The following is a 72089-nucleotide window of genomic DNA, read 5'->3' as shown; positions in this document are numbered from 1 at the left end:
ACATCCTAAAACGTTGTGGACATTGACGATGATGACTTTGGATATCCAGTAAAGCTCTCTCTTCCCAATGGAAAGGGATCGGCCATAGTCAAGTCGGTTGACCAAATGGTAAATAGAGAGGCTAACTCTGAGATAGTCCCGTTATCAAGGGTCCATAGGTAACTATTGCCAAAGGAAGGGGCATTGGTTGTGAAGCTGCCAAATTTACCTAAGGATGTTAAAGTCAATAAGTTTGGCTCTACTTCAGGTAAAGTCCATTGTCTAACTCTATTAAGTACATGCTGATTCTGATCGCGAAGATGGATTTCACTCGCATGGTTTAGTGATCAGAATTTTGGGCTATTACTTAAGAGTTGTGATATTTATATTGCTTAGGAATAGATAACAACAAGGTTTTCATATGGATTGTAAGGATAAGTTTTTCCGCAAATTTTAAAATAAAAGAAAAAGGTTTTTATTTTATTTATTTTAAGTATCCTTACAATGGCATTTGTGAAAAGTTGTTGCTTATAAGATTCCATTGATAGCAATATTGGAAAAATGGATTTGATTCTTTCAGTTGTGGTAGTGTCTAAATTTACCAAATAAGGAAAGATTATCATCACCCAAGTTTCAAGTGGACAGGAACTTGGAATCATACAAGTTGTACAGTATGATGAATGAGAACTTTCAACTTTGGAAAAATTAAGACTAACTACTTGTTCACATGGATGTGTGAGTCAAGTAAAGGACTAAGGGATCGAGTACACATTCTTATGCACTAGTTAAGTCCACCACAAATAATCGATGAGATTATTCGTCATAGTTTACTAAAGCTCAGTAAATATGATTATACTTACAAGCTTAAGTGTAATTCTGAGACATCGGAAAAGGTTCCAATGTATGGCAAAGCGAATAAGAAGAATCAAATTAGGCAGAAGGATAAAAGTTTCTCAAATCTGAAAAGATGGGAGAGTACTTTAGTATCATGTTATATGATCATCTTAATGATTTAGAGACCTTATCACAATTCATCCTCTAAGTGCATTCTGATAGCTAAGAAGAGGAGCTATGAATTGTTGAAGTGGTTAAATCAAGAAGATGATTCATACATCGTTCCAAAACAATTCTTAGAGTTATACTCTAAGAATGTAACTTGAGTGAAATGTCTTAAAGAAGGTTTAAAACACTTGTCAAATGTAAGAGTAAAAGTTTCATACTCTTGTACATTTGAAATTGGTAAGTTGCGATGTTTTGGATAAAACAAAGACCAACTAAGGCCAATTGTGTGAAGTGTTTGTCTTGATTAGAATCCACACTATTTCTTGAATATCTGACAAGAGAGTCTAATTATGGAGAGTGGGAGTCTTAAAGGTCTTGAAAGTCTCAAGAACTAATCAAGAATGAAACCTGAAGTTCCTCACTAGCACACGACTTGAGGTTCATAACCTATCATGTTGACATATTCTGTGCACATTCCAATTAAAGTTGTCTTTGCATATAAGTTCTTAGAGCTCTCAATTGGTTACACAACAACTTGGAAGCAATGGCAGGCCATTGAGCTGTTAGGTGGCAAGAAATTAAGATTGAGTTCAGTCCATATGAGTTTGGATTTGTCATTATCCTTGTCTTGTGACTATGGTTTTGACAATTCACATGGATAAGAACACATACACCATTAAATCTAAGGGTCATAAGGTTTCTCTCCGATTCATGAAAATGATGGTGAGGAAACACTTCCACCAAGTAGATTTGAAGTAGATAGAAATTGTGATATTTGCATTCTCAAAGTCGTTAGTGGAACGTGTGTGGTTAACCGACACACTAACCTGGACTTGTGAGAAGTGGCAAAAAGGTCTAAACCATTATGATTATGGCATCCCTCTTCATAATTCTTTAGACACACCTATGAGCTATCTAAGGGAAGGTGTATGATTTTGATAAAGTTTTATCAAAACAATCTAGTATCAGAAATTTGAACTTTGGTAAGAAAGTCAGTTGTTTTCTAAGTACATGTTAAAGCTAGTGGGAGCATAAGTGTCATGCTAATAATCATCATGTTAGTGGGAGCATGATAATTATGATAAAGATTGCAAGTTAGCAATGTTAATTATAGAAAACAAAAGTTTCAATTGGGAAAGAGTTGTTTTGCTATATTTAAAGGATAGGAAATTATACTTCATCTCAAATCTAAAAGCTTAGACTGAGGTTTTAATCGTATTTAGTCAAGGATACATATATGAATCTCATGTTGGAATGGCTTATCACAAGGAAATTTTGTATATGGGTTCACTATTTGCGTTCTAAAATTCGATTATGATTACGGCATCCCTTTTCATAATCTGAATTATGAGAACTTGGCAAATTGAAATGGAAATAGTATAGCAAAAGACTGGTTTACTCTTTATGTGAGACATCAATAATCGTGTCCCATATGCTTCGGATATAGGATCGATTACATGTGCTATATATTCATCCTTTCTAAAATTTTCCAAATGCCTGGGGCATTAAGAAGGGAAAAGGTCTAGAATTGGATATGACTAAAAGGATTAAACAATTGTCGAGGACAATCTAAAGCTTTCTAAAGATTGGTTGCTCAAGGACAGTTGGAGGTATAGTGATAATTTTGGACGGACCATATTGACATAATCTATAAGGAGGCAACTCTTGTTCAGAAGTGATAGTCAAAATGAATCTGGAAATGTTTCAAAGTTAGAAATTATTCAATCTGTGTGAGATTAGGAAACCTAAAGTAAGAAGGATGTTTCCAAGGAGCTGATCTCCTTTGGAATACACTGTAATGATTGTTGCCAAGTCTTTGTGAATTTGTGCATAGTCATTACAAGAGGATCGATGCATATAAGTTTAGAATCTAACAGATTTCGGTAAATGGCATGAATTTAGAATGCTTGCATTTGCGGTAGGCATTTTGGACTGTGAAATGAGAATCATTGGAATTATGTTCAATTGATCTATTTCACAAAGTAAAGATCATAGACAAACATAGTATGCATACTTGGTGTGTAGCATGACTAGTGTTTAGAAATACATAGTGTACATGCTTGGAGAAAGGGACAACTATTGTTTGAATTCATGAATAAAGTTGATAGCTGAAACAGTATACAATGAATAATGTGTAATCATATGGTGATAAATAAAAGGTGTTTTATTTATATTCATAAGTTCTGAGACCATATTGGATTCGATTATTATTGTGTTTCACTTTGCATGTTTTTACTTCCAGAATAACTAGATCATTGTTCTGATTGACTAAGTTATTCAAACCATCCACATTCAGTCATATGTTGGAAGTAGATATGAATTAAGACTATCATGGGTTGGCTTGTAGAGGTCTAAGATGTGGGACAAAGGGCTACAACACTCATGAGTGCTCATAAGTTCTGAGTATTGGATTCAACCCGCGCTCATTGGAATCACTTCATGGATTTTATCACTAGTGATCATGAGACGATACTATCTTATATTCTTCAAACCTAGAATTATGAGTTGTTACTATGAATTGATAGTACATTGATTGTACGAAAACGCATTGGTAACTCGATGTTATAAAATGTGCCTTTGTGTATGATTCAACAAGTTGTAGAACAAGCCATATGAGTCAAAGTTTATCCATTCCTTTTACCTTCGGGATAAAAGCGATATATGTGGGCCCCTCGATGATTTGATGATGACAAATGGAAGTGCTCGGCCGGGCCAGGACTGATTTGATTTGTTCAATTAGTCAGTCGTCATAAATCGGAAATCGGAAAACAACAAATGGACAGAGAGAATGATTATAATCCTTGTCTCAGTCCATATGATATCTAGAATGGAGGAATATATGATCTCTTATCTAATGGACAAGTCATTGACAAATGTCAGAGTTCATCTACAAGGTCAGAGTTTGACGAAAGCTTTTGAGAGCTACGATTGCCAGTCGGTTCTTGAAGTCATACGCAATAATAGATTTAGACTTATCCAAGTGGGACACTGTTGGATTAATGTCTAAGTCCATAACTATAATTGGTAAGACTTGACCGGACCCGGCATGGTCCATTTGGGTTGCATGGCATCATGCATTTGGATAGACTATAATGAGAGAAATAAGACACTTATGGTTATTAATATATTATAAGTTCTAGTATATTAATAATAAATAAGATTATTTAATTATTATTGATCAATAATTAATCTAGGATTAATTAAGTGATCAAAAGAAGACTAATTAAATATATGGGTTGATTGTGCAAATCATCCATACTTATATAGTGGGCTAATGCTCCATGGATTATCTAGTTGGGCTAAAACCCATATGATGCTCCATGGATGCTCCATGGTGTATCTGTACCCATGGATCATGGAAATGAAAGGCCATGTCAATTAGGGTTTACAAGGTGTAACCCTAACTATATATGCATCTTATTCTTGACCAAAATTGACACTAGTATTATTCTAGAGAAGGGCTAGCCGATTTCATGTAGTGTAGAATTCTCTCAAGTTATTCCAAGTGTATTTGGTGTTGTGTGAACCATTTGACGTGTCACACTTGAGGCACTAGGCACTCGAGCTTCATGAAGACATTCTACATCAAAGAGGTATGTATTCTATTATATTCATTGTTTTGTATACTAGATTAGGATAATACCTTGGAAAGTTCATATTTGCATGTATAATAGAGAAAACATAGATCCAAGGTATTTAGGGTTGCATGTACACTTAGGAGTGTTAGAATGCTCAAAACCCAACAAAGATATCATTATATTATGAGGGATGATATCAGGGAGTTTGTGAGCTTCTCGGGGTGCAAGAATCATAATGATATGGTTAAGAAGGCTCACGATCAGGAGATTGAGTTGGAGCTCCAGACGAAGTGAAAGCAGGAGTTTGTTCAGTCAGCTATGGGTCAAACTAAGAGATCCAATACCTCCAACACCCACTCTAAATGCTAGTAGGACTGGCGCCGCTGCGCCAATTGCGGCAAGCCGCACAGTGGAGCTTGCCGATCAGCAGGCTCAGGATGTTTCAGTTGAGGCTAGTTGGGCCACGTAAGCAGGGATTTCCCCAAGAGGGCTTTGATTTGATTCCATTGCAATCAGAACAGCCTTAAAAAGGCCGATTGTTCAAGATTGTCTGGGGGAGCAATGGTGGCGCCTGCGCCAACCACCTTGAGAATTACTGATGGCCGCCAAGGCAAGGCGGAGGCTCCTGTGGTGTAGAGTAGGGCATTTCAACTGACCACCGATGAGGCCTGTGCAACATCGGATGTAGTTACTGGTATGTGTTCTAACCCTATCTTTTATTACTTTCCTTATTTATGCTTATGTTTATTATTATCTTTTATTGGGACCTTTTTGGTCAACATTTTGTCGGCTCATGTTCTGTTTGATTCGGGGGCTACCCGAGTTTTCATATCTCTTTCACTCAACAAGAAGTTTCGAGACACTCTGGGGACTTTGGATTCCCCTCTAGAGGTGGATATTGCGGATGACCGTACCATGACTGCTACGAAGATTTTTCATGGGTGTGTCCTTAACATATTTAGTGAGAGGTTCTCTATTGATTTGGTGCCGATTCCCTTGAGAGGGTTGAAATTTATCATTAGGATGGATTGGTTGGGCCTTAATTGGGCCATGATTGATTGCGAGTGTTAGCTGGTGAGAATTCGAACCCTAAGTGGGGGAGAACTGGTTATTACTGGTAAGAGAGCTCTGCATGGGCAAGCTCTCTGTTCAGCTGAAAGGGTGAGGAGATATTTGCAGCAGGTTTGTTCTGGGTTTCTAGCATGTGTTTCTGATACGAGGGTTGAGGCCACAACGGAGTTGAGCAGGGTACCCATTGTGAAGGATTTTCTAGATGTCTTTTCTGAGGAGTTCCTGGAGTGCCTCCCGAGATGCAGGACAAGTTTTGGATTGATTTGGTATCCAGTGCGGCTCCAATAGTCAAGGCGCCATATCGCCTGGCACCACCTAAGATGCAAGAGTTTTCTATGCAACTACAGGAGCTGTTAGACAAGGGTTTTATTCATCTGAGAAGTTCTCCATGGGGAGCATCGATCCGAATTTTGAAGAAGAAGGATAGTTCACACAAGATGTGTATTGACTATCGGGAGTTGAATACGCTAACAGTGAAGTACCATTATCCACTCCCGAGGATTGACGGTTTGTTTGATCACCTTCAAGGTCCATCCTGGTTTTCCAAGATTGATTTGCAGATAGGATACCACTAGATGAGGTTCAAGGATGAGGATGTGAAGAAGACAACCTTCAGAACTCATTATGGTCATTATGAATTTGTGGTGATGCCTTTCGGGCTCACTAATGCACCAACAGGGTTCATGGATCTAATGAACTGGGTCTGTAAGTCGATGCTAAATTAGTTTGTGATTGTTATATTGATGATATTTTGGTCTACATCAAGACCAAGGAGCAACATGAGCAGCATTTGCGAGAGGTGTTAGAGACCTTGAGGAATGAGTGGCTTTATACCAAATTCTCCAAATGTGAGTTTTGGCTACATGAGGTGCAATGTCTGGGCCACATCGTCAACCTGAATGGAATCTTGGTTGATCTAGACAATATCGAGGTCATGATTTGTCACACCCCAGCCGTCGGCGGAAACACCGGGTGGTGTAATGTCATTCTTCGTATCACAGTTATATAACATACATTGAATAGTACTAAAGAAAATACATACCTTTATTGATAAATGAAAGTTACATAACTGTTTTTTTTATAGAACCTATTACATAATATCCGACTATGGCATACTTCTTAATGAACAAAAATATAATAGTAAAACTTCTCCTGTTCGAATACATACCAACTTTTCAAGTTCCTGAAAACACATACATTTTAAAATACGTCAACATAAAGTTGGTGAGTCCACAGGTTTTGACTCCATATAAAAATAATACATTTTCCAAGTTCAAAAGTATAGTTTTGAAAGTATCATTTGGACTCTTCAACATTTAGTATATATATCAAGTATAATATTCTACTTATCAAATAAGTGTTATACCTAAACGTTCTTTGAACCTAGAGTATAACTAGGGGGAAACTTATACATAACATTAATACTTGTATACGATAAAGTATAATGTTTCTAACAAATTGCTACCATGAGCCTGTAACCGCTGCTACGACACAATACCTTTGATAAAACACACTCATGATCTCCATGAGAAACAATACACTCATGATTTTCATGAGAAATAACATCGTACGCTTCATCGATGTCGGAACAATAACAAGTAAAAGGATAGTTTGTCACTTGTTTATGGTTGACTGTAGCTAACAATTATAAGTGGGGTTGTCAACCCGTATACTAATTATACATGACTTCCTCACTCACATGGGATTAACAGGTACAGTTCAGAGGATTTCCGCTAAGATCCCCAATCTTAGTTGATGAATACAATTACTCATGTAGACTTCGAAGGCTTTCTATAACTCTAACAACAAAAGCATTTTTGTGTTTAAAACCCTAAGTTACTATACTATGCTTTTAAACATTACTCCTAACTTCATAAAAGTTAGGCAGTATAACAGCTATAACATGAAGTAAAACTAGGTTTTATCTTGACATAAAACCAATAACAACAACAACATATAACATACCAAGTTTTATCTTGTCATAAAACTAACAATAACAATATACTTTATAAATTAACATATAGAACTTCCGAATATAACTTCGGAATTATATCTCAACAACATATATATAGAATCTTAAGTATAACTCAAGATTTACATTTGTATAATAACATGCTAATAAGTTGATAATAGTTGTATATTTTCCAAATATAATATTTAAAATAACTATATCCCGGTTAATATAACTATCTATATCGACACGAATATAGTATCATATAGACATAACATTAACATATGTATAATATTTAGCATGCGTTTCCCCCAAAAAGATATTGAAAAGTGGGGCCGTGAAATTCACCCTAGTAGCGAGATTTTATGTAATCTAAGTAGAAACGGTTAGTGATACGAGGTCGTTGGGGCTCGGGATGCAAGATGGCTTCAGCAAGGGAGAGAGGAGAAAGGGAAATGGTGTAAGGAATAGCTGAAGTCGGACCTGCTATTTATAGTAAGGATTTTGGACTCTCACGTCGTGAGTTTTATAAGATTCACGTCGTGAGTCATGCATGCTCAACTCGTAGACTTTCCATTTGCATCCCTAGCTTCGGAGGGTGGCTATGTGACTCCTCACGTCGTGAGATATCCTTGCTCACATCGTGAGTTTGGATATTATCCATTCATAGACTCATCACACACGTTCTAGATTCCGAGATGTGGCAAAATGACACCTCACATCGTGAATAAACCCTTGTTCACGTCGTGAGTTCAGTCAGATTAGGGTTTCTGATAGTTGAATCTTCGAAATGTCGTAACTTTCGCATACAAACTCCGTTTTTGACATTCTTTATATCCACGCATAGGTATTTACGAGTACTATAACTCTCTTTTAGACTCTAATAGCTAATTCTAAGTCTATTTTAAATTACTCTTATTATAAAGATATTAGTGTTTTGTTTATCACAACTTCCTTATGCGAAGTCAGATTCAGACGTTCTCTATATCTTTGGAATCGTATGGACATATACTTTGAGTTGTATTATAAAGAAAGTTCGTATTTTTATTAGAAATTATCATGAACTACATAGTATGTTTATCACATTACTAGTTTACAAAATCACATTACATGATTGGTATAATCATATATGATTGTCTATTGACCTATTTTGACTGGTGTTACATGATTGGTTGGGAGGTCCCGAGGACCGCATCGGATATTCAGAGTTTCTTAGGTCTCGCAAGGTACTATCAGACATTTATCTAGGATTTCACCAAGATTTCTATGCCATTGAACCATTTGAAAAAGAAGAATGTGACCTTTCGGTGAGGGGCTGGTCAACAGTGTGCTTTTGAGACTCTAAGGAAGAGATTGCATGAGGACCCGATTCTTCCACTCCCTGATGGTTTAGATGAGTTTGTGATTTTCTGTGACGCCTCTATCTCGGGTTTCAAAGTTGTTCTCCTGTAGAAGGGTCACGTTACTACTTACGCTTCGAGGCAACTGAAGCCTCATGAGGTGAACTACCCCACACATGATTTGGAATTGGGGGTCGTGGTCTTTGCCCTCAAGATCTGGAGGCACTATTTGTATGGGGTCCGGTGTCCTATCTACATCGACCATAAGAGTTTATGATATTTGATGGACCAACCGAATTTGAATATGTGGTAGTGAAGGTGGCTGGATGTGGTAAATGATTTTGATTGTGAGAAATCATACTAACCTGGGAAGACGGCAGGTACTCCTATCGGAGATGTTTGCTTGAGAATGGTTGTCACCTTGCCACTAATAGATTTTATCAAGGAAGCTCAAGTGGATGGTTTGAAAAAGGATAATTGGAAGGTTGAGCGAATCAGGGGAAAATTCCATTGTTTTTAGGGACAACCATGAATTATTGACTCAGTGTGGTAGAGTTTGGGTACTAGCATCAGGTGGGATGATACAAATGGTAATGGAGGAAACGCATAAGTTAAAATTTTATATCCATCTAGGGGCCATGAAGTTGTAAAGGGAGATAGCTTGGTATGTTGAGTGATGTCTGACTTGCAGGAAAGTCAAGGTCAAGCATCAGAGACCCCACAGAAAGGTGTAGTTGTTACCCATTCCCATGTGGATGTGGGAGGAGATCACTATGGATTTCATCACAAAATTGCCTAGGATGGCACACAATGTTGATTCTATGTGGATCACTATGGATTGGTTGAGCAAGAGTGCACATTTATCCTGATCGTCGAGAGCATATCCGCAAAGAAGCTAGTTGACATTTATGTCCTGGAGGTAGTAGTTCGACGTGAGGAGCCAGTTTTGGTAGTCTCAGACTGGGACGTTCACTTCACTTCCAGGTTTTGGAGGAAGTTTCATGATGAGTTGGGTACTTAGTTGCATTTCAATACAACATACCACCCTCATACCGATGGCCAGAGTGAGTGAACGTTATAGACGCTCGAGGATATGCTTCGGGCTTGTGTGTTTGATTTTGGAGGGATTTGGGATACTTACCTTCCACTGGACGAGTTCTCCTACAACAACAGTTATCATGCTAGTATTAACCGACCACCATTTGCGATGTTGTATGGGAGGAGGTACAGGACCCCTATTTGTTGGGGAGAGATTAGTCATCGGGTGATGGGAAGCATCGAAGTGGTGATCAAGACCACATAGTTGATTTAGCAGGTGCACGACAGGTTGTGGGTCATGTAGAGTCAAAAAAAGAGTTATGTTGATCGTCGATGTTCAAACCTCGAACTTCAGGTGGGGGACTTGGTGCTGCTAAAGGTGTCAACTTGGAAATGGTTCATCTAGTTTCGGAAACGAGGCAAGTTGGGCACCTGGTTTATTGGTCCTTTTCAGATTACGACCCAGGTGGGTAGGGTTGCATACCAACTGGATTTTCCTCATGAACTTAGTCAGATCCATAACACTTTCCCCATGTCCCAGTTGCGGTTAGCCGATGATTCAACATGTAATTTCATTGGATGATATTCAGGTGGATGAGCACCTAAATTACGTGGAGTGGCCGATTTCATTTCTTTACAGAAAAAATAAGACTTTGCGTAATAAGTTGGTGAATCTGGTAAAGGTGCAATGGCGGCACCGAAAAGGCTCTAAGTGGACGTGAGCCGGAGGGCGAGATGAGGGAGCACTACGTAGAATTATTTGAGGCAGCGGACTTTGAGGATGAAGTCTGATTCTAGTGGGTGAGGGTTGTAACACTCTAACCATGGAGGTATTTAATTTCATGATTTTTTAGCTTGGGTTGAAGGTCACGACATGAGACATGATGTTCACGTCATGAATGCCCTTTAACTGGTTGACCCATGATTTTAGTTCTCAAGACGTGAGACTTTAAGTGCTCACAACATGAGATTGAATGGACATCCAAAACCTAATATTCCAGGTTCAATGGAAAAAAGAGGGATAGGGTTGCCCATCCTTAGCCTCCTTCACTCTTTTGCCTCCTAATAACCCTAATCTCGACCCTCTTGAAGTCCTTAGTCATTTTTGAGATCTTTGAAACATTAGTTGGTAGTTTTTGACTATGAAGTGGAAGAATATCTTGGTAGAGAAACATCTTAGCGTTTTAGCTTCTACCTTGCAATATCCTGGAGCTTTTAGACCATTGTAAGTCTTAAAGCTTGGACTTTTCTACCTATTACATGCTAGATATAAGTTTTAAGCTCCTTGTTTCATTTTTGTGTTAGATTTAATGCTTGGGATCCATAAATTTGGAAACTTTATGGATCACTGAGTCATTATCTACAAGATAGTCTTTTGATCTGAGTTTTGGTATAGTTTGAGACTCCAAGCATGAGTTTAGATGACTAGATCCCATTTTTTCCACTTTATGTTGGTTTGACATGGATCTTTCATCAAACCTTACAAACTTCTTAGGTATGTTTTTCATTAATACCATGATTGATATCTATGGCAATTGGTGAGATTTATATTGTTTACAATTTTTTTCATATATCTTGAGATTTATTCCATTTTTAACATTTATTTTTTCAGTTTCTGGACAACTTTTAGATGAAAATCAAGGCAGAAGCATTGTTGATGAGATAAAACAGGTAATTACAGTAAGGTCAAGCTGAAAAAAGAGTTTAGAAGTAATTCTATTTAAATGTTTTTTTATTGTGTGATTAATAGACGTTTTTCACTTATTAATTCTGTTATATTAGTTAACAGTAATTGATTAATAATATGAATTGGTTGTTTTTTTTTTTCAGCGACACTAAATAGCTGGCATAACAGAGCGGAACTTCCCATAGGAATTTACAGAAAGGAATTCGGAGCATAAGAGTTTGACAAATATGGGCCTTTCACACCAAAAAGTAGTGTGTTTTTTTAATTTATGTCATATTTCTTATAGTTAGAGTGATTATTTGCATTTGATAAATATGGGCATTTGACACCTAAAAGTAATGTGTTAGGTAACTTGTTTTCCATTTAAATGAAATTGAATGTTTTGGTATATATTTGTTTTTCATATTATGTGTATTCACGTTGTAAATGCGTACGTAGTAAATGTGTATCATCACTGGCAGCTAAAGTTTATGACATGCAAATGTGTGTCATCTTCATTTATGACTGTGGATTTAATGATACGCAATGCGCGTTGTAAGATTATGACACGCAAGGGCGCGTCGTCTTCATTTATGACAATGGCTTCTTTGACACGTGTTGTGTGTCATAAAGGAACATCGTAAATATGTGTTGTAATGCGTGTCGTAAGTTTACGACATGCAAAAGCGTGTCGTCTTTCGTTATGACTGGGTCTTCCTTGACACACATTTGCGTGTCGTCTGTGCGTTTTACGACTCACATTGCATGTCATTAAATGGTATTTTTGTAGTAGTGTCCCGATTTGAGTTTCTACTCTAAAACTTGGTGTTCGTGTGATTTTTTATTTACATTTTGATCATGAAATATATATGTAACGATTTTTTTTCATTTATTTAAAAAGATGCTCTCCGACAGTTAAAAGAATGGAGAGGGTGGGTGTAAAGGGTGTAAACATGATGATGCTCAAATTTGCAGGGTTCTTGGCCACTTGTTGGATCGATATACGAATTCAATGCCTAAGAAATCATGATTATAACATTCACGTAAATGAAATGAAAGATCGATAGTGTAAATAACACTCCAGTATTTGATTTAAGAGTAAGCACCTTGATGTAATAACTAACAAAAACTTACCATTACCACCAACTAACATCCATATTTATAGGACACAAAAGGGAATCGGTTAGGAATATAACCAATAAGGTTATTGCACCTAGGCAATGACAAAATATAACCTGTCAAGCTAAGTCATTTCGAAAAATAAGGTGTACTAAATTCCAAGACCAAAAAACTATCATAATATTACACTGAAGATAGGATTTTATATTTAAAACATTAACAACAAACAAAGACATAACACAATACATGACTCCGAGACCTAACACCACTTTGGACACCGCTGCCTTGTAGGGTTGGTATAACACTCAACGTTATAGGTTGATTATCTTAACTAAGATGTTCTCTCGTAGTTGAGAGAGAGAGAGAGAGAGAGAGAGAGAGAGAGATTGTCAAAAAAGAAATAAATATTTTATGTTTCCGAGTTGAAAAAAAAAAAAAATTAAATCAAGTCTTATTTTCAAGATAAAATTATTTTTCTCTAAATCCTTTTAAATTGAAAGAAAAACTAAGAGGAAAGACTATAGGGAAAATACCGGCAATAGCCAAAAAATAGGAGGTATTTTCAAAATTTAGACATGAAAATGGATATTTTTGGGTATAGACATGCATTCCGCGGAGGTAGCTTCGTGGAATCAATTGTAGCTACGCGGAATGGCAAAATCGTAATTAAATAAACATTTAAAAAAAAAAAAAAAAACTCAAGATCCATTCCGCGGAGCTCCGCGGAAGTAGTTCCGAGGAATGGATCTTGAGTTTTTTTTTTTTTTTTTTTTTTTTTTTTCGGATCGATTATTCGGGGTTTATATTTATTCACCAACTAATTATTTTCAAGAAAAGATTATGATAGTATGATAATCTTTTTTTGAAAATAATTAGTTGGATAATGAATATAAACTCCGAAGAATCGATGCGGAAAAAGAAAAAAAAAAACCTCAAGATCCATTCCTCGGAGCTACCTCCGCGGAATCTACTTTAGTTCCGCAGAATGAATCTTGAGTTTTTTTATTTTTTTTACGTTGATTTAGTTACAATTTTGCCATTCCGCGGAATGTATATCTATACCCGGAAATATCGATTTTCATATCTAAATTTTGAAATTACCCTCTGTTTTCTTAATATTACCGGTATTTTTCCTTCCCAGGATTATACCTCATTTTCGTTTCTCTTTTGTCAAATTCATTACATTAAAAAACAAAGAAAATCTATTTTTCCCTTTTTTTCTCACTTTTATCTATTTCCTTTCATTTCTTTCTTTAATTGAGGCTCGGGAACTAAGCGATTATATTTTATTAGAATTTTTTATTACAACAAATCTGAACCAACAAGCTTGAGAAAGAATTAATAAGATTATTAAAGTCATGGGATTGAAAAAGAGATTCAACATTTCAACGCATACTTCTTTTAAAAATCATCCAAGGCGTGAGTAGGCTTCAACGAATATTTTTTCAGTGCGATTCAATCAAAGAATTAAGAACCTACGAACGACTTTCTTTTGGTGGGGCCAGAACAATTTTAGCCTGGCAGTATGCCAGTACAGTGTACACAGATGTGAGATGACAATTTAGTGATTTACATTGCCATATTTATTTCATTTTTATTTTTTTTTCAATACATTAATCCAAAATTATATGTGGAAAAATCTAGATTTATAAGAATTTCAGAACTCCAACAAAATAATTATATTGAAGAAGATAAGGATACAAAATAAAACATGATATATATATATATATATATATATATATATATATATATATATATATATATATATATATATATATATATATATATATATATATATATATATATATATATATATATATATATAAAAGAAATCTTAAGAAGAATTTTGTTTTCAAAAGTTTTTAACTCTTAGTTTTATAAAATATTGGATTTTTAAAATAAGATGTTAACCGTTAACAATACATTTTTGAGAAGTTCTTTTTGTGTTAAATTTATTGAGATGGATCCTAGTCATGTGTACATGTTAGATAAAACTAATTATGGGGCTACAAGGATATGGTATGATACTCTTTTATATTTTCTTATTCAAAGGGGATAGACTAGAGTTTGCATTAAAAATTAACGTACAATACCCTGTTACATACAAAGGTTAAAAATGATTTAAGTATGGTGTTAAATTTATGTGGATAATATTATTTTTTATTTATTTAATGATACTGTTGTACATCTTTTAGAAATTCGATGGACAAAAATATCTTATGTAATTAATAAATGATCAGTTTGAGACAATTAAAAGTAAAATATGTTGTAACATTAAAAAGTATTTGAATAAAAATATTATGAGTATATTTAAAATTTGTTCTGTATAGTATATTTCTTTCTTTGCTAGTTTGGTTCAAAAGCAAAATGGAAATTAACATCTAGGGACTATATCTGCATCAAGATGAAAAAAAATGGAAACTTAAAACATATCTATGATTTTTAGTGAAACAAAAGGACTAAATTTCTAATTTACTAATAAATCTCTTTAGTTATTCGTCTTCAGCTCTTTCTTGGAACAAAGGGGAGGTTATATATAGATCCATTTCTATGTCTTAATTATGCTCTCTCATTCCTACTTACTACAACACATACTGATTCAGCAAGTACATTTTACTCTTCTTTGGAGTTTAGGTAGTTTCAATCTCACAAAATACTATATATCTCATGCATGGGGTCATCCTTTATCGATTTCAATTACTAATAGTGTGAGTATATATGTAGGTCGGAAATGAGCACCGGAAGCACTTCATATAGTCATCGACAGCCGAACCAACCTTGTGGAGATCTACTTGGTAAACTCTTGTATCATTTAAGGATTATCATGAACTTGATACCATTGTTTGTTTACTATTTCATAGCAAAATTTTTATATTGCTGTTAGCTGTCTCGTAGGCTACTTGTTGGCAGTTTAGTTTATGACCTGATCTGATTAAGGAGGCTCACAAGTTCTTTTTGGTGACAAAATATCTTTTATTACATCGTGGAAAACTATTTGAAATTAGTATTTTGGGTTTGGGTCAGTTTTTATCACTTAATTTTTAGTTTTGTGCTCATTTAGTCACTTAATTATTTTTAAGTTTTAAAAAATCATTAAACTTTTGACTTTATACTCATTTAGTCACTTAACTTTTAGTTTAGTCACTTAACTTTTAGATTTGTGTTCATTTAGTCACTTAACTTTTAAAGTTGTGTTCATTTAGTTACAAAACTTTTAAAAAAGTTTGAAAATTAAGTGAATAAATTAGAACAATTTAAAAGTTAGGTGACTAAATGTGACCAAAACAAAAGTTAAGTGACTAATTAAGCACAAAACTAAAAGTTCGATAATCTTTTAAAACTTAAAAATAGTTAAGTGATCAAATGGGCATAAAACCAAAAGTTAAATGATCAAAAATGATCTGACCCCTAGTATTATTTATGGAAATTCCACAAGAGGTACAACACAATAAAAAATATATATATATATATATATATATATATATATATATATATATATATATATATATATATATATATATATATATATATATATATATATATATATGGAAACTACTAAAAAAATCATTATATTTTGACCTCATTAACAATTTAGTTTTTATCTTATTTTTTTGATTTAATTAAATCCCAAAAACCGATAATTATTTGTATTTTAACAATTTTACCCAGTAACCGCTCAAAAACAAAATATGATGATTTTTACGCAAATAGATCAAAATAAAAGGATTTTGTTTTAAAAATGTATTATTTTTAATTTTTTAATATCATCTTATTCTCTTAGTATAGTATTAATGTATAGTTTTTGCGTGACACACAATATTATCTTATTGTATTTTTCGGTTATTATCGTATCATATTCTCACTAAAACAAACATAAGAATCTAAAAGTTATAAAAAATAACTTTAGAAAAAAAAGCATTATTAAACAAATGATATAAAACTTGTTAAAATAACGATCTTGATCTTATAATCGTATGATCATCTAAGTACAATGATCTCTATTCGAGATGTATCTTTTATGTTTTTAATTATTTATTCTTATGTTCTTCACAACTTATATAGGATCTAACCATTAGGATTTTGCAAAGTAAAATTTTTTATTTTATTTTAAAGAAAATATTGTATGATATTAGTAGCTATATACAATAACATAATAGTAAGATAATATTTTGTGTCACACAAAAACTATTACATTATGATTATAATATTATAAAAATAAAAAAATAATATGTTTTTTTTTTTAAATCCTTATATTTTGATTTATTTGCAAAAAAATCCTCATATTATGTTGTTAATTTACCAGATAAAATGATCAAAATACAAACAATTGTCAATTTTTGGGATATATATATATATATATATATATATATATATATATATATATATATATATATATACACACACACACGCGCGCGCGCGCACACGGTGAGATCACTAAGTATTTTTAGATTTTAGGATCAAAAGCTTAACCATTAGATTAAGAGTGATGTCCCTTAGAAATTTAAAACCGTATACTTCAGATTTAACAGAAACCAATGCGTTTATTTGTTTTTTATTTTATCTAAGGAACTAAAAACTAAAAAATTCATAATTTTTTTCGTCTATAAATAGAAGTCTATATTGATATAATTTTATCTTATTTTATTTTACAAATCTATATTGGTGATGTGCACATATGCACATTTATGTTTTATACAGAAACATGTATTTTGACGTAAAATGAGAACATATAAACATCACTTGAAAAAACATCATTTTTGACATTTATTTTCAACGAATCACCTTTCATAGCAATATCTTAGTCTATTATTGTCATTATTTTATGAAAAAAAATATATCAAAAAAATGTTCATAAATATGCATATATACACAAGCATAATTATGTAAAGATGTACGCGTATACACATTTATATTTGTTTCCACATGCATAATTCTTGTTGTGCACACATACATTATTTATACGTAAAATGTGTATATACACATCATTCCTACATAGAAGGAAGAAGATACCAAAAAAATTAATATAATATAATACAATCCGTTAGGTAACAATATTTTTTTTTTTGAAAAAATTAAATTATTTCCATAATAGATATTCTCTGCTAGACAAAAGAATACAATAAAATTAATGCAAGATAATACAATACATCAAACATAAATATTATTAAAACGATTATTATCAGAAGAAAAAAAATATATTTTAAAAGTAAATATTATCTGTTAGACACGGAAAATACAATAATAATAGAAAATAATACAATTTGCTAGACATAAATATCATTAAAAAATGTTATTAAAAAAAATATTTTCAAAATAGATATTAACTCTTAAACAAAGAAAATATCATAAAATTGATATAGGATAATACAATCCGTTAGACAGAGAATATTATAAAAATCATTAATTTTAGAAGAAGAAAACAAATTATTTTCATAATAAATATTTGTTGTCATACAAAAAATTACTATAGGATTTGATGTAAAACAATATATTTCGTTTTAAAAAAATATTGAAGATTTTTTATTTTATTTTAAAGAAAATATTGTATGATATTAGTAGCTATATACAATAACATAATAGTAAGATAATATTTTGTGTCACACAAAAACTATTACATTATGATTATAATATTATAAAAATTAAAAAATAATATGTTTTTTTTTTAAATCCTTATATTTTGATTTATTTGCAAAAAAATCCTCATATTATGTTGTTAATTTACCAGATAAAATGATCAAAATACAAACAATTGTCAATTTTTGGGATATATATATATATATATATATATATATATATATATATATATATATATATATATATATATATATATATATATATATATATATAGACACACACACACGCGCGCGCGCGCACACGGTGAGATCACTAAGTATTTTTAGATTTTAGGATCAAAAGCTTAACCATTAGATTAAGAGTGATGTCCCTTAGAAATTTAAAACCGTATACTTCAGATTTAACAGAAACCAATGCGTTTATTTGTTTTTTATTTTATCTAAGGAACTAAAAACTAAAAAATTCATAATTTTTTTCGTCTATAAATAGAAGTCTATATTGATATAATTTTATCTTATTTTATTTTACAAATCTATATTGGTGATGTGCACATATGCACATTTATGTTTTATACAGAAACATGTATTTTGACGTAAAATGAGAACATATAAACATCACTTAAAAAACATCATTTTTGACATTTATTTTCAACGAATCACCTTTCATAGCAATATCTTAGTCTATTATTGTCATTATTTTATGAAAAAAAATATATCAAAAAAATGTTCATAAATATGCATATATACACAAGCATAATTATGTACAGATGTACGCGTATACACATTTATATTTGTTTCCACATGCATAAGTCTTGTTGTGCACACATACATCATTTATACGTAAAATGTGTATATACACATCATTCCAAAATATACATTTTTTTCGGTTTTTTTTTCTTCTGAGAATTACATTTTATAGCAGTGTCTAATCTTATTCAAATGTATATATGTGTACATCACTAATATATACATGTAAAAATATTAAAAGTTATATATCACTATTAATGTCTATTCATAGAGAACAAAAAAATTTGAATTTTGATATTTTTTATTTTTTTTTAAATAAAATAAACTTTTAAAAATTGGAAAAATAAATTGGTTTTTTGTTCGATTATTGTTGTAACCCGATGCATGCATGTTCGTTTAACAAATTTACACTTTTTTTTAAGTTATTGTGTTCTAACTATTTATTGTGTGCATGTATGATTGATTGTGAACCGATCATTTTAGTTATTTAAAAAAAGTAATTAATGCATATTACATGTTGAAGATATAATGATTATTAATTAAATATTTAACATTTAATATGCATTAATTACTTTTTAAAAATAACTAAACTAATTGGTCCAAAATCAATCATACATACACACAATAGATAGTAGAACCATTTGAATCTAACTCTCTGTCTATATATATATATATATATATATATATATATATATATATATATATATATATATATATATATATATATATATATATATATATATATATATAGGGTTAAGTTCAAATGAGAACACTATTTAATGTGAGAACGTGGGAATACTACTTTATGTTATTATTCTACTATGAATTTAATATGTATAGTATTGTAGTAATTATAATATAAATATATTCAATTTTATATTGCTATTCCACTATAAAATTTTATATATATATATATATATATATATATATATATATATATATATATATATATATGTATGTATATGTATGTATATATATATATATATATATATATATATATATATATATATATATATATATATATGTAATAATTTAGTAAATTCTAATGTGATTGTTCATATATTCGGTGATGAATAATGTTATAAAGTTGTACATACAAAACTTTAATGTGAATATTAATGTGTGATTGTTTGTATATTTGTTGATGAATAATATCATATCGTTATATATATACAAAATTCATAGTAGAATAATAACATAAAAAAGTGTTCTCACATTAAATAATGTTCTCATTTGAACTTAACCTTATATATATATATATATATATATATATATATATATATATATATATATATATATATATATATATATATATATATATATATATATATATGAATAGAAGTAGATCCTCTTTAGATTCCGAAAAAAATAAAAGATCTTGATATTCAACTTTAGTCATATATGTCTTATTTGTTACTCTAGCACTCCAGTGTACCGACTCAGCAAAGAGTTATAATCGTAAATGATTGTAAAACACCATTGTTTCTTTTTCCGTGCTACTTTCCTCACAATCACAACCAACAGTGCCGCCACCAACTGTGCCACCACTGCCACCTCTATCACCTCTACCACCGCCACCTCTTCCATCAACACATCCTCTGTCACCAACCACCATAATCAAATATGATTAATAACTTTATGAACAGACATATATGTATATTTATTTATGATCACACACAAACACACACACACACACACATATATATATATATATATATATATATATATATATATATATATATGATTATACCTTTCCATCATATAATCATTTCTGATTAGGCATTGTTCTGCCATGCTAATACGAATTTCAAAATCTCTAATTTTTTCAGAATCTTAATTGATGTCCCATATATATATATATATATATATATATATATATATATATATATATATATATATATATATATATATTCAGCGGGAGGGTAGTAATTAGGATAGATTTACACCTAAAAATAAAATATGATCACCGGCTTAGCTATACATCACGTGTTAGAGAAAAAGAGCTTATTGTCAGTACTTAATTAATAACCTTCCTTAACCTTTTCAATTGCCTTATATATAGGAAATGAAGACGCCTACAACAAAATTTGTGTTCCTCTCTATAATGCATCAATGAGATGTGACTGGGAAGCTGCTAGTGTCATCCTTAGTGAACACCAAGACCTAGATCTTTTGGGGTTTGCCATCACTGAAAATTATGATACTGCGCTTCACATTGCATCATCCGCAAAAAGCAGCAGGTTAATGGAAATGTTTGTGGAAAAGCTAGTAAATAAGATGACAAAGGAACAATTAGAGCTCCAGAACAAAAGTTATAACACCGCACTGTGCTTAGCAGCAGCAGATAGCGCAGGAAATGTGAATATTGCCATGACTATGGTGGAGAAGAATAGGGCGCTATTAGATATCCCTGCTCGTGAAGGATTGATGCCACTTTCCATTGCTTCGAGATCAGGACAACGTAATATGGTGCAACTTTTCTATGATAATTCTAACAAGATGACTGGTGACTTTTGGACAGATCACAACCGTAGTCAGGTTCTCCACAACTGTGTAGAAGTCGATCTCTTTGGTAAGTATTTATACATTTCTTTCGATATAAATTTTTTCGGAACGACGAGTTAGTAGATGCATGGGATTGAACTCATGACCTCCTTATTACAAACACCTTGTTAGACTCCATGTTAGCCAAGTGGGCTAGCCCAAGTTATTTTCAACATAAATTTCGTTAAAACTAAGTTACATAGTGATACGAAATATTTTCTTTGAATCCTCATTTCTAAATTCTCAACATTATATAAGAAGTTTATTGAGTGGGCTTTGGGGCAATAATGGTAGCACCAATAATAACAATGATAATTATAATAATAATTAACATAGCCTAACATCTCCTGACCGTTGGAATGAGAGGGTATGTCCGAACATTTAATCTAGACTGAAACTCATGAAATAAAGATGAAGGAAGTCTCTTAGTGAAGTTGTTCGCATATTGAGAATATGAGGGACATGAAGCACCCATAGTTGATCCATCGTGACTTTGTCACGAATGAAATGGATCTCGATCTCAAAATGTTTGGTTTGTTAACGACGAACTAGAATGGAAGAAAGATAACCCACACTTATATTATCACAATAAGCAATGGTGATAGTAAGAATTAGTTGGAGTAGTTCGAGGAGAAGATTATGAATCCAACATGTCTTGGTGAAAACATTGGCCACTCTGTAGTACTTCAGTATTAATTGAAATTCCCAATGTACAACATAAGATAAGCAGTATAGATAAATAAAGAGGAGTCCCAACGATTAATTTCGTTACGTTTTTCCATTTAGAATCATTGAAAGCCTAATATTAATTTCGGGGAATCAGAGATGTAGAATCCACATGAAGATTAAGTTTTTGTCTCTTTCTAGAGAATCTAACACGAGATTAAATGGCCATAGCCTAAAGAGACGAGTTTGGAGGGAAGACATCAGGAGTGGGAGACAATGTAGGGTTTCTAAAATAAGATAACTTCGATTAGGAGTTGTTGAGGCAGTATTATCATATGAGGTTGTCTCAGACAAGAAGGTTAATGCTAAAGTGGCAGCGGTGGTGGTTGTTAATTTTTGGTGTGGAGGTGATCTCGGTGAGGTCTTGAGGAGATGGATTTCCAAGGAATGTTTGAGATATGGTTTTTATTAGAAATTTGGGTGTAGAAAGGCTTGTAAATTCTGAGAATTGTGATTATCACTTTCAAATCGAAGTATTTGGTGGTACTCCCAAATCCTCAATTGGATAAGACTCAGAGAGGCAAGAACCGAGAATGTTTGATGATATTTTCGTATGTACCAGAAAATGAGACCAAAACCAACTTTAATATCTTTGTCTGAAAACTGTCATATGACAGTTTTAAACTGTCATAAAACCATAAAAACTGTCATAAAAACTGATATATGGATAAGGGTCAACCCAATGGTCAATTATCTGAAAAATCAATTTTCTGATGCATTTTTAATATAGTAACATACCCTATATAAAAACTATCATAAAAACGGATATATGGATAAAGGTCGATCCCATCCAGGGGCTGCTACCCCTTGGACCCCGCTCTCAGGGGCGCTGCCCCCGAACCCCCGTTCGTTCAGGGGCTTCGCCCCTAAATGATAGTGTACTTTGAAACTTGATCAAACTTAAACAAATGTGTACTCCACACCTTCCTTACTTGTTTAATATTTATCAAGATCATTTTTGGTCAACACAAAGTAATCTCATTACACTTAAATAACATTGATGATCAAAATCACCAACAGTTTTTGGTTCATAAATTGGTTCAAGGAAATCATATGATAGTGATTTTATTTGTGACATGTAACCGAAGGGAAAGATAGACTCATCAAATGTAACATGTATGGATACACTTATTTTATTTTAGATAATGTTTAAATATTGATATCCTCTATGATGTGGAGGATACCCAATACAGATGCAAGGGGTCGTCCGAGGGTTAAGTTTATGGGAAATTGTGAGATAAAGATAACATAGACTAAACCTGATATGGGTGGCCATGTAAAGAGCCTCACCCCAATACGTAGGGGGAAGACATACATAGAAGAGTATAATATGAATGATATTGTTAATGATACCAACCATACTTTGGATTTTCCATTTTTTGAGGTGTATACAAACAAGAGAAATAGATGTGAATGCCATTTGAATCACAAAGTTGATGGAATTGGGCATTGTCATATACTCCACTATTATCACATTGAAACATTGGTATTTTAGTTTGGAATTGAGTGTGGACACAGGAATGAAAGTGTATAAATTTAGAAAATACTACATATTTGAATCATAGAGGATTAACTCAAAGAAAATGTGGGATTTGGTTAAGAAAAAGAGCATAATATTTAATGCTACTAATGCTTTGTATGAGTGAGGTCCAAAATTTAAAATGTATGCATCGAAAATGAATAGAAGCAACAAAATTCTGAGAAATTAAATCTTGAAAAACTTGATGACTAGGATGACCAAGACAATGGTGCCATGTAGATGGGTAATAGAGAGAAATGCTAGAGGAAACAAGTTTGTAATTGAATATAAGTCATCCATTCTATTAAATTTGAGGTGTTAGGTAGTCCTTCATCGACAAATGAAATTCAATAGAACATTTTTTGTCATGAGTGAAACGACAAACATAAATTGAACTTTTAATGTTATTTGGAGTAATAGGGATATGACGGATAAAAAAAATTAGTAAGGGTTAGAGCTAGCAAGAATTGTCACCAGTCTTACTGATCAACAAAATTATGGATCCATTACAAACTAATAGAGAAGATGATAAGCCAAGATCGTGAGTAGAGGTTACAATACCCGCATCAGCATGTAAATGAGATGTTGCTCCAGAACCATATATCAACCACCATTGTTAGCCTCGTTTAGTATTAAACATTTAAGGAAAATATGTAACATTCAAATAGCATGGTAAGCATATATATATATATATATATATATATATATATATATATATATATATATATATATATATATATATATATATAGGTTATTAAAACCATCAAAACTCCAAATAGGAATAACATAGGTGTCATATATCATTAAACACACAAAACACATTAATAAGTAAAACATCATTATCCAAAATAGATATATAGGACATGTATCTTGTGAATATACTCATCTCAAAAGCTTAGAAATAATTCAAATGCTTAAAATGTTCATTATTTATCCTTATATAGATTATAGAATCCATTTGAGACCAATGGAATGAACCACACTCAAGATACTAACAGAGTGTGAATCCTTAACTTAAAAAAAAAAAAAAAAACAATGCATATGTTTTTTACTTAAAAAACACACGGTCCATTTGAATGAAACAGATCAGTGCTTTAGTGTAAAAATTCTCAAGAAGGTTATTCACTTGGAACTTGAACCCACTGATCTCACATATGAATATACTGACTCAAGAAGCTTTAAATAGAGTTTATAAGACATAAAGTGAACATTACAAAGTATCACCCTTTGATTTTACATCCTTGAAATAGATCAAATAATAAAAATTCCTCAAAATTCAAAGTATAATGAACATATGGAGCTTAAACTGCACCTAATCGGTATGCGTGATTAATGGATTGAAACCAAAATGAATCAATACAAAAAGTCCAACCTAAAACACATGAATTTAGGAATACGTGAAATATTAGAACTCAGTCATTATATAACATTGAGCTAACATCACATGAACTTCAAAGAAGCTCAACTTCTCCAAAACTTTATATAAACAAATTCAACCATAGATTACTAACATGGATACAAAGTGGATGAAAATAAAGTAAAAATATAAACAACTTCATAACACCATTTGATTTGTGAAATTTGGATCTAGAACCCCTAGAGTTAGAAAAACTTCCAAACATTAGCAAAATTTTAATAGACACAAATTAAAATATGTTTTGCAAATCCATCCATGGATGATAACCTAGATACTTGAATGGACATAAACACATCGTATATAGAAAAATCCAACAATTATATTCGAAATCCGTAAAATTAGGGTTTGTGTTCTTCCCCAAACCTCTATAAATTTCAAGTCTAACAACTATAATGAAAGTTGTTGGTTAAACCATAAACTACAAGTGAAATATCAACTAGAACATGACATTAACTCCCAATAAGAACATGAAACTCGAAATTGTTTATCATACAAACCTTATAATTTGAATTTTAGAAGAAATGGAGAAAAAATTACCTTCCAACTGCTAGAACATGTAGACATTTAATCAATGCTTCAACAAGGAGCTTAAAACTTCAAAACACCATGGGAAATAGAGAGAAATATCCCACTAGGGTTTCATGGATGGAATTTTCATTCAAGAGGGAGGGAAGAGAAGATGAGGTATAAAAATTTCAAGACTTGGATTTTTGGCAACTAAGGTCACTCTACTTCATCCTTCCGGTAGAAAGGGCACCAAAACTAACTACAAACTCTCCCAAACTATTTATTTTAATTATTATGACACAACTAAATTATATCTATCTCAAGTAAGTCCCTAAATATAAAGTATGTCAAATTTTTTTGGAAATGCAAACGATTCAGGAGAAGCTTCACCATAATATTTCAATAGTGACCTCGAGTTCGAGCGCCGTTATAAGGCAAACTCATCCCCAAGGGGATTTCTAGGGAAAAATTCTCACATATGGGCATAAATTGCAAGAGGCAAATTTAACATTCTCAAAGATTTGAACTCCTGACCTCAAACTCATGTGTAGTATCGAGCCCGATGCATCAATCCAGCTAGGTTGGACATCACTTGCAACTATGTTAGTTAAATGGTCAAGCATGGTTTGTTTCTCAATTTATCGTAATCTTTCTAGTTTTATTATTTTTAGCTACATATAAGTGTATAAATATTCTATATGAACATTTTCATCGATAGTAGTATTATTATTTTATGTGTTCACTATTTTCAATTTATTTGTTTTAATTTATTTTTTATTTAATTATTTTGCAAATATATATATATATATATATATATATATATATATATATATATATATATATATATATATATATATATATATATATATTTACATGAAAAGGTCTAAAATTTCTAGACCAAAAAATAGGATGTTACTATTACAAGTCCTTACGAAAGATTTCGTCCAAAAAATTACTAAACAAAAGGCTTAAGGTATAATCCAATCTCCTTTGAGCAAGTATTAGGCTTTCATGGCATAACTTATTCTCCCAACAATAATGATATATACCAAGAACATGAAGTTTAAAGTATCTAATGTAGCTTTCATCTTGAAACTAGTGGATATGAGTCCAAATCCTTGAAAATTATAGCACTTGATCCTCTTAGAACATTTACTAGTAATGTGCCCTTTCATCCAAACATGTAGCACTTTATGTATTTCTTGGAACAAGTTGTACTTCCAAAATCTTGATTTACTCTATTAGTTATTTCTTCTTGCAATTGAACTTCCTTAAGTCTTCAATAAGTTATTATGCAATGCTCATTCCTCTTTATCCATATCCTCAAATGTTACGTATATCTTATTTAATGTACGCATAGCAATATTAAGAGCCTTCGGTTCCCATATGTGATACGATAGTCCTATAGCAAGCCATTCATATATTTGCCTATCTTGTTTTCTTATTTAGGCTCAAGTATTCATGCAAAGTTTTTTAACTCAAGAAAACTTGTGTCCTACTATACAACTAACATCTTCAACACAGAGCATTTTGTCAAATGCTAGAAGCTAGAAGATCCCAAACACTTTGTGTCAAACATGTTTATATATATATATATATATATATATATATATATATATATATATATATATATATATATATATATATATATATATTAATCGTCTCGTTTAAAAATCATTACAAATGTTTTCCATAAATTGTGACATTTGGCCACAGTACTCGACTCGACTGTGGCCAAAATTTCTCATATTCGTTATTTTTAAGCGTGACCACAAGGTTTTTTTTTTCTTTTGAAATGGTCACACACAAATATTAGTCACACTTTATATCAAAAGTGTAACTAGGTTATTTACGAAAAAGTGTGGTTGTATGTAATTTTTCCCATAGCGCTCGACACCAATATCATGAAATTGAGACTTGTATCGCTTTTCGAACCCTCCGTATTCTTAATCCATTAAAAATATTTGATTATCACCCCCTTTTCGTGCCTACTATTCTAGGGGAGGTTTTGGTATAAAATAAGGTCAAATAAGCCTTTCCCTAATGCCCTGTTCTTGAGTTTTTTTAAAAGGAACAAGAGAGAAGGAAGGGAAAAGGAAGATAAGAAAGGTTAGTAACCTTTCCTTTCCTTCTCATTCCTTTATCTTCCTTTCCCTCCTAATCATCCCAAAAATGTGAGGAAGGAAATCTTAGAAAACAATCCCTTTCTCCCCCTCCCAATCCCTCCATTTCCTTCCTTTTCCCTTCTTAAATGAAACTCAAGAATATGCCTCATTTCCTTTCATTCCATTTCTCTCCTTAAGAAAACTCAAAACACACCTTTCCTTCTATTTCCTCCTCCCCTTCACTCTTTAAAAATGCTCGAGAACAAGGTGTAAAGGCGTCTCGCTTCTCGTAAAATTTCTGTCTCAACTTCAGATGATGATAAGTTCTTCATACGAACTAGGATTTTAGCAAACTTATATCCACAAAATAGTCTCAGAGTGAGCTAAAACTTTTGTTTTTACAACCTTTTGCTAAAAACTTATAATTTTTCTATTATAATGAAATAAGTACAAGGATGTACATATTAAATTTTCAAAAACATTGTTGCTTCATTATTTGAGTTCACCATTGAATGTATCTAGACTGAATACATCTTATAACACATAGTTTGTGATCAATATCTTACATAAACTTCAAAATGATATTACCTTTTAAATCGAGTGAAATAACAAACTTAATTTGTTTATAACCTAAAGTAAAACTGGAGGTTACTTTTTCAAAGATTGTTTAAACATATATCAACAAATTGGAAACCTGATTCCATTTTGTGGGATTTCAAAATGGAATTCTGATTTTTATGGATTGATCGTACTTGGTGCCTCGAACAATGATAATGAAATCCACAATTAGAGAGAATGAAAATCTTGATGCAAAAAATAATTGTATGTCCATCAGGACCACACCATATATTTATAATATTATGTGTAACCGCCAACGTAACCATAATTATTGGCGGTTACATTCCGGAATTCTACAAAATTAACTTTGCTCCCTACACTTACTTTAATTTCCATAGACCCACAAATAAAGTTAGATCACATATATTAGGTCCAACATATTTATTGTGATTTACAATGAATATGCTTATACATGTCAAATTGCATTTATTATTATGTATGCACATTATGTGAAGTCCATATTCTTACAATCTCCCACTTCAAGTCCACAATTAGATGCTTACATAATAAAAACTTAACCGATATATACATCATTATAACTAATCATACTTGTGAACAACTTTAGAATCATAATCTAAGACAATCTTGTCCATTAGGTTTATTAGCACACATGGAGTAGTCATTGTCATTGTGAAACTAAACTCACACTAATTAGATATGCTAATTCGATTACACGACCCATATTAAGTGTACATGTGTAGCAAGGAAGTTACATGAAAAAATGACTTGTACATACTTATTTCCATGTAGTCCATAAATATCCAAATAAGAATAAAGCTCAAAGGAAACAGTAATAAAAAAAATAAATAAACTTGAAATTTAATATATATGCATATGATTTAAAAAGTCACAAAATTAAAAAATAATTTCAAGCATCAATGTAAAATGAAAACTCCTAATAAATTAATTCCCATAAAATTCCATAATACCCATATGATCAATATGTTGATTAAAAATTGTATGTGCCATTGCCTTAGTAAGTAGATTTCCAAGCATGAAGTTCGTCATTATATGTTATGTACTACTATAACCACTTTTAACTCTTTTTATATAATAAAGAGGAACTTAATGTCTATCTTTTTAGACTTAGACAAGCTTATGTTGTTATTTGAACATAAAATTGTTGCTATGTTGTCAAATTATAGCATAAGAGGCCTTCACATACCTTGTATTATTTATAATTAATCCATATAACATGATTGGATGCTTCGTCAGATGAAACATATTCGTATTTTATGGTAGAATATGTGAATGGTGTCCACTTATACTTGACCAAGAAAACTCTCATCCAGCTATTCGATAAATATATATATCGATGTCGATTTGTAGTTGTCTTGGCATCCATCAAATTTGGAACCATTAAGTCCAATGATATCATGTTTTCTTTTGACTTTTTGAATATGTGCATATAATCCTTCCTTCCTGAAGATATCTTAAGACCATTTAGGCTGCCACCAAATGTTCTCTTCATAGATTGCTTTGCTATATTGCCATCATTCCCATCACCTATATGTTGTCAAGATGCATGTAAACATGTGCATATATCATACATCTTACCATAGAAGAATATTTGGCTGAATTCAGGAACTTTGATTCTATTTCACTGTTCAGGTAATGTTTTAGACTTAGGTTATCTCCTTTAGACACAAGAGTATCATGCGGTCTACGATATTTCAAGACAAATCATTCCAACACCTTTTGAATGTAAGATTTGTTTTGTGAAAATCCAAGAACTCCCCATCAACAACCATATTGAACTTGTATTCCTAGAATGAAAGAAACTTATTAAGTTCTTTCATTTCAAATTCTTCAAAAAAAAATTAGTTTCATGACGCAACTCTACATCATCAAAACTTTAACCAAAAAGTCCTTATGCCTAAAACATCAACTACATTTTCATCCCATATATATATATATATATATATATATATATATATATATATATATATATATATATATGTATATATATATATATACTTTTCATCAATAAGTACGCCTTATGGTGTCCAGGCAACCTTGCATATATTTATTGTTATATGAGTTATAGCACTAGAATCCACCCACCAAGTAAATCTAGGTACTTAAACCAAATTTGTTGGGTTTAATTTTGTTCCAAAATTTGTTTAAAAAATGATCCAAATAGCGAGGAAAGAAAAATAATTTTGAACAATCTCGGAACAGATCCAAAAATTCTTCACATCGTTAAGCACAAACCCCATTTGTGATCCTTTCCTTTCTTCCTTTCCCGCAACGGACACATACTCTCAAACAAAGTTCTGAATGTTGTACAGTTGAGAGATGCCTCCTATCAAGTGCCTATAACAGCTACTATTAACAAACCGAAGTCTAATGGTATGCCTCCATAGCTGCTCCAACTCTGAGCGGGATCAGTTAGTCTTTGGAACCCAGTCCATTTTGAAACTGGGTCGAACTTTGTCATCTACGCAAGGTACTCTCTCCCATGACATATCCTACTTATCACAAACAGAAGATGAAGAAATATTAGAGTCATTAGAAGATTTTGGAGATTAAACCTTTGGTACCCATCTGTAGTCGGGTTTAACCCATCTTTTGTTCGAGAGGATGGGTGCCTAGGAACTTTATTTTGAACTTGAAGCCGATCTTCGAGATGACTTTGATCTACCTGATCTTAGTTTCATCGGAGCATCTTTTCGATAGGACTTCTTGGCTGACATTCCCTTCTTGTTGTTGGGAGCTGATTTCTTGGTCTTCTTTGCATTCCAGTCACCATTTAGCAATTGTGACCACAAAGGGTTTCTTTTGATATATCTCCCTCTTAGTGCTTTCTACCACCCTTGTGCATAGTAGGGAACATATGCATGATTAGGATAATTCCTGGCAATGTGTCCAAGTGTTCTATAGTGAAAACATGTCTTTTCTTCACGTAGGAGTTGTTTCTTCCTACCCCTGGTGGCGTGACCTTGCCTCGTTTCTGATTGTTCCCACAAGCACACTTGAAGCAGGCACTCTGTTTAGCTTGTGTTGGTGGCTTGTATTTACCAATAATAGGTTGATCAGAAGTAAATGAGTTAGAAGCAGCATATTCAGAGTTCAAGGAGACACTGGTTTGTTCAATAGTGTTCTCCTTGTTCTCATCTTCCGCTACCTTACCTGCACAAGAAGTAGAGACATTAGAAATGTTCACCTCAATATCCTTAGTTGGCCCAGATTGTTCAGTATTAATTGAAGCCAGTACAGGGGTTTGGCCATACTGACCAGGAACTTCTTCCTCATTGGTCTCAAGGGGTGGGTTATAGTTGTGATTAAAGGGAGGTGGTACACTGTGATACCTTAGACTCTTATTTTGATTCTCCTTAAAAGTTAGTTGTTTTTCAATCATTGATGCAACTACCTCACTTGACACATCAAATTTCTTAAATTTGAATTCAACATCTTATATTTAGCTTTTAATGCATCAAGTTCAACAGTTAATTTGGCAAGTTGTCTCTTAACATAGTTATAGTTTTCACATTTGATGCTATATTCCTCTTGAAGTTTTCGAAAATCCTCAGTTTTGGTTTCTAGTTTTTCTTTCAGAGGTTTCTGATCTTTCCTAAGGGTATAACCTTCGTATTTGAGGTCCTCATTTTCTCTTTTTAATAAATCGATTTGATATCGGAGAAATTTAATAGTAGTTTCACAAGATTGAGAGCATGAAAATTCATTGATCTTGGTGTTTAAAGAAGTCATTGTTTAACAAAAATGCCCTTTGACTTGAAACCAAGAAAGTCAACCTTAAAAGTCAAATTTAAAAAGTCAAACTGAAAGGCTACTTGAAATTTTGAAATTTAAATGAGAAAGTCAAAGTTTAAAGTCAAAGGTCAAACTTGAAAGTCAAATTCAAAATTTTAAGGTCAAAAGTCAAAAATGACAGTCAAAAATGAAAAACCAAAATTTTGTGTACAAAATGGAATTTCAAAATTCAAAAAAAATTGATTTTGGACTGAAAGTGTTAAAATTGCGAAACTGAAACCGAAATAACGAGTCTTTTCTAATTAAATCGGGAAGGAGAATAATGTGTGGCTTGTTAGATGAGTTGGAAGGGGCGTTGGTTGCATTTTCAAGAGACCTAGGTTCGATCCTTGCAACTCCCAAAATCCTTTTAATTATTCGTTGCACACGTGGGCCGATAAGAGGCTGCTGACCGTGGGTCGAACTCCTGCTGGGCTGAAGATCCGTAGGGACCGTAAACGAGGATTGGAGGAGCGTTTTTGGTCCAAGCTATAAATAAATCAATAATATTTTCGGCACAAGACTAAAAACAATAAATGCAAAGAAAAGCAAAGTATAAATCATATTTTTGACCCAACAATATACCATACTCTTTAATGATAAAAAAACATGGACCATGTATGAGATATTGCTAGTCAATGAATGGAGGAAAACCAACACATCACCCTTACGGATAGTGGTTCGCAGTGCGGTTTAGAAGAAAGAGAGAAGAAGGTGGAGTGTCTTACACCCGTACTAATACCCACATACTCGTTTTTTTATTTTATAATAATTAACCTTTAATTGTTATAAAAGATATACACCTTTATATATATATATATATATATATATATATATCATTTATTTAACTTAACTCTTAAATTAAATAATAGACATACAAAGTTATTAAATCATTGAAATAAGTAATACATAATTGAATAAATTCATACCTTACGAATTAAATTAACATAAAATCTTATTTTATCATAAAATAATAAATATAAGAGTTATAGTATTTTAACATGAATCAACTTCATGAACTAAAAAGATCGATTTGGTATCTACTTTTTATTAGTGAGACCTTATAATATCATATGTTATTAACGATGTCATTTTATGTTTATTTTTTTGTCATATAGAACCATCAAAATTAACGTATGTACGAAGTACCTTCCTTTACATTCCAAACATAATGTTTTGGGCAATATTTCTTAAAATAAAAAGAATCCTTACAAAAGAAACATTTAATTGGTTATTGTGATCAGAACCCTTTCGCTTATTGTTGTGTTCTTAATTAACAATATTTTTACCTTTCTTCTTCTTACCACCCTTTTAATAATTTGATGCAAAATGAGAACTTTCGATCGTATGTTGATTTATAATATTTCCTCTTGCACCAAGTGGGAGATAAATTCATTCAGTGTATATTTATCTTTTTGACCATTCTAAATTACCGCAAAGGAAATTTATTGATTGTGGAGCTAACTGATGAAGCATTATGTACATCGGTTATTCCATGAGAAACAAATTTAACAAACTTAACTCACATATATAATGTAAAAATGAATTTCATGAAAGTAAGAAAAGTAACACCTTATGATATCAAAATGAAAGCAACATTGAATCTTTTATTAGTACAAGAGTCAACTTGCAATTGATTTTCTTGATGTGGTAATTAAAAAAATGAGTCTTTTATTAGGACAAATTTATTAGGACAAGAGTCAACCTTCAATTGATTTTCTTGATGTGGTGATTAAAAAATGATAATTTCCTATGGAACTACTTAATATTCTAATATGTATTAACAAAAATTACCATCATTCTGTTGCCACATGCCTAATTGGCATCTAAAACAAGGATGATGGAATCCACAATTAGAGAAAATAGAAATATTGATGCCAAAATTAACCATATGTCAATCAAGACCGCACCCATATATTTATTGAACCATGTGTAACCACCAATGTAACTAGTGTACAAACATAAGAAAATATTGAATGTGTTGATTCTTATAAAATACCCAAGAAAATATCTTCCAAGCCACATTGATTCATTGAATACCAATGACTTGGGCTTCAAAATCTGGTTACGAATGCAAAGAATTTTGGGAGGAAAAATGAAAGCTCATAAAACTCATGAATGAGCATATATATTACAACATGAACATATAAATAGACAGAGATTTAAATAGTCCATAAAAAGAATCATGGGCCAAACACAAACCAACCCAAAAGCAAAATCTAAAAATTATAAAAATAAAAATAAAAAACATAAAAACTTCTATAACTCCACTTACAAAGATATTTTTTTAGAAACTTATTGTGACGTGCTTTTTGGTTCAAGCTTGATTTAATTGATTGTAAGCCTAAAATAGAGCCTCATGGCCAAGTTATGACTATTTTCATCACTCGATCATGGACCTTACTTTAATGAACACGGGGCCTAATCACCTATGCTAGGGCCCACATCAGTAACCATCATTATTAGTGGTTATATTTTAGAAATTATACCCACCCAACTTTAGTCCTCACACTTACTCTAAATGACATAGACCAGTATAGAGTTGTGTTTGTTCTATGTCTCGTGTTTCATTAGCTTGTATAAATAGAGTTATGTGTTGTCTTTTAATGATTGTTTCGGTAGTGAAAATAGAAAACCCATTGTGATTATGTTTGCATTAATTTGTTCGATGTGTAATGTAAAGACTAGAACTTTCCTATTAATTTCATGCATTTTGTTTAATTAGCTTGTATACATAGAGTTGTGTGTTGCATTTTAATTATTATTTCGGCTAGTTGAGAACATAAATCTTATGTAGTTTTGTTTGATGTTAGTGATACATTTGTAATGTTAACCTTACCTCATTAACTTATTGTTTATTATTTTTTTTTTGTAGATGTTTCCCTGAAAATAGTTACAGACTGGCCAACCCTCACCGCTAACAAGGAACTACTCGGATTGTTAGCTCGAAAGACCGAAGCATTTGGATTAATAAAACCACCATTTTTTAGGAGAGCCTTACATAAAAGTGAGTATCTCTTCGCCTAACCTTTTCATAGACTAACTAGCCTTATTTTGGTTCCAGTTTGACTTATATGTTTATTTGAGGGTAACATATAATATAGGTTGGTTAAAAAGACACATTATGTTATCATATAAATACCCTAATTAATTTTTAAAATATTTTTATTGGCTAAAATTGTATTATTTTTTGAAAAATCTAACTGTAAGTAGTTAATTATATGTTGACTTTTTATAAAAGTTTCAATGAGGTGTCTAAGGGTGTTAACTTTGAGTGTGTTTGTGTATGTATGTATATATATATATATATATATATATATATATATATATATATATATATATATATATATATATATATATATATATATATATATATATATATATAAAAGTTCAGTTGAAAAATAAAAAAGGTTAAGAATTGAGGAAACATTTTCAATGAGGTGTTTAAGAGGTGTTAACTTTGAGTGTGTGTGTGTGTATATATATATATATATATATATATATATATATATATATATATATATATATATATATAAAAGTTCAGTTGAGAAAATAAAAAATATTGAGAAATGAAGGAATCATTTTCAGGCAATCATTTATTTTTGCCACAAAACCCTCCGTTGTACTCACGAAAAGGAAAATGAATACACATGTGTTTTTCAAAGTTGTAATATATTTCCTTAAACTATTCTTATCATTATCTTAATATATCCAAACAAATTTTTTTTTTAATTTTTAATAAGTTGTTTTGATAAAAAAAATTTATTTTAAATACATCAAAGTTCATAATTTTTTATTCTCCATAAATAGATATCCATATTGATATAGTTTTAACATAAAATAATTTTTTTAGTTTCAACTTTCGTTATTCATAAATAAATAAAAGTGTATCGGATTTTATTATTGTAGATAAATTATTCACTTATGAATAAAACGAATGTTTAACTTTTTAACTGTTTAAGCATTATTCATATACGAATATAACATCAAATAAAGTTTTTTCTTACTTAACATATTTTTAGTGGGTAAATTACAACAATCGTCCCTTGTGTTTCAAAAATTAACTCAGATCGTCCTTCATTTGTTTTAAACTTGCATGCTTCATCCCTGACATGCAATTTTGTTGCACGTTTAGTCCATATCAAATCTAAAAAACAATTATTCCTTTTATGTATTTCTTTTCCAATTAAATTAATATATTATTATTAATACTAATTTGAAAAAAATAGAAAAATAATAGCCAACCTATTCTCATCCACCTACCCTAAAAAAATAACCTACTATATCTTCACCTTATTTTTCTCTTAAACCAATCCTAAGCATCTGCATTACCACTACGAACAAACCACCAGACCATTGGTCACTGAAGATGGAGACCTCACCGGAGCACCACAATATCGGATTTCCTTCCTTTTTCTAAGCCTGGAAACGATGCCGACGATGAAAGAAAGGATTCCAATTGTTTGTGAAGTTTTGTTGCAAGTTTCTTTCTTGTTCTTGGTTTATGGTTTCGATGATAATTCCAAGAGGAGATTGTGTTTGAGATTAGAAATCATTTGATTTCCCATCCTTAGTAACCAAGGCTCAACCACCATTAATGCTTGACGTCCCCAAGCTTCAAGTCGCTAGAGATGGCGACTCTGTGGGTTCTTGATCTTCTTCTCCGGTGACCTGTGGTTTCCCTAGCCCACTATGTTTACCATCACTCATAGATTTGTTCCATTTATAAATCACTGACACTCGATTTTTGCAAGTGGGTTTTTAGATTTGAGTTTTGGATTTTCCAATTTGATGTGGTTTGATTTGAAGGTTTTTGGTTGTAGATTTATGGTTTGATTTTGAGGTTTCTGGAATAGAGAGTGAGAGATGGCATGATATAAGGGGTGATCAGAGGTTACTGGTGACCGGAGGTGGCTGGTGATTGGAGGTGGTTGATAGACAGTGGTGTTAGGGGTAATCTACTCATCTGTGGAAAATCTTGTTACGGGAGAAATGTAGAAATGGAAGAGGAAGGGTGGGGATATTTGTTTTTACTTTTAATTTAGAAATGATCAATAAATAAAAGAAAATGAGAAAAAATTACTAAGGGAAAATAAGCGTGAAAATTTTAAACAAACGAGAGATGGTTTAAGTTAATTTTTGAAAATATGGACTAAACATGCTTTTTGGCATGCGCACGAAAGACTATTGGTGTAATTTACCCTATTTTTAGTCATATGTGAATAAAAGTATATCATATTTTTATAAAAATATATTCGTTATTCACTTATGAATAAACCGTTTAAGTATCATTTATATATGAATAATCACATGTTATATTTATATATGAATAAAACTTGTATTAGCTCTCTCCTCACATTTTATATTCATATGTAAATAAAACATTTATCATAATTTTATTACACTTCATTTATTATTCATATATAAATAAGTAGTTGGAATATTCAAAACACACTTTCTTTTGTTTGTTGGGTTTCAGTTTGTGCAGTCATTTGGATGAAGGTTGGACCTGCAGAAAAACCGAGTGATGCCATGCAATTACTTAGAATCATCTGCGGAAATATTATGAAATTGCCAAAGGCTAAAACTGACTACCTTATGGGAAACGTAACAAATGAGCGGGGACTTCCAACGCACTCACTGCAACCACTATTTATTGCTGCCGAAATGGGAAACACCGAATTTGTAGTAGAGCTCATTCGCCAATATCCAGATTTATTATGGAAGAGAAATGACGATAACCAAACTATATTTCATGTTGCTGTCTTACATCGTCATGTGAGTATCTATAATCTTCTGCATGAGATTGGCTCGATGAAGGATATGATAACATCTGTCGTGGACAAGAATGGAAATAATATGTTGCATCTAGTTGGGATGGTGGCAAACGGACATGAACGTGAAGATAATTCAGGATTCCGTCTACAAATGCAACATATGCAACGTGAAGTGTTATGGTTCAAGGTACTTCATTTTGTCGATCAACATTCCCAGTTCCTTTCTCAATGATTGGTAGTGTTATATAAGTGAAAACTAGTTATTATAACTACATGTATAGAGAGAAAGAAATTTACTTGTCCTTTTTCTGTTTTTATATTAATACCTTGGAGATATCTACAAACATTTACCTAACGGAAGGTTAACAAGTCTTCTTGTTCTCTGCATCGTCTGTACAAGTGTGGATCTCAACTATTTTATCCTATAGTAACTATAATTATTGAATACACAATCTCAAATATGACATGCTCAAAATGTATGATGCCAAATCTTATGTTTCATGTGGCGTCCTCTAAAACATTAATTTGTGCAGGAAGTAAAAGATATGATCCCTCCTTCTTATCGGAAAATGAAGAACAAAAATGATCGAACACCAAAACAATTGTTCAAGAGTGAACACGACTATCTACTCTTAGCGAATGAGAAATGGATGAAAGACACGGCTAACCAGTGCTTGCTGATTGCTGCACTCATAGCTTCCACAGGATGCTCAGCAGCTTTCGCAGTTCCAGGTGGATACAACCAGAACACTGGTATGCCTATCTTTCTTCACAATCGACCATTCATATTCTTCAACATATTAAATGCCATTTCTGTGGTATTCGCTGCCTATTCGATCCTCATATTCTTATCCATTTTCATATCTCGCTATACTGAACATAACTTCTTGGAATCATTGCCCAAAAAATTGATGAGAGGTCTGTCAGCACTTTTCTTCTCAGTCGCAAACATGGCGGTAGCTTTTCTTGTTGCTTTCTTCTCCTTTTGGCAGGGCGAGTTGATTTGGGTGCCACTTTTTATCAGCTGTTTTATTTTCATGCCAATCATTTTATATGTGAGACTGCAATATGAAGTTCTAATGGATGTTTATTACTCAACATATGGTTCAAGGAATCTCTTCCGGCCAAAAAAGCTTAGGCTATATCATCAAAATCCAAGGTTGTAGTTACTTGTTTTTATAGTAAATTTTGTTTCAGATTGTGATTGTATAGTAGATGCTTTCTGTGAATTCGAAGGTTGTGATGGGTGGATGTTAATATACTTTTTAAACTCAGATGTTATGAATTTGAAGTTCTTTGGTTTTTTAAGCTAACTAATTTACTCTCTGTAATGTGTCGTAAAGTCCCGACGTCTAATTACTTTTTTAAGCATATATAATATTTTTGAAAGGAAAAAAAAAAACTTAATAGTATTATAAAATAATAATCATTATATTACACCAGAAGGAATTAATATATTTAATTGATTAAACATTTCGATTATCTACTATATAGTAAATTAACTAATTTTGCCATCCAAATTAAACTAATATTAGTTTCAAGATAAATCATTTAATTTTTACCATATTAATTTGAATTTTTACCATATTAATTTGAATTTTTTGAATTTATTAACAATTATAGATTAATATTAACCTTTTCGATTATTTTTTTTATCAAAGTTCTAAATAACGTTAGGTGTGACATGGCGGTAGTGTCAGGCTTCAAGCTTTTGCAAGCTATGTCGAGCCACGTCATTTGTAAGACGTAATTTAAGGCGACAATTTTGTATAAAATTAAAAATTTTGTATAGTTCTTATATATATGATTCAAGACGACATTTTGTTAAATCGTGACATCAACTACAAACCTTGGAATTATGATGAGCATTTTAGAACATTGTTTTTTGTTGGAAATCAGACAGCAAAATATCAAGCTACACACTCAAAATATGCAAATTGAATTAGGAATTAAAGATACGCACACTTGGAAGAATTTTTGGAAGTTTTTATTCTAATGCACTATTAACAGTAAAACAGGGATTGAAAATCTTATAGACTACTACATTGAAAATTGAAATAAAAGGCTTTAAACTAAGAATTGAAACTGAAAATACTTTACTACCTGGTTAACCACATTTAGCTAATAATATGGTAACCACTTATTCATTTTTAATGCGTTAAAATTTGAGTTAAACATGAACCAAGTCAGGATGAATTCCAACATTCTCCTCCTCAATCATGATTTATGTCTTCTGGTATTCAACACCCAACAAATTCCGCATTTCTACAAATTTGACTCGTGGAAGTGCTTTGGTCAAGATATTTGCCTTTTCTTCTTCCCCGTTTACATGCCCAACGCATATGAAACCTTTTTCGACACATTCTCGAATGAAATGATATCGGGTGTTGATGTGCTTCCTTCTTCCATGGAATATCGGATTTTTCATCAGCTCAATTGCAGATTTGTTGTCTACAAGAATCTTTACACAACTTTCTTTAGAACCTGTCAAATACTTCAAGAAACCTTGTAGCCACAAAGCTTGACAAGCTGCTGAAGTCGCCACCATAAACTCGGCTTCGCAAGAAAACAAAGCTACTGTTCGCTATTTTTGTGAACACCAAGTGATTAGATTTCCTTAAAAATAAAATGCCATCCCAGATGTACTTTTCCCATCTTCACAATCCCCATTGTGGCTGCTGTCACTATAGCCAAGTATCTTCCCGTATCCTCCCTTCCGATACACTAACCCATAGTTGAGAGCCCCTTTGATGTATCGCATAATTTGCTTAACTGCTTTGAGGTGACTTTCTCGTGGTGACTCCATGAATCTACTAACGGCACCCACTGAATAACTTAGGTATGGTCTGGTGTGAGTTAAATAACGCAAACTCCCAATGAGACAACCATAATGTGTAGCATTCACCAGCACTCCTTCTTCATCTTTAGTCAGGTCAAGCTTCGGTTCCATGGGACTTTTTGCTAAGTTGCAATCAGACATGCCAGCTATCTGTAATATCTTTTGAGCATACCTCCTTTGGCAAATAGAGATTATGTTCTTGCATTGTTGAAATTCCATTCCAAGATAGTATGACAGTTTCCCAAGATCACTCATGTCGAAAACTTCCCGCATTTGCCTTTTAAACACCTAAATTCCTTCTTCACTCGAACTTGATACTATCAAATCATCAACATACACTCCAATAATTAGTACAAATTTTGATTCTTGGCATTTGTACACAGCTTGTTCCTGGGGGCACTTTTGAAAACCCAACTCCTTAAGTGTTTTATCAAGCTTGATATTCCAAGCTCTTGGTGCTTGACGTAAGTCGTAGAGAGCTTTATTCAACTTGTACACCATGTGTTCCTTTTCTGCAATCACAAAACCATCAGGTTAAGTTACATACACCTCCTCTTGTAAGTCACCATTCAAGAAGGCCGACTTTACATCGAGGTGGTGCACCTTCCATCCCTCAAAAACAGCCAGAGCTAACAGTGAGCGTACTGTTTCTATCCGAGCCACCGGTGCAAAAATCTCGCTAAAATCAATTCCTTTTTCCTGTATGTATCCCTTAGCGAAAAGCCTCTCCTTGTGTCGTACTACTTTTCCATCAGAATCTCTTTTTAATTTAAAAAAAAAACCCACTTCAACCCTATGGGTTTTTTACCACGAGGCAGACCAGTCAACTTCCAAGTTCAATTTTTTTCAATCGACTGAGGCTCTATTTTCATTGCGTCTACCCGTTCTTGGTTACAGGCTGCTTCAAAATAAGTTGTAGGCTCATCTCCAATGAACATTAATTCCTCTTGTTCATCTTCCATTTCTACCGGTTGTGTTTCATCATAAATGTTGTATACTGATCGAAACCCTCAAACAGGTGTATGATCATAGGCAGAGTTGTTGATGCACTGATTACTTCCTGGTGTTTCAATTGATGTGCTTCCCATGCTCGAAGATAAAATTGATTAGTTACCTAACCTGGTTATTGGAGTTTATACTGGTGATATCGGGTCACTTGTGTCGTCTGCAATAGGGCTAAGATCTTCTTCACCAGGTTGATTTTGGCTTTGTACCCTTCTTTCTACTTCAACATTGATAGGAACCTGGAACCAATTGGGCTTCAATGTTGGCTCACTTTCTTGGGCTACACCCCAATTCCATTTAACCTTTTCTTCAACTATAACATCACGGGCCACGTGTAACTTGTTTTTACTAGGGTTAAATAAGCGATAGGCTTTGGTTCCTGGCTCCACTCCCAAGTACACCATTGCCACACTTCTGTCACTAAGTTTAGTGAGTTGGTTTGCTGGTCTTTTTACATGTGCGAAACACCCAAAAACCCTAATGTGTTGGAGTGTCAGTTTTCTTCCCTTCCAGGCCTCGTATGGTGTCATATTCTTCACTCCTTTAGTTGATACTTGGTTGAGAATGTATATAGCATGATGAACGGCTTCGCCCCATAAAGTCTCTGGCACATTTATACTTTTCAACAAAGATCTCGTAGCTCTAAGTATAGTTCTGTTACGACGCTCTACTACCCCGTTTTGTTGAGGGGAGTAGGGCATCATCAATTGCCTCTTTATTCCTTCTTTATCACAAAAATCTGCAAACTGCTTAGAGACGAATTCACCTCCTCGATCTGTCTTTATGCCTTCAATTTGAACGAGCTTTCATTCTCAACTCGAGCCTTGAAGCTCTTGAAGGCTGAAAAAGCTTCATCCTTGGTCTCAATAACATAAATCCACATATACTTGTTGTAATCATCAACAATTAAGAAAAAATATTGATTGCCTCCCACTGTAGTTGGTGATACTGGTCTGCACAAATCTGCATGAAGTAATTCCAACGGGTTGTTTGCATGCCACTGAGTTTCTTTAGGGAATGATTTTCGGGTCTGCTTAGCAATTAAACATCCTTCACATACATGTATAGGATGCTTTATCTTTGGTATTCCATACACCAGTTCCCTTTCAACCATGGATTCTATGATCCTGAAGTTCACGTGACCAAGCCTCGCATGCCATAACCACGCCTCATCATCCAAACTAGTAGCTAAACATACATGCTGAGTTGTATGGAGAAAAATTTTGTATAATCTATTACTGGATCATTGAACCTTCATGATCAGCCTTCCATCTTCACCATGTACCCGCAAATATTGATGCAACATCTCGATTTTATACCCGTCTTCTGTCATCTGCCCTAAACTCAAGATGTTGCAGTGCAAAGCGGGTATGAAATATACCTCCGGTATCAAAAGTTACTCACCATCCTTTCACTCCACCAAGATGGATCCTTTTCCTGCAATTTTCCCCTTAGAGCCATCACAAAATTGCACCTGTCGAGTCACATTTTCATCAAGCTCCACGAAGAAACTTTTCACACCGTTCATATGGTTACTAGCGACATTATCCAAGTACCAAATGTCTTTTTTGTTTCCTTTCTGTCCTGGAAAAACCTTGTCTCGTTTAGTAGCACCATGTTGTTTGTCTCTTCACGATGGACAGTCAACAGTAAAGCGGGTCCTTCTTCTTCCATCTGATTCAAATTTGCCTCATCTCTTTTTTTTCTCAGTGCTTTGCATTCAGATGCATAGTGACCATATTCCTCACAGTTGAAACACGTAATATGACTCTTATCCTTTCCTCTTTGGCGATTATTATTTGAGTCATGAGGCACCGACGAATTGACCCAACCACCTTTGCCTCGTGCACTTCCTCTACCACGACCACCCGATCGACCCCCTCTATCATGGTGTGACGGGCCCCTTCCTCTACCACCTGTTGAGAACCCATCCCATGAAGACTTTTGATTGAGGTTGTTTTCTGTTTAAGTAAGTAACAAACCCGCTTCCCCACTTATTTGGCTGCTACGGGACTTAAGTCAGTCCTCGTAAGCCTTAAGCCTACCAATTGCTTCTTCAAAAGGCATGCTATCCAAATCTGAGTACTGTTCAATCAATGCCACCAGCTAGAGATACTTGTCTGGAACTGAATCAAGTAGCTTTCTCACCACTTTGTTGTCTTCAAGGGTTTCACCAAGGCTGCTAAACTATGAAATCATCCCACTCAATTTTCCTGTGAACTCATCGATAGAGTCTCTGTCTTTCATCCGTAATGCCTCGAAATCACTTTTGAGTGTGTGTAATCTGGCCTACGGTACCCTATCTGCTCCCATGTACCTTAACTTCAAGGATTCCCAAACCTCTTTTTCCATCTTCTTCTTCGCTACTTGCAATAGTATATATTCAGGTACTGCTTAAAAAAGAAAAGCTCGATCTGACTTGTTCTTCTTCTCATCCACGGATTCTCCAGCTACTGGTTCAATGGATTCCCATATTCCCTGGGCATCCATTATAGCTTCCATCTTAATTTCCACGTGGTGTAGTTCATGGGAGTCAACATCGGACATTGAAATGGCACTCCACCATTCTCTCTTGTAACAAGTTGGCTGGATGCCGACATGGATTCGTAGTGGGTATATTTTGGCATGAACCATATGCTCTGATACCAAATGTTGGAAATCAGACAGCAAAATATCAAGCTACACACTCAAAATATGCAAATTGAATTAGGAATTAGAGATACGCACACTTGGAAGAACTTTTGGAAGTTTTTATTCTAATGCACTGTTAACAGTAAAACAGGGATTGAAAAAATTATAGACTACTAAATTGAAAGCTGAAATAAAAGGCTTTAAACTAAGAATTAAAACTGAAAATACTTTACTACCTGGTTAACCACATTTAGCTAATAATATGGTAACCACTTATTCATTTTTAATGCATTAAAAAGTGAGTTAAACATGAACCAAATCAGGATTAATTCCAACACTTTTTATTTATAGGCTTAGCGCTTTGAATTTTTACCTAAAAAGTAGATAAATTATTGGGGACCGAGTAATTTATCCTTATTTTGTGATTATTTTCTAAAAAATAACCACTATAAATTCATTTTTGTAAAATAACCATCGTCTCCGAAATGAGATATTCTAGAGTCCAATTCAGACTTTTTACTTGGACCAGCCCATCAAATACATTCCGGAATGACCATTTCAGATTAATCTAACTTGTTCTTAATACTGATCAATGTAACGACCCAAATCTTTTAAGCATCTATTTTAAGGGATTTATCAGAGTTTTATCTTACAATGTAGAGTTTTATCTTACAATGTAGAGTTCTACTCTAAGTTTTCTTTGTTCTCCGATCTTCTCTTTTGGTACAACGAATGCAACAACCTGAACCTGCAAAATATAAACTTCTTGCCACGCCATGGTATTTTATCCCCACTAGCAACCTACTTTGGTCACCGCATCGTGACACCCATATACCCGCACCGCAGAGCAAAGTACATTGTTATTCTTTCTTACATAGGACAATCATCGCAACGTGGCACTCATCCCTTCACACCGCGGTTCCGGCATAACAGCGGCCCTTGGCTGATTTAATTCCAATCTTTAGGACATTTTTGTCCTAACTTCTATCCTCCATATCTTCTTTGTTTCTTACCTATTTTCAATGTTCTTTATATCAACATGAAGGTGGGAACATGCTCTACACACATGTTAAGTCACTTATTATTGAATTAATACGAGTCTTAATCTATTAAGTCACAAAGTTTTCCCAAAAAGAATACAATGTCCATTTTACCCTTTTAACCAAAATATATCTTCTCATAAAACACCCAACTCATGAAACCTTCACTAACTTTGCAATCAACTTGTGTATATGCTAATCATATGTAATTCCAGATTTATTAAACAGTCAAATTATTGATTCTACCTTAAGCCCTCGACCATACAAGGAACAAGAAATAAGGATAAATTAAACATTATCATGCTATAAAATCCTAGTTATGTATAATCATGATGCATACACTAAAAAACTACAGTAATAATGTCAGTTTCATATGACATAACATGAAGTCCCCAAGGATATCAGACATCATAAATCATGCATTTCGTGAAGATCCCTAGCATATAAACAAGCATGTAATTCTAATATATCATCAATATACATATAAAAAGTATGGGTATCTTGGGGAATAACTTTTCCTTGAGCTTTAGCTGATTGTACACATTACATCCTCTTTTTCACTTATTTAGAAATTATTTATGAAAAATATTTTTTTAGATCCATAGTTTGAGCCTAGAATCCCACGAGTGTTCATCTAAATCCCTCAAACCAGAGCTCTAATACCAAGTTATAATGTCCCAAAAACCATAGTAAAAAATTTTCAGTTTTAAAAGACATTCGCATAGAAACCATCATGTATCCAAACCATTGTTTCAAAACATAAAAATCAGAGTATCAAAACATCTCTCAAATAAAAATAATCAGGATGATGTGTATGATCACGCCTACGTTTTCTCTCGATCATCTAAAGTACCTTAAATATTTAAATTCAAACTGTAAGTCAAAGCTTAGTGAGATCCCCTAAAATACTGTAACGCCCGTAGATCCGGGCTAGTCAATTTAAAGACAATAAGCATCAAAAATGACTTTTTGATGGAAGATTATTTAGAAGGAGTGATCTTAACTAAGGTGTATTATATGTTACAAGGATTTCGTGCATATAAAGAACGCCGAAATCCGAGTTATAACGAAGAAGTTATGACTTGTCGAAGTTTCACGACAGAACCGACACGACATAGCGCGACGTAAATAGTGAATTTATGATAGAGCGAGATTTGGCCTTAGAGATCTAAACGAAAGTCATAGAATATGATAAAGCGTGAACGTGCATAAAAAGAACGTCAAAATATGACTTCGTATGAGGAAGTTATGATTTTTCTAAGTTTCGACTTAACAATACGCAGTCTGAATACCCGATTTGAGACTGAGCGGTTTTTAGCCGAAACAATCTAAACAAGAATCGGAGATCTCGTTGATAGTATCGAAACGTTAAAAAGATAGGCAAAAACGGACGTCGAATGAAAAAGTTATGAATTTATAACGGAGTTTTCTTGTCCCGGCCTACTAAAAACAATATAAAAATAATATAATAAAAATAAAGTCAAAATTAGCCAACGGATTCTAAATGAAAGTTGTAGATATTGTTTTTACCTACGCATCGATATAAAGAACGTCAAAAACGGAGTTCGTATGCGAAAGTTATGAATTTCTGAAGTTCTGGGTGCGAAACCCAAAGCTTAAAACTCAAACCCTAGTTTCTTTAAAGGTGGTTTTGATCCATTAGGCCCCTAAACTCCTATTACAACCCACCAACATACATATCTGATGTCCCAAGGTGGACAAATCACATAAAGTTTCCAACTTTACGTTCATGCATACTAGAAACACCCTCAAATGTCCATCTTTGGCTTCATAATGGACATATTGCATGAATGGGACATAGAGTCCATTAAAGATTGCAACTTTAAGCCTTAATAAGTCATATATTGTTGGTGATTTTATATCATCAAATATTATTTAAGTGTAATAGGATTAAATTTGTTGATCAAAAGTGATCTTGTTGAATATTGAACAAGTTAGGATGGTGTAGGAGTGCACACTTGTTCAAGTTTTTCAAGATTTAAAGTACATTGCTATTTAGGGGCGAACGGGGGTCCGGGGGCAGCGCCCCTGGGAGCAGGGTCCCAGGGGCGGCAGCCCCTGGCGGGGTCCAAGGGGCAGAGCCCCTGGCTGGGATCGACAGTTTGATAGTTTTATGACAGTTTGTAACTGTCTGTTGACAGTTTTCAGACAGGATTGATATATCCGTTTTTTGGTCAATATTCTGGTACATGTTGAAGAACATTTTCATATACATTCTCAAATTTCATTCTCTGAATTTCGTCCAATTGAGTGTTCGATCTGTACCATCGAAAGACTTCAATTTGATAGTGAATCACGACTTTCAGAGAATCCAAGCAATCTATTCATCCCTTTTTCTAACATATATGGATTAGATCTATCCCATTAACCGCTGGAAACCTCTTCTCTTCAGACCTATTGATCAAAACTTCAAGAAAAGATATCTAGTAAACTATAGATCAAGGTGACGACTTTATACCTCAAAGCAAGGTGTTTCCTTCTTCAAGTCTCCTTCGATAATCACCAACAAATTCTCCTTATGAACTCATAACACTCAAAAATGGCCTTCGGGTTTCGAGGTTAGGGTTTTAGACAATGGAGGCTGGAAATGAGGCCAAACCCTAGAGCTTAAGTTTTTTAAATGGTCCAAAACCCCGAATTTAGGGTTTCTCAAACAGCGACCAACTCGTCGAGTTGGTCCCTCCAACTCGTCGAGTTGGTCCCTCCAACTCGTCGAGTTGATCTTCAAAAATGTGCGTGACTCCTAGCTCCTACACGTCAAGTTTATACCTTAAACTTGACAAGTAGACCTTTCAAAATGAGGTTTTATTTTCCATAATTAGCCTTCTAAATTTCGGGTGTTACAGAAGCAAACATGAAATAACGCATGACCCTTGATTATGTCATGGTCCTCGGATTGACGTGTTAGTTAATCACACACACTCCGCCAACAAAACACAACCATAAGTGTCACATCATCTTCTTCTTACATCTTAAATTTATGTGTTTGTTAACCACACATGTTCCGTGAATAGATAATAAGGAATAATGTGTGTTATTAACGGATTAGCAGCTATTCACATTTTCCCAAATAACTGAGAACGGGAATTTTGTTTTTAGTACTTTTATATGTTATACTTTTAACGAGATATGGTACTATCAAACCCTTTTGGGTAACGACAATCTACCATGCAAAGAAGCGGTGAGCGAAAAGGACACTCATTTAAAAGGTCATTTTATAAGATGTTTCCTTATACCATTGCTTCATAAATGAAGCATACTCTTGATTCGACTAACGATCATTAATCAAACATGTGAGTAAATATGGTGTATTATTATTTTACATATATTACTCGTATTACATATATAAAAATTTTGTTTTTGCATATTCTTATATAAACTTTTACAATTTTATGTAATGTAATTTTTAAACAATTTAAAATTATATGATTTAAAAGAATATATCTTTAATTAACTTTTAACTAATTAATTTAAAATCATTATCTATAATCTCTAGTATTTTATGCATATTTATCTTCTCAATTTAATTATCTAGTTTTAACAAATTAAAATAATATTTAAAACTAAGATAAACCCTAATTCGAAATTATAGCAAAAAATCACGAAATCCAAATCGCCAAAAAGTGCATCATGTCTAGGTCTCGGTGCGCCGCACCCTGCGAGTAGCACGTTTCTTCTTATTTTCTCAGTTTTTTCAAGTAGTGCTTATAATTAAAACCTAAATGCTCTAATACAACTGAAGGGTTTTCAACACATCTATATGCGGAAATTAGGCAACATAAGCGTTCAATATAAACTCTAAGTGTACATGCACCCTAGATCTAGGTTTTACTATTATGACAACGTACTTTCAAAACTAGGAATATAAACTATAGAGAAGGATTGATTTACTAACCTTTTGACAAAATCAAAAATTTTCATTTGGCTCCTTGAAGAATTCGAGTTCATTTGTTGCTCTTGGAAAGTCTAGCACCCAAAGTAGAATGCCTCTAATGACTCATACCCAAAAGATTAAGACCCTATAACTTTAAGAGAGAGAGATGGAAAGGAAAGAGGTTAAGAATTCCAAAATCACAACATTAGGGAGACTAAAATTGGTTTATCTAAGGCCTAGAGGGGACTTTATATATATGTGGTAATTTCCAGATAAACTTGATTTGAATCAATTAAATAATCAGATTTAATCATGATTCGAATCTTTACCCTTATCAGCCACCTAAAATATTCTAGAAGCCTTTTGGAACCTCTCCATAACCGTCCACCTCTATTTACAACCAAATGTTCCTTTTACTCAACTATTGAACAATTAACATTCAGCCCATGTACCTTTAAGTTAAATCCAAATTATTTTCAACAACTTTTAACTAGATTCTAATTAATTTATTAACATGTAATAAATTAATAAACTATTTATCTCACTCTCTTAAATTCTTTTCTATCTATTTTAGCTCTTGAGGGCAACCCAAAATGACTTTATTATTATTCCCAAAGTTATATCAATTAGTTATGACATTGGACAACTATTTCTGACAGCAGGTAGATCAGTGCAAGTAGTTTCTAATCATTAACGACCTATGATTACTTATATATTTTATATTTGCACATATATTTATATTTATGCATATTTATAGTTATTTTATAATTTTGTAAGCAAGATGATAGACTTATAGTGAATTTAGAGCCAACAACAAATATGGTCATGTTGAATGGTGGACTTTTAGCTCGACGTGGATTGAGCGCCATGCTTTAACTACCACAGATGTTCACATGGCACATTTTCTAACACCATCACAACAACACTCACCTACTTATAAGCCTCGACAAAAGAAGGCACATACAGATGTTATGAAAGGTTCATATGCATCTGACCCACCATTACCACCACTATCCATTGTACCGTCTACTGATAAGGACCAAATTATTGTTGAGTTACAAAATGAGTTTTGTGAATGTCATGAGTTGTTAAGGGGACATGGGATGCGTTTTACAGAACATGATGCTACTTTAGTCATGCTTCTAAAACTTATTAATAAGACTGTCAGAGATGATGTTGGTACCTCAAAGAGGGTGGAGGTATATTGTTAATGAATTCACTCCCTTACACTCTTTATTTACCTTTATGGTATAGTCGTTATTGCATCGATTATAATTAAATACTACTGAACCGTACATGCACTTATCATGGAAGATGTTGGTACCATAGACAACAATGACTTATGGGTGCATGAGTATGGGTTAGGTGCACCAGAATAGCCGCTGAATGACGAACCTGAGCAACCATCTGTATATAAACACTCGTCTATATAAAAGAGATTCCCTAAGAAGAATACAAAACGCCTGCAATACTTCTTAGTCATTCGCACTATCCATATAGTATAATTCCTCATAGATATAGATGAAGAAAAAAGATGTTGTTCGTTGGACGGTCTTTTAGACCCTACCATTCATACTATATATAAAGAACCATATGCTTCGATGTTTTCTTTCACACCATTTTATCACTGGTGTACAGACGATTGAGTTTTGGAGGCGCTTATATGGGGAGAATAACGCGGGCTGGGTGGAATGTGATGTAAGTTATATAATTATGTAGTCATTACATAGTAGCTTATAATAACAATACTTGTTTTATTGTATACATCTGTTGATTGGCAACACATCATGATGTGGATCTCATTGTTGATAGAGTGTAGATCGGATGATGCTCTGTGGATGTTTGTGTCGACAACTTTCAGCACATATGCATATGACTAGAGTAACATAGCTGATGGATCCATTTACCCAGCTTGGTTTGAGTGTGATACAATATAACTTTGTTTCGATTGTGTTGCCTACTTAATAGTTATTTATAATATAATGCTATATCATGGTAACTTAATTTCAACCGTTTGTGCAACTTTACATCCATATGAATATACCAAATGCTCACTAGTTTTTGGATGTTTTGGATTTCAAGACATTTAAAATGCCTATATACGATAGCCATTGGGTGGACAACTATTGTTCAGAATACCAATCTTGGTTTATAGCTATGCGAGCCCGCATCTATAAACTCCTAGTGGGTATCAAGTATTAGGGTACCAAACCGACTAATGTAATCCCCTTTTAGAGTTTCAAAATCACCCTTGAAAAGGGGCGTACATGTACCACAACAGTCTGATAGTAAAGGAGATTATTGGGTGTTTTGTGTTGGTTCACAAAGATGTTAATCATGGGGAAATCATATAAGATAGAAGGTTCAACCAAAACATGGACCGTATCATATCACAAGAGATTGGTGGAAAATTTTGGGGTACTAAGATAAAATAAGAGTTCATTTGAACGTTGTAATATTATTTAAAACATATTTAACTTTATGCAATTATTACTTTTTGTAAATTTAAAAATTCTTGCATTATTATTTTTTGGACAAAATTGCAAAAATGGTTCCTATGGTATGCATTTTTCTAGGTTTTCGTCCAAAGCTCAACTTTTCTGGTTTAATGGTCCTTTTGGCCATGTTTCTATGTGGAAATGGTCCATCCGAAAACTAAAATGAATATTATACCATTTTATTTTTATTTTTACATTTTTCAATATCTATTTTAATAATTAAAACAATAAAAGGGAACACACACACATACACACACACACTCTCTCTCTCTCTAAAAAAAAACCCATGAAGCTTCCTGAGTTTCGTCGTCTTCACAAACAAACCATTTGTAGAAAATAATTTTTTAGGTTTGTTCTAGAAAATACACACTCACACTCATGAATTTGAAACATTTATGGGACCAAAAAAATCAAAAGTGGAATATGATTCATTTGTTCTTCAAATCTTTTATGAAACCGAAAAAAAAAAAAGAAACCATAAATCGATTTGGGTGTATGTGTTCGTCCCCAAAAAGTGATTTGTTTGTACATGTGTGTTTTTATTTTTAAAATTGATATTTGTGAATATGAATTATTTCAAGAAGGTGTGTGTTGATCTAAAATCGTTCCCTCATCCTCCGGTTACCAACTCTCTTTAATCCTCGAGTAGCCTATGATTGGTAGGTGAGTGTGTGTATGTGTGTGTTTCTTTGTGGTGGTAGTTGGGTAAGACGAAATATGCATCTACGATTTTGCTCTTTAGTTCTTGAGTTTCAGAAAAGAAAGACAAAATCGATTTCATATTCAATAATACCGGCAAAATCATACCCTCCTTCTTCCCACGTGTGTATGCAGGTAACCAAACAAACGAAATTACCAAAATATTTCTTGTATACTCGAATTGCAATATAGGTAAAAATAAAATGTTGAATTCTTGATTACTGATGTCAACATCTAGAAAATGGTGGAAGCAAAAAAAAGAAAAACCAATCATTTTCCTCTTTTTAGGTGGAGTTCTTGATTACTAATTAGAATTGGTTTAGATTCTCTAACTCCACCTCATGTGTATATATGTTTATGTGTCTTAACTAATTGTGTGTGTTCATTTGAGAGAGAGAGAGAGAGAGAGAGAGAGAGAGAGAGAGAGAGAGAGAGAGAGAGAGAGAGAGAGAGAGAGAGAGAGAGAGAGAGAGAGAGAGAGAGAGAGAGTTATTATTATTTTTTATTTATTTAAATAGATAAAGAATGAAAGAAAAATAAAAAAATAAATATGTAAGGGTATTACACTTTTAAATGTATTAAAACTACATAGAAACATGGTCAAAAGAACCACAAAACCAAAAAAAAAAATCGATGTTTAGACGAAATCCCAAAACAAATACATACCAGTGGGATCAGTTTTGTAGTTTTTTTCTATTATTTGCAATATATACATTTTATATAAAAAAACATATAAAACCATAAATAAATAAAAATAATAATTTTGATTGTTCTGGAACACTTCTCTGGAATCTTACCCCGGTGTCCCCCAGAGTTCGCTCGGTAATGTCCTCTTCCGAACATACTTGTCATTTTACAAAAATTAAAAAATATTGCTTTTTTTTTTTTTTTTTTTTTTTTTTTATGTTCATTCATATGAGTTAGATCACTCAATTTCTCTTTATTAAAATGACGGAACACAATAGAATTGTTCTCAACTTTCATATATAAAATCTCACGATCGTTATCATTGATAATCTAGATTCACATATTTATATCATTGATAATCTAGATTCACATATTTAATTTTTAAAAGAAGACAAACAGGATCTATACTAATTTGTATAGAGGTAATTTATTGATAAATTTATGGATTCATGTCTTATATCTTGCAAAATAAATAAAAACATACAAAGTGAATTCATACCATCTTCTTGTTGGTCGTTGACGGAGATGAGGTTTACGCGCACCCTACGCGACTAACTAAGAATTTACAAAGAATAAGATGAATCCTATGTTAAATAATGTCCTCAAATACCCGGTTCTTTTAACGAACCTTCCTCAAATCATTCATAGTTCATACCATCGTTTCTGGGTTTCTTCAAAACAATTTTTTTATTTCATTTGACTTCGAATCTAGGGAGAAATTGACTTCGAAATTTATCATTTTTCCTTCACTTCTGTTCTGTTTGCTTTTCTGGGTAGACTTTCATTGCTGTCTTTAATGAGCATTTCTAGCTCCCCTCTTCAGATGGTGGGAAGCTCTGAAGATCATGGCGATTCCAGCTCTTGAGCTTCCAGGTTCGGAAAAATCCTTCCTTTTTCTGGAAATCGCATGTGGGTTTAACTCGAATTCGCTGATTGTGATATAAATCGATTTCACTTTATGCGTCAACTGGGTCATTGATTTGATCTGGTTAACGATTTTAGGTCTGTTTGATTGTTGTTTTTAGCATCCGTTAGTTGGATTATCTGTTTGACTAATTAGATCCTCGAACTCTTATTCGCTATCCATAGATTCTCAATCAAAAAATTCCATTTCTATTTTGGGGAAAAGTCTATTTAGTATATGAATCATAATGTTCTTATTCGTGATTCCTTTCTTATTACAGCCAAATCTGTAAAACTCATCGTGGATATGGACACATAGTCAACAATAACACCTTTCTCTCATGCGACTCAAGGCTCAAAACAATGGTTTTCCATTTCCGATGTTTCTCTTTTTTGTCTGCACAAAATGCACGAGAAACCACAACAGTTGATGTCTTTCATACTGCAAATTCCCGATTTGTTGATGCTTCACGAATGAATCAAACAGTTGCACCGAATCTAAACATAAGCCCAACACTTCGGAATTTCACACTTTCCGAACTTAAAACAGCCACTAAAGAGTTTCACGCTTCTAACAAAATCGGTGAGGGTGGATTTGCGATTGTATATAAAGGCACAGTGAAAAGCTTACAACATCGGTCCTTTCTTATTGAGGTGGCTGTGAAGCAAATTAAACAAGGACAACTGGTAAGTCTTCCTTAACACTTTCCTTATATAGTAACATTTGTAGTTTTAAACTTTAAATGTTTAATGAATGTTGTACTTTTTGGATAATAGGGATATAGAACATGGTTGACTGAAGTGAATGTTGGGGAAATTAACCATGATAACCTTGTGAAGCTAATTGGGTTTTGTAATGAAGATAGCCAATTGCTTTTGGTGTATGAATATATGCCTAAAAAAAGCTTAGATGGTCATCTAGCAGCTAACTCAAATACACCTCTCTCGTGGGGTAGGAGACTAAACATAGCTAAAGATGCCGCTACGGGTTTGGAACACTTACACAAGGCAAAGGTAAAATATTCCTTTAAATAGTTGTGGAGATTGATCTGTCATCTGTCATCTGTCATCTGTTCACTTTTGTCGTTATAAATCTCTATAACCCAAAAGTAGAAAGCATGTGTGCGTCTGTATTCTACGAATCTAATAAAATCTTTCTACTTTGTCTGTGGATGTACCACGATTAACCTGATTGACGGCGGTTTTACTATGGTGCCCAAAGTGGCATCGGCAACGCCTGGTTTTTCGGAAGCAGTACAATTTTTTTCTTTTTTATTATCGTGACACTACTAAAATTTATCTGTGACACCCCTACTATGAAATCTTGCGTCTGTCTCTATGGATTGGTGATTGTTGAGCCACGTTAAATCCTTGTGTTGTTATTTTTGGTTGCATCAATTGACTTGATGTTGTTATTAATTACAGATAATCTTTAGGGACTTTAAACCCTCAAATATTCTTTTAGACAACAATTGGAATGCGAAGCTTTGTGACTTTGGATTTGCTAGAGATGGCCCACAAGATGGACGTACCCATGTCTCAACAATGGTATATATATGTATGATTTTGTTGCTAAAATCGAAAATAGTTTTTGGTTTTTGTGATTTTTGTAATATGATGGAAATTTATTTAGGTGGTAGGAACAAAAGGATATGCAGCTCCAGAATATGTTCAAACGGGTCGACTGACATCTATGGTTGATGTATGGAGCTATGGTATCTTTCTTGAAGAGCTTATCACAGGTCGACCTCCAATTACCCAAAATAACCCTGAGAACAATGCCCAATGCTTGAGGTGGTTGTGCTGCTACACAGGGGCAGAAAAGTCAAAACTAATAGTTGACCCGAGGCTCCAAGGGTATTCAGAGAGATCGATGCAGAAGGTGACTTTAATTGCTAAGAAATGTTTGGAGAAAGATCCGAAGATGAGGCCAACAATGAGGGAGGTTCTTGAAATGGTGACAGATGCTATTGCATCGGAGAATCAGCAGGTTGGCTGAGTATTTGTTATATAAAATTATATGTAAAAAAGATTTTATTTTTTCCTTGGATTCTCGATATAGACTATTTTTTGACCTGTTGAAACTGGTCTGATATAGTGGTATGTGTATATTTTTTGGGAAATTATTGGGACTTGTGTGTATACTATATATAGAAATTGTGTTCTTTTTGAGACATTCTTAAGGGTTTTTAAGTTTTTCATCTTCTGAAAACTAATTAATGAATGTGAATTTGTTTTTTGAATTTTGGAATGTTAAGAGATCTCAAAGAGGCATGTAAAGTGTTCGATGAAATGTCTCAAAGAGTTGCTTATACATCTATGTTAGGTATAGCTAATTGCATGCACTTAAAAGATTGTGAATGTATTTCTAGTAAATGGGTTAAACGTTGTTTTGTAAATGAATTAAAAGTTTTAACCCAAATAAACTATAATGTTTAAACCCATAAAAAAAGGTGTAGTGATTTTATTTGTACATAATAAAATTTATCTATACACAACAATTTGTATTTTAAACATGTGATAAAATGTTGTGTACGAATAAAAATTATAGCCAATCTTATTTTTATCCATAGAATAGCAAGCAAAAAATACACTCAATGTCTAATGTTTGGTGATGCCTCATGTTATGATTTTAAGAATCTTGAAAGGTCATGGCCATCACCTCCATTTTTTCAAAAGAACACCGTGTAACTTTAATGAAGAGACTTTTCTCCTTAATAAACAAACTATTAATTTAAGTTCAATTAGAAAAATATTTAGATTAAAGTAATCAATCAATAAGAACGGCTCAAAGATACTCTCTCCATTATTTTAAGTTATGTGGGATAATTATGTAAAGATACTCTCTCCATTATTTTAAGTTATGTGGGATAATTATGTAAAGTTGGGGTACTCGTAATCAATAATTTCCATAAAATATTTAGAGAAATTAAATTGCTTCCTACTTTTTATGCCTACAAATATTTCTACCCAATAAAATTATGACAAGTGTCATCATTCCATATTTTTTTAACTAATTCATTAAGGCTATATTAAGAATATATCAATTATAGTTAAATTGAATGATGATTTATCATAATTTTAGTGAGTAGGAATAATTGTAAGCATAAAAGGTAGTAGGTAATTTAATTTCTCAAATATTTATAATGGAATGAGTGAATGACGGTTATGTTAATTATTCTCACATTTTACCATATAAACTGTTAATGTACGATCCTTTTAAATATAAATTATTCTATGTATAGAAAAATTATTATGCTCGAATTATATCTTACCATTAAAAGTTAGTTTGAAAACTGCCAACCATTTCTTTGAAAAATATGAGGAATGAAAAACGTGACAAAGTGACAATATTTTAAGATTCTTACAAACAAATGCAACATTCGATAATCCAGTTTTTGTTTTTTTCTGTTGTATTGTGATAAAAGTAGTTCAATTAAATTACAATAAACAAAAAAAGAAGCAAAAGCTACAAGGTGAGTCATTTCTCAGAAAATGCCTGGTAGGAGACAAGGATATGCTATGCCATGCCAACGACTCTTTAATTCTCTAATTATCACATGTTTTAGTTTTTTTGGGTTAAAAATGAAATTAATTTTTACACTTAAAATTCCAATTGCTCATGTATACGAACTTTGTATTAGTTAACGATATTTAGTAAATCATTAAAGCTGTATTTAACATGTCACAACTAGCTGATAATATAACTTATTTTTAAAAAAAATTTTACATTGTTATGCTTGACAAACAAAAAAATAACTTATAAACTAGCTTTTTAAAAAACTAATTAGTTTAATTTTCCATGAGTTTTCTTAAGATTTTTCAAATGTACCCTTAATTAATTATAAAAAACATATTCTTCTAGATGTTATTTTATATATTTCAGTTAACATATCAGCTAGTTTTTACCAAATATTATTTTTATAAGTTAGTTTTTTAGTTAGTATGTCCAACATAATCTAAATCGTCAAAAAACTGTATTCTAATATTCATTTATAATTTCATTGATAATTCTAAGTTATTCATAAAAAGTGGAAAAAAAAAAGTGGGAGCCCGAGAGGTGTGTTGGCACCGTCTAATAAATTCTCTAAACATATATCATAAGGAATTCAGTATACATTCAACGAGTTGTACTTGTGGTTGATGTGACATAATAGTAAGAATGTGAATAACATCCCGATAAATTATGATGGATAATAGTGATAAGGCGATAAGGAATTCAGTATACATTCAACGAGTTGTACTTGTGGTTGATGTGACATAATAGTAAGAATGTGAATAACACCCCGATAAATTATGGTGGATAATGGTGATAAGGTGGAGTGGTGGGTTGTGGTCACCACCATAATTAACCACACACAATCATATACTTTTCTCTTTCTATCTCTCTCTCCATTTTTAATAATTAGATTATTATATTATGTTTAAATAATAATAATAAAAAAAAAAGATATAATGATATAGTGTGGTGAGCATACCAAACTAATATAGTTGTATATGGTAATGAGGTGGTACTGACATAGCACCTATCTATATTTATTTATCAATCTATTTATATATACTTATAAAAAAGATATTTTTACTTGTACTACATATATTTGAGATCTCCATAATTTTTTAATTTTTTTATAATAATTATTATAAATTTGTTAATAATGTTAATTAGATTAATGTAAAAACTAAATTCTAATTATAAATTAACTAAAATATAATACTAAAATATTATATTTTATTTATATTTATAAAACAATTAATTTATTAGTTTAGATATATTATCGTATGTGAATAATTGTTATTTTAGAGTCATAATTTTTGTATAATTTATGATTTTATGCAATATTGTTAAATTATTAATTTGAATATAATGTTAAACGATTAACTTAAATCAAAATTCCAGTTAAACTTGAAAAACATCGAGATATTTTTTATAAATAATTAAATGTTATAAATTATAGTGTTAAACATAAATTGTTATCATAAATTATCAAAAAAAACATGAAACTATTTTTTATAATCATAAACAATTTTCAAATAAGTAGCTTAAAAACAACTTACAATAGGAATAGTTAAAAGTAATATTATATAAAAAAAATTATAATGTCATCTTTAAAAAATAAAAAAAAATTGTTTTTTGTTTTAAATAGTTACAATCAAAAAATCTAACAATATTCATCAAATAAATTTTAGAAATGTTAAATTTATGAAACCAAATTAAAATAATTAAGAGTTTCCAAATACATTAATAACTTACAACAATAATAGTTACAAGTAACATTATATACAAAAATTATATTGTTACCTTTAAAAACAAAAATAATATTTGATGTTGTAAATAATTACAATGATAAAAATTAAAACGTTAAGAAAATAAACTTTTTAAGGTTAATTATCATAACAACAACTATAAATACTATTAAACCATATATTATATTTAATTTTATTTATGAGTAACTCGTCGATAGATTTCATTGAGACAATTGGAAGTACATAATTTTAAAAAATATATACATTATCATATAAATAAAAAAAACAATGTTTATACTAACTTATTATAAGATTTATTTAGAATATCTAACAACAACGTCATTGATATATTTAAAAAGCATATATTTGTAAAGATTTCAAATATATTGTTGTATTCTGCGCAACACACATGTATTCGCCTAGTTACATTTATGATTAGTGATGGGTATTCCAGAAGACCTAAGACAAGGTGATGTATCTATAAAATCATAACACAAAACATTAAGTTATTTCAGTGTCATCAACAATACTTTTAAGATTATCATGTAATAATATCATATAAACATTTAACTCATAGTTAACCATATTTTGTTCACAGAGTATATGTTATCAAATATACATTTAACATATATTCAAGGTAATAAGCAATTAATCCACAAATAAACTTCAATATACAATTAATACATTTTAATAAATATTTTGTATTAAAATCATGTTCATGAAAGTAACTATCCACTCACCTGATGTAGATGGAAGAGTCACGGAAATGTTAGCTCTATGACTGATACATCAGATTCCCTTTTAAAATGACCTAAATACGAATATTACTAAGTTTTAGTATTCATTCGTATTAATAAAGTTTAATCGTTAAAATGTGTTTTATCAAATTTATCAATAATCCCAAAAGAATATCGGTGTGTCTCTGATAAGGAACAACCATGTAAGGTCGTATTTGAGGTAGAATATGTTTGGTATATAGCAATATTGTAAAATTTTCAAGTAGGTCCTAATTAATTTCCGATTAATCCCTAGGCGCTACTCGACCAACTAGCGAGCGCCGAACAATTAATCCTTGCATACACAATGAGTGAAACAATTGAAAACAGTGAAATTTTAACACTTAAAAGAAGTTCAATCTCAATAGAAACTATTTGAAGAATGATTAGTGTTGTATTTATCATATTAACCTATTTTGTTATGATATTAGTGGTATTTACGAACGTTGTTATGATATTAATCATATTAACCTACATCGGCTTGGAAGGAGAACAAACCATTTCCTTAAAAGAGGTGTGGATACCTTCCTTGTCACAACGTGTTTTAAAGTTGTGAGGGCAGCAGATCCCATAAGAACTCTAAAGTTAAACATGCACGGGCGAGAGCAATTCAGGGATGGGTGACCCCTAGGAAGTTTTCGTTTCAGGAGTCTATAATGTATAATATTGTAATACGTGGCCGAGGGAGATGTTACAAATGGTATCAGAGCTGGGGCACGAGTCGATGTGTTCGACGGGGACGTCAAACCCTATAATGGGGGGTGAAGGTGGGTTGCACCTGATCCTACATTGGCTTGGAAGGAGAACAAACCATTTCCTTAAAAAGGGTATGGATACCTTCCTTGTCACAACGCATTTTAAATCCGTGAGGGCAGCAGATCTCATAAGAACTCTGCAGTTAAGCATGCTCAGACGAGAACAATTTAGGGATGGGTGACCCCCTGGGAAGTTTTCGTTCCGGGAGCCCAAAGCGTATAATATTATGATACGTGCCTGAGGGGGATATTACAAATAATTAGTTCATAAACCATAATCTAGAACCTAATTCATTAAACTCGGCTCCTTAGGGTAAAAGGTCATTTACCCTTTCCCTTAATTGGCCCAAATAATCGTGACCTAACTCAAAAGCACTCGAACCCCAAAATTGCCTAACCTTCCAAATTCATAGTTTGGAGTACACTGAGCGTACCCAACCTGTACGCCATGCGTACTTACACTGTCCAGATTATGGGGTTCGAACCCAGTACACATAACGCACATAGAAGTATGTCTGGCGTACTAGTCTGTGAGCCGATCTTCATATGGATGACTTAATCCCTTAAGAACATTTAGTCTAAACTTCAAATATACTCTAAAACAAGGTCTTAATCCATTAATTCAGAAGCTTTAAGCTTATGCATGGCTTAATATGTAACACCGTAAATTTCAAAACAAAATTTTCAAATTTTTATAAAACATAATTCAATTAATATTCAGAAAACAACCATATTTAATCATTCAATCTAGTAATACAAATCCCAAGATCTCAAAATCATAATCCCACTCGTGTGTACTGATCAAGCCAGCGCCTTCCCGCGATTATCACTAGTACCTGAAACAATTAACATCAAACACTGTAAGCACAAAGCTTAGTGAGTTCCCCAAAATACCACATATAACACATATTAGCCACTCGAGGCTATAACTCTGTGGGTCCGTGCACCCAAACTCTGTGAACCCTCAGGTTCTAACTCTGTAAACATGCACAACATAAATCACATAGAATAATGCAGCGCAACACATAATACATATATAGCATACAAATACTCTATCACATAACTCTGGTTACCTACTCAAGGTAAAGTATAGTGAGAAGACTCACCTCGCGTGTCTCGGTAATTCGTAAGTCCTGAAATCACTAGTGTTCGATCTCCCGAGCTATAGCCCTCCTATAGCACAATACATCTCTAATTAACACTTTCCCAACTAAGGTTGACTACCCTTAACAAGTCAACTTAGGTCAACGGTCAACGGTCAACTTTGACCGGACTCGGCGAGTGCACTATAGCGACTCGGCGAGTCTGAGCGTATACACTGATTTCCCTGGAATCCTCCCTTAACACGTCGAGTATTCTCCTAACTCGACGAGTTCCACCTGGCATGAGTTGTGGGGCCACCATGACTCAACTCGCTGAGTCTCAAGAACAACTCGGCGATTCCAGCTTGATTCAGTCCACCTGGCCACTCTGACTCCCCCTGACTCACTGAGTCAACCCTCCCCAACTCGGCAAGACCACTCGCTGTGTGGTCGGGGCAATATTCATACTACTCGCCGAGTCTATTTTTCGGACTCGGCGAGTCCGTGCCATGCAATGACTCAAACTTGCTCATAAGGTCAGATCCAGTCCATTAACCCATAGATCCAGTCCTTCCAAGCTTATTTAGCACGTAAAGTCACTATCTTGATGCACATACAATATCTATATGACCATATATGATGCTTTTGTCTCAAATACTACAACTCAAGGTCATAAACTCCATTGCTATACATAAAGCTTGATGAATGAGGCTCTCTAAACCTCTATGGATCCAGATCCAGGGCCTCAACACAAGAAGGGAACTATTTGGCATCAAATCAACCCAATAATTTCCATAAGAAACCCTAAATCCCATTATACTTCACAAAACATAAGATGAGCCGAAATCATACCTCTAGATCGATGATCTAAGCTTCAAATCCACAGTATAGCAACCTCCTTTGCTTCCTCTTTTCTAGAACCTCCTCCTTCTTTGCTAAATAACACACACAAGGTCAAGAAATGCTTCCTTTCTCTCTCAAATCGTTCAAGCACTCAAGGGTTTCTCTCTAAGGGTTGGTGAGCACAAATGACGGCCATAAGGCCCTTTAAATAGGTCTCAAACCCCGGAAATTAGGCGTGGACTCGCCGAGTCCACTCTTGTACTCGCCAAGTCCGGACGCGAACCCGTGCCCAATTCCGCGATCCTACTCGGCGAGTTTGGGCTCCAACTCGCCGAGTCCGCTCACAATTTCCAAAAATAAACCAATAAAAATACCTGGGAATTCCGGGCTGTTACAATTCTCCCCCACTAGAACTAGACTTCGCCCTCGAAGTCTCACTCTTCAAATAACTCCGGATGCTGCTCTCACATTTCCCCCTCCGGTTCCCACGTCATCTCGGACCCCTTCCGGTGCTGCCACTGAACGAAAAGCAAAGGTACCTCCTTGCTCCTAAGAACTTTGATTTTCCGATCTCTGATGGCCACTGGTCTCTCAGCATAATTCAGGCTCGCATCCACCTGAATATCATCTAATGGAACCACTGCCGACTCATCTGCTATACACTTCCATAATTGTGACACATGGAAAGTGTCGTGAATCTGCCCCAACTCTGCTGGCAAATCCAAGCGATAGGCTACCCTGCCTACCCTCGCGACTACCCGAAATGGTCTGATATATCGGGGCCCCAACTTGCCCTTCTTCCTAAATCGGATCACTCCCTTCCAAGGAGAGACCTTCAGGAGCACAAAATCACCGACCTGGAACTCAAGTTCGGACCGGCGTCTGTCCGCATAACTCTTCTGTCGACTCTGAGCAGTCAGTAACCTCTATCTGACCTGCTGGATCTGCTCTGTCGTCTGAAGCACTATCTTAGTGTTGCCCATAACGCGTTGCCCGACTTCTCCCCAGCAAATGGGGGTCCGACACTTCCTTCCGTACAACAGCTCAAAGGGTGGCATACCGATACTCGAATGATGGTTGTTGTTGTAAGAAAACATGGCCAACGGCAAATACATATCCCAACTTCCCCCGAAATCCAATACACATGCTCGGAGCATGTCCTCGAGGGTCTGAATCGTCAGCTCACTATGTCCGTCTGTCTGAGGGTGATATGCGGTACTAAAATGCAGCCTAGTACCCAATTCCTCATGGAACTTCTTCCAGAATCTGGAAGTGAAACTCACATCCCGGTCGGAGACAATCGAGATCGGCACCCCATGCCGAGATACCACTTCCCTCACATATATCTCTGCTAACTTCTCTACGAAAGAACTCTCACTGATGGCAAGGAAGTGAGCGCTCTTCGTCAACCTGTCCACAATCACCCAAATTGCATCAACTCCCCGAGCAGTCCTTGGCAATTTGGTGATGAAATCCATGGTGATTTGTTCCCACTTCCATTCGGGAACCTCCAATGGCTGCAACTTACCATGCGGTCTCTGATGTTCGACCTTAACCTTACGACAGGTTAAGCACCTCTCAACGAACCACGCAACATCCCTCTTCATACAGGGCCACCAATACTCCCTCCTCAAATCCAAATACATCTTAGTGACCCCAAGATGGATCAAGAATTTTGACCGATGAGCCTCTTCCATCAAAATGGCACGCGCACCTCCCACGAACGGTACCCAAATACGCCCCTGAAAAGTCATAAGCCCCCGACCATCGGTAACGAACTCTGATACCAATCCAACAACTCGCTCTCTCTTTTGGTTTTCCGACCTCACTGTCTCAGCCTGTGCTCCTCGAATGGTGTCCAACACCGGAGTCATCACGGTCAAACGCAAACATACACCTCGCAACGGCGCGCTCTCTGCCCGACGACTCAGGGCGTCGGCTACTACATTAGCCTTGCCCGAATGGTACAAGATCTCACAATCATAATCCTTAACCACATCCAACCACCTCCTATGCCGCATATTTAGGTTGGGTTGATCCATGAAATACTTCAGACTCTTATGGTCCGTGTATATCGTACACCAAACCCCATACAAATAATGGTGCCAAATCTTGAGGGCGAACACCACTGCCCCCAATTCTAGGTCATGGGTGGGATACCTCGTCTCATGAGGCTTCAACTGCCTCGATGCATATGTTATCACATGCCCTCTCTACATCAACACCGCTCCCAACCCCAAAATCGATGCATCACAGTATACAACAAAGTCCTCCATTCCCTCCGGGAGGGCTAACATCGGGGCCTCGCATAACCTTTGGCGAAGCATCTCAAAGGAGGCCTGCTGCTCGGGGCCCCATGAAAAAGCAACACCCTTCCGGGTCAACCTAGTGAGTGGCACTGTGATCTTAGAGAAATCCCTGATAAATCTCCGATAATAACTGGCCAACCCTATAAAACTCCTGATCTCAGAGGGTGACCTCGGCACCTCCCAACTCATCACTGCCTCCACTTTGGCCGGATCGACCAATATCCCATCCTGGTTAACATGATGTCCAAGGAACTGGACCTCTCGCAACCAGAAATCACACTTGGAGAATTTGGCATAAAGCCTCTCCGATCTCAGAACTCCGAGGATCTCCCTTAAATGCTCCTCATGCTGCTCCCTAGATCTCGAATATACCAAAATGTCATCAATAAATACGATCACCGACCGATCCAACATCGGCCTGCACACCCGGTTCATGAGATCCATGAACACTGCCGGAGCATTGGTGAGCCCGAAAGGCATCACCACGAACTCATAATGCCCATAACGCGTCCTAAACGCTGTCTTCTGGACGTCCTCATCTTGCACCCTCACCTGATGATATCCAGACCTCAAATCAATCTTGGAGAACCAAGATGCTCCCTGCAACTGGTCGAACAAATCATCGATCCTCAGCAACGGGTAACGGTTCTTGACCGTCAATTTGTTCAACTCTCGGTAATCAATGCACATTCGGTGTGAACCATCCTTCTTCTTTACAAACAGAATGGGCGCTCCCCACGGCGAGCTACTCGGCCGAATAAACCCTTTCCCCAGCAGCTCCTGAAGCTGTGAGGATAACTCTTGCATCTCGGGAGGTGCAAGACGATAAGGCACCTTAGCGATCGGCACAGCCCCCGGGACCAAATCAATACCGAACTCTACTTGCCTCACGGGAGGCACCCCCGACAATTCCTCTAGAAAGACATCCGGGAACTCACATACTATGGGAACCTCCTCCACCGACCTCGGCCTCCTGGAATCAACCCTCGTATCTGACACGTACGCCACAAAACCCTTGTTGGATTAGTGTCTAAGTCCATAACTATTTTTGGTATGTACTTGACCCGATGGTGCATGGTCCTTTTGGGTTGCCTTCACCGAAGCAACTTGATTGGAGAAATATATAGAGAGAGAGGATAATATGATTTATTAATATGTTATAAGAATAATATATTAAAGGAGAAATCATATTTGTTTAATTATTATTGGTCAATAATTAATTAAGAATTAATTTTGTGATCAAGTGTAATTAATTAAACTAGAGGGGCTGAATTGTAATTATGTGATAGTTACAAAATAAGGTAAGGATTATCTTAAATATATGGTGAACGAATTTAAGGTGATAATGCCTTTGAATTCGACTAGGATAAGGGTTTCTAAGACTTATCTTATGGTTGCTTGGTGGACAAGCAACTAGATAAGGATAAGGACTAAAACCCTAATCCTAACCCTATATAAAGACCCCTAAGGCCTTAGAATTCGTGTACTTGATCCCTAGAGCATCTAAGGACGAATTCTAACCTCTTTCCTCTCTCTTTATACCTTCTCCATTTGCTCTTGGTGTTTGTAAGCCATTAGAGGAGTGACACTTGTGACTCTAAGCCTTCCAAAGTCAATACAAGGAGATTTGGGATTGTTATTGCTACATAACAATCAAGGTAGTATTATAAACCTATTCTTATGTTAATATGATTACTTATATGCTAGTATTAGGGTTTCTTTATGTGTTCATAATGTTGTGTATCTAATAGTGAAAACATAGATCCAATTCTAGGGTTGCATGCACACATAGGATTGTTTGTATAAAAACCAACAACCCTTACAGCCCTGCTGTAGACACTGCCTCACCCTAGCGTCCGAACAAAATGCTAATCCAGAACGGGTACCCTCGCCGTATACCGTAAGAACTCCCACACTAGGGTCTCGTATGGTCACTAGTTGCCGCTCGCAGTCGATAACTGCACCGAACTTGCTCAACCAGTCCATGCCCATGATGACACAAACATCCCCCATGGAAATAGGAACCAAATCAATCGGGAACTCAACACCGAAAATCTCGAGTACGCACCCACGGATCACCTCCGTGGCATATATCGCCTTCTCATCAGCTATGGAAACTCTCAGAGGTCGACTCAGCACCTCGAGACTAACATTGATGTGCTGACTAAAAGCCAAAGATACAAAGGACCGACTCGCACCTGAATCAAATAATACCAAGGCAGGTACAGAATTCACAAGAAAAGTACCAGCCAAGACATCGGGCGTTGCGCAGACCTCCTCCACGGTCAACTGAAACGCCCTCCCACGTGCCCTCGGTGCCTCGGCCTTCACTGGCCCACTCCCGGTAGCTCTGATGGCGGCAGGGGCAGATCCCTGTGCTAATCCCCGCAACTGCGGACACTCCGCCTTCCGGTGTCCGGTCTGGTTGCAGTGAAAACATACTGCAAACCCCTTGGGGCAGTCCTTGGCCATATGCCCCTCCTTTCCACATTTGTAGCAAGATCCAGCTCTACACACTCCATCATGACCCTTGTCATACTTTCCACAAGTGCGGCCCTTCTGGCTCCCGAATTTGGGATCAGCGGCCTTGGCCCGCTTGGCTGCCGGCTGGAATTGTGCTGGCCGCCGACCCCTCCCCCGAGACTCAGCCTCCTCCCTAGCTTGAGTCTCCAACTCAATCTCCCTCTTCCGGGTATTTGCCTAAGGCTCAGCAAATGTCCAGTATGAGGAGTTCACCACGAACTCCCGAATGTCCCGTCTCAAGATACTCAAATACCGACTCATACGTGCCTGCTCAGTGGACACGTGCTCAGGGCAGAACATCGCCCTCTCATGAAACATCCTGGTAATCACCATAACAGACTCAGTGCCCTGCTTGAGGGTCAGAAACTCTTGGGCTAAACGCTCCCTCTCCACCTGGGGAACGTACTCATCTCGGAACATGGCAGTGAACCTCTCCCAGGTCACTACCGCAAGCTTAGTAGGCGAAAAGTGTGTTGTAACAAACTTCCACCAGTCCTTCGCTCCCAAGCGAAGTTGGTTCAGCGCGAACCGCACTCTCAAATGCTTAGGATATGAGCAAGTGAAGAAACACCCTTCTATGTTAGAAATCCATCTCATAGCCGCTACCGGGTCCTGGGTCCCATCAAACTCCGGTGGTTTCGTATTGCTGAACTCCCGGAACAGCAACGCGTCACCACCCTATGGCCTAGCAGCAGCCACAGCCTCAGAAAGAGCAGCATAACGCTCGTTGAAGGTCTCAATCAGCACAGTCTTAATAGACCCGAACATCTCTGGTATCTCTACCCTGATGACCGCAGCCACCTCCTCATGAATGATCTGTCGGATCTCCTCATCACTAACCCCGACACCCTCCGGCATATGATGTGTCCTCACCATGATCAACCTCTGAAATACAACATACGATAAATTAGAATCCGCTCGAGCATACTCACACTCGACAACTCATCCCTCCTTGATCCTTGGTATACCGAAGATTCTTACTTGGACCGTGCACCGCCCCGGTACTTTCAGTAGTACGGGCCCAATACTACTGTCCACACCGTCTCAGTACACACCCCAAATCCTCCTCTTCGGATCCCAACTCCCAAATACTCTATCACTCTCTAACAGATCTCTCATAAGCTCCTCGCTGCTACCTATTCGCTCTCAAGCATCTCATAGCAGCTCGCATCTCCCTAGGCTAAGGCATCACAAATCAGGGCACTCTAGTCCTAATAAGAATACCTAGCCTACTCTAGCAAGTGAATACATCATATCAATTTCCATAAACATATAATATAAGGGTATTTTGGGAAATCACCGTTCGGGTGCTGACTGATCGTACACACGTTTCTTCTTTGAATTTCTCTAAAAATCTTTTACTCTTAGAAAAGTTTAATTCTCTTTTTGAAAATATTTTTCCAAATCCTCAGTTTGAGTTCAAATACTCCCGAAGGTGTACCCGAATCCCTCAAACCAAAGCTCTGATACCAAATTGTAACACCGTAAATTTCAAAACAAAATTTTCAAATTTTTATAAAACATAATTCAATTAATATTCAGAAAACAACCATATTTAATCATTCAATCTAGTAATACAAATCCCAAGATCTCAAAATCATAATCCCACTCGTGTATACTGATCAAGCCGGCGCCTTCCCGCGATCGTCACTAGTACCTGAAACAATTAACATCAAACACTGTAAGCACAAAGCTTAGTGAGTTCCCCAAAATACCACATATAACACATATTAGCCACTCGAGGCTATAACTTTGTGGGTCTGTGCACCCAAACTCTGTGAACCCTCAGGTTCTAACTTTGTAAACATGCACAACATAAATCACATAGAATAATGCAGCGCAACACATAATACATATATAGCATACAAATACTCTATCACATAACTCTACTTACCTACTCAAGGTAAAGTATAGTGAGAAGACTCACCTCGCGTGTCTCGGTAATTCGTAAGTCCTGAAATCACTAGTGCTCGATCTCCCGAGCTATAGCCCTCCTATAGCACAATACATCTCTAATTAACACTTTCCCAACTAAGGTTGACTACCCTTAACAAGTCAACTTAGGTCAACGCTGGTCAACGGTCAACTTTGACCGGACTCGGCGAGTGCACTATAGCGACTCGGTGAGTCTGAGCGTATACACTGATTTCCCTGGAATCCTCCCTTAACACGTCAAGTATTCTCCTAACTCGACGAGTTCCACCTGGCATGAGTTGTGGGGCGACCACGACTCAACTCGCCGAGTCTCAAGAACAACTCGGTGAGTCCAGCTTGATTCAGTCCACCTGTCTACTCTGACTCCCCATGGCTCACTGAGTCAACCCTCCCCAACTTGGCAAGACCACTCGCTGTGTGGTCGGGGCAATATTCATACTACTCGCTGAGTCTGTTCTTCGGACTCGGTGAGTCCGTGCCATGCAATGACTCAAACTTGCTCATAAGGTCAGATCCAGTCCATTAACCCATAGATCCAGTCCTTCCAAGCTTATTTAGCACGTAAAGTCACTATCTTGATGCACATACAATATCTATATGACCATATATGATGCTTTTGTCTCAAATACTACAACTCAAGGTCATAAACTCCATTGCTATACATAAAGCTTGATGAATGAGGCTCTCTAAACCTCTATGGATCCAGATCCAGGGCCTCAACACAAGAAGGGAACTATTTGGCATCAAATCAACCCAATAATTTCCATAAAAAACCCTAAATCCCATTATACTTAACAAAACAGAAGATGAGCAGAAATCATACCTCTAGATCGATGATCTAAGCTTCAAATCCACAGTATAGCAACCTCCTTTGCTTCCTCTTGTCTAGAACCTCCTCCTTCTTTGCTAAATAACACACACAAGGTCAAGAAATGCTTCCTTTCTCTCTCAAATCATTCAAGCACTCAAGGGTTTCTCTCTAAGGGTTGGTGAGCACAAATGACGGCCATAAGGCCCTTTAAATAGGTCTCAAACCCCGGAAATTAGGGTTTCACCACACAACGTGGACTCGCCGAGTCCGGACGCGAACCCGTGCCCAATTCCGCGATCCTACTCGGCGAGTTTGAGCTCCAACTCGCCGAGTCCGCTCATAATTTCCAAAAATAAACCAATAAAAATACCTGGGAATTTCGGGCTGTTACATAATAATCCCCAAAACCCAATTTTAACACTCTAACCTCATGAAATGAACATCAACCCTCGCATGGTTGAGTTAAACCTATGAAGCTATTATTTCTATGCACAAGGGATCTCAGAATCACTAGGATATACTATCCTAAGCTTCTGGAGTAGCATATACTCGCAAGAAACAATTCAAGGGACCAAAATATGCCAAGAACTACAAACTAGCTAGATCTAAGAGATGAATCAACAAGGTTGCAACTTTATACATTCTGAGACTTGCCAATATGATGAAGATTTTGGATCTTCAAGATACACTCGAACCAATGCTTGATCACCAAGCTCCTACTTCTTCACAATGAACAAAAACACCAACGTTTACCACCAAAACTCAAGAACACACAAGGAAAGGCTAGGGTTTCGTAAGGAGTCTTTAGACGGAAGGAGGCTGACGAGGGTGCACACTTAAGGTTCATAATGAAATTTAAATAGGCGCCAAACCCTAAAAATTAGGGTTTATAGTCTGCGTAGGTACGCCTAATGTACGTATGGGTACGCCCAACATATGTCACCAACACCCGTTACCAAGTTAAGGGGGTACGCCTAGCGTACTCCATGTTACGCCCAGTGTAACAAGACCAAAATGCAATTTTTTTAAACTAAATCCAATATTGAAGAGTACTTGAAACTAGATCGTTAAAAAAAAAAAAATCGGTTAACCAATTTTTTGGTTTGGTTTTTCAATTAACCAATCAACTGTTATAAAAGATGTATTTCAAAATTAATAATTTCTAAAAACAAATTTCCAAAATAATGATAATTTTGGACATAATCTTTCCAAAAAGCTAAATATGAAGTTTAAAGCTTAAAAAACAAAATTAAAATGCACCAGTGAAAATAAATAATGTCTTGCCTTGTTGATGGGTTTGAGACTTTTGAATGATTTATCAACCGTCAACTCGATTCGAGATGAATAGGAGAACTTTATTTCTTTGTAGTTGCTTTTTTAAGGTCTTTGGAAAATAGCAATAATTGATGAAAATTCTTATTTTCTAATAATATATAAAAATTACATAATATTCACTTCAAACCTAAATATCATCTTAAAATATAAAAATAAAAATTTGGTTTTTCGGTTAACCGTCCACACCAAAAAACATGAACCGTAACCAAGCCGAAAAATCGAAGATTTTATCGGTTTGGTTAACCAAAC

The 72089-nt window shown here is 34.3% G+C and overlaps 2 protein-coding genes across 2 annotated transcripts; both read left to right on the top strand.

The window, feature by feature from the left end:
- The first annotated feature begins 15324 nt into the window (after positions 1–15324).
- Positions 15325–39272, top strand: LOC145001834 (uncharacterized). Its single transcript, XM_078961174.1, has 6 exons — positions 15325–15378; positions 15469–15539; positions 21127–21636; positions 35129–35260; positions 37733–38217; positions 38564–39272. The coding sequence occupies exons 2-6, from the start codon at positions 15476–15478 to the stop codon at positions 39194–39196; spliced, it is 1824 nt and encodes a 607-aa protein (XP_078817300.1). The 5' UTR covers positions 15325–15378; positions 15469–15475; the 3' UTR covers positions 39197–39272.
- A 14544-nt stretch (positions 39273–53816) lies between these two features.
- LOC145001013 (serine/threonine-protein kinase PCRK1-like) lies at positions 53817–56403 on the top strand. The gene is made up of 5 exons (XM_078960330.1): positions 53817–54197; positions 54509–54914; positions 55005–55241; positions 55653–55775; positions 55861–56403. The coding sequence occupies exons 2-5, from the start codon at positions 54591–54593 to the stop codon at positions 56224–56226; spliced, it is 1050 nt and encodes a 349-aa protein (XP_078816456.1). The 5' UTR covers positions 53817–54197; positions 54509–54590; the 3' UTR covers positions 56227–56403.
- Positions 56404–72089: the final 15686 nt, after the last annotated feature.

Source organism: Lactuca saligna, chromosome 6 (genome assembly GCF_052625555.1).
Source record: "Lactuca saligna cultivar CGN05327 chromosome 6, ASM5262555v1, whole genome shotgun sequence".
Taxonomy (NCBI): Eukaryota; Viridiplantae; Streptophyta; class Magnoliopsida; order Asterales; family Asteraceae; genus Lactuca; species Lactuca saligna.
This window is presented reverse-complemented; position numbering and strand designations above follow the sequence as displayed.

Coding starts and splice junctions, on each gene's coding strand:
- LOC145001013 (XM_078960330.1), top strand. CDS start 54,591: ATGGTTTTCCATTTCCGATGTTTCTCTTTTTTGTCTGCACAAAATGCA. Junction 55,242..55,652: donor AACACTTACACAAGGCAAAG/GTAAAATATTCC, acceptor TATTAATTACAG/ATAATCTTTAGGGACTTTAA. Junction 55,776..55,860: donor GTACCCATGTCTCAACAATG/GTATATATATGT, acceptor AAATTTATTTAG/GTGGTAGGAACAAAAGGATA.
- LOC145001834 (XM_078961174.1), top strand. CDS start 15,476: ATGAGCACCGGAAGCACTTCATATAGTCATCGACAGCCGAACCAACCT. Junction 15,540..21,126: donor ACCTTGTGGAGATCTACTTG/GTAAACTCTTGT, acceptor CCTTATATATAG/GAAATGAAGACGCCTACAAC. Junction 35,261..37,732: donor TAGGAGAGCCTTACATAAAA/GTGAGTATCTCT, acceptor GTTGGGTTTCAG/TTTGTGCAGTCATTTGGATG.